General features: G+C 44.1%; 1 protein-coding gene and 2 long non-coding RNA genes across 5 annotated transcripts; 2 read left to right on the top strand and 1 right to left on the bottom strand.

Annotated features, from left to right (window-relative positions):
• Window positions 1-25727: 25727 nt before the first annotated feature.
• Window positions 25728-59320, top strand: LOC117882346. Of its 2 annotated transcripts, none has more exons than XR_004646998.1 (4): window positions 25728-25779; window positions 26150-26307; window positions 32245-32305; window positions 58043-59320. It is a non-coding gene; the product is annotated as an uncharacterized LOC117882346 (long non-coding RNA). The 2 variants fall into 2 exon arrangements; XR_004646997.1 differs by lacking the exon at window positions 58043-59320 and adding an exon at window positions 36073-37931.
• Window positions 45226-48967, bottom strand: LOC117882345. Its single transcript, XR_004646996.1, has 2 exons — window positions 48696-48967; window positions 45226-46420 (listed from the first exon to the last, which is right to left on the bottom strand). It is a non-coding gene; the product is annotated as an uncharacterized LOC117882345 (long non-coding RNA).
• Window positions 59321-61680: 2360 nt separating the features above from the next.
• On the top strand, window positions 61681-69299 carry PFN2 (profilin 2). 2 transcript variants are annotated; one of them, XM_034780493.1, is made up of 3 exons: window positions 61681-61958; window positions 64307-64499; window positions 67656-69299. In XM_034780493.1, the coding sequence occupies exons 1-3, from the start codon at window positions 61827-61829 to the stop codon at window positions 67751-67753; spliced, it is 423 nt and encodes a 140-aa protein (XP_034636384.1). In that variant the 5' UTR covers window positions 61681-61826; the 3' UTR covers window positions 67754-69299. The 2 variants fall into 2 exon arrangements, with proteins under 2 accessions (XP_034636384.1, XP_034636383.1); XM_034780492.1 differs by having other exon boundaries at window positions 61690-61958; window positions 67350-69299.
• Window positions 69300-72089: the final 2790 nt, after the last annotated feature.

Genomic DNA, 72089 nt, shown 5'->3' with positions numbered 1-72089 from the left:
AGTTGCAGGGAGTCCCTGCTGGCTGGGCAGGTGCAGGGGGTTGCCCCACCGCCCACTGTGGCTAAACAGCTGCGGGGAGTCCCCACTGTCTGCCATGGCTGGGCAGCTGGTGGACCCCACAGCTGCCTAGTCGTGGCAGGTGGCAGGGGCACTCTCTGCAGCACCCAACTGCCCTCGGGGGTGAGGGGATTCCGCAGCAGCCCAGCCCCAGTGGCAGGAGGACCCCGGCGCTCCCACGCACTGCAGTGGTGCGGGACCAGGAGCCCCAGCACCAGTCCCTTTTTTCAGGGATGTTTTTAGTGAAAGTCAGGGACAGGTCAGAGATTCTGTGAATTTTTGTTTATTGCCCGTGACCTGTCCCTGACTTTTACTTAAAATATCCACGACAAAAACTTGGCCTTAGTGATGGCCCATCATCTTTGACACCTGGCTAGAAGCATCAACTTTTTCTTTGTCTCTGAGAAACAGCTTTACCCACTTCCCAGACTTGTCTGGTAAACACACTTCAGTCCTGATTTCATGTTATGTTCATAACTTCTGTTTAACTTCTGTGCCAGGGAAGGTAATGGAGCAAGTAATTAAGGAAATCATCTGCAAACACTTGGAAGGTGGTAAGGTGATAGGGAACAGCCAGCATAGATTTGTAAAGAACAAATCATGTCAAACCAATCTGATAGCTTTCTTTGATAGGATAACAAGCCTTGTGGATAAGGGAGAAGCTGTGGATGTGATATACCTAGACTTCAGTAAGGCATTTGATACGGTCTCGCATGATATTCTTATTGATAAACTAGGCAAATACAATTTAGATGGGGCTACTATAAGGCAGGTGCATAACTGGCTGGATAACCGTATTCAGAGAGTTGTTATTAATGGTTCCCAATCCTGCTGGAAAGGAATAATGATGGGGTTCCACAGGGTCTGTTTTGGGACCGGCTCTGTTCAATATCTTCATTAACGACTTAGATATTGGCATAGAAAGTACGCTTATTAAGTTTGCGGATGATACCAAACTGGGAGGGATTGCAACTGCTTTGGAGGACAGGGTCATAATTCAAAATGATCTGGACAAATTGGAGAAATGGTCTGAGGTAAACAGGATGAAGTTTAACAAAGACAAATGCAAAGTGCTCCACTTAGGAAGAAAAAATCAGTTTCACACATACAGAATGGGAAGAGACTGTCTAGGAAGGAGTACGGCAGAAAGGGATCTAGGGGTTATAGTGGACCACAAGCTAAATGAGTCAACAGTGTGATGCTGTTGCAAAATAAGCAAACATGATTCTGGGATGTATTAACAGGTGTGTTGTGAGCAAGACACGAGAAGTCATTCTTCCGCTCTACTTTGCTCTGGTTAGGCCTCAGCTGGAGTATTGTGTCCAGTTCTGGGCACCGCATTTCAAGAAAGATGTGGAGAAATTGGAAAGGGTCCAGAGAAGAGCAACAAGAATGATTAAAGGTCTTGAGAACATGACCTATGAAGGAAGGCTGAAAGACTTGGGTTTGTTTAGTTTGGAAAAGAGAAGACTGAGAGGGGACATGATAGCAGTTTTCAGGTATCTAAAAGGGTGTCATAAGGAGGAGGGAGAAAACTTGTTCACCTTAGCCTCTAAGGATAGAACAAGAAGCAATGGGCTTAAACTGCAGCAAGGGAGGTCTAGGTTGGACGTTAGGAAAAAGTTCCTAACTATCAGGGTGGTTAAACACTGGAATAAATTGCCTAGGGAAGTTGTGGAATCTCCATCTCTGGATATATTTAAGAGTAGCTTAGATAAATGTCTATCAGGTCTAGACCGTATTTGGTCCTGCCATGCGGGCAGGGGACTGGACTCGATGACCTCTCGAGGTCCCTTCCAGTCCTAGAATCTATGAATCTATAACTTTACATATAATTTTACATATATTTCACCATGATGTTATTGACCAGCAAGTGATTAGGTTTTAATGATTGACCAGCGAGTGATTAGCTTTCAATGATACCTGTTCGTACAAAGTTTATTACAATAGTGTGTAGGGTATGAATACAGAGCTGCCTTCTGTCACACCCTCCTTTAGACAAGTAGGCCCATTGAAGTCAATGGAACTACTTGCCTGAATTAAGGATTATTTGCCTGAATAAAGATTGCAAGATCTTGCTCATAATTGACAAAGGCGAAGGTTGATGAAGCAGTGAACATTTTAAAATCTGTTGGTTAAAAGTTAATTTGGGGGTGAGGATTACCTTTTAAAAAAAATTCCATTTTAAGTCATGGTTTACAAGGCCAAACAACTATACATAAGCATTGTGATTACAGAATCCATCCTTATTCAGTCATACCTTAAAATAGGATAAGTAACACAAAGCGAACAACTAAAAGTCCTGAGCTGCTGCCAATGGAACTGTCTCACTTCACTTCTAACATGTTTGCTCATGTTTACAACATGTTGTTGTAAAAGGGCAAACTTAAGTATGACTCAGAAACATGCTGAGCTGAGTGTTAATAAAGCCTAAAGGGAACTTCATCTGTAATCTAAACATCTCAAATCAATATATCAAATGCAATTTAAAAAAATCAATATTAGCTCTATGTATAATGTATGTAGTGTATAGACAAACACCTAGCTTTCACCATGATTAATACATTCATATCGCCCTTTGTGATCACTGGAAAGAGTCTAATGATGCCAGTTCTGTTTGTCAAAAAAAAAAAATTTTTTTTAAAAAGTGCTCCATTGACATGATAATGGTATTGGAGACAAACTTGGTGGAGTTAAAAAATCCAAACACTCCTACTAGCATTATATTGAGTCTATTGACAGTGCTTCATATACTGTATTGTTTTCACTGTCACAGTAGTTGAGCTACATATACATCTGAAAGCCCTACAGGATATGTCAGTTGAAATGTCGCATGCACATAAGTTTCAATGAATGAAACTGTATCTCATACCCTTCTCACTAGAATGTCATTTGATATTTCGCACCCTGTATCAGCTTGTAATAATCTGTGCCAGATACATGCACCAACCTCAGAAGAGGCATTAGGTTTGTGAACTAATGACCTTTGGTTTCAAAGTACAAGTCTTTAGTAGGAAACTAAAGCAGCAGTTTCATCTGTTCAAGTACAGTAGTAGAGGGGACTGTTATATATGATCAAGACCCTTCGATTCCAGTAGAGTACAGTAGTACATAGATACAAATCATGACACACTTCCCCAACTCCTGCCCAGTTACAGTGGATCTTGGAGGTCCCCCTTGAAACTTAAAGCAGAAATCTGGTTTTAAAGTGGTTTTATAGGAGTGCTGGTTCTGTCATTGCCCTATGATGGAATTTCATTTGTTCATAACAAAATTTTAGTGGATGAACAGCTTATTTTAAAAAATACATCTGTAGTGCCCCCTTGCCAGCAGCACAACTCACCTCAAACCTGATTCAGAAGCATATTATTTTTGTGGTCATTTCCCACCTGTTTAATTCAAGTTACAAATGTTTGTTCTTTACCCAACCAGCCTTCCACGGATGACCAGTATGTGCTCTGCAGGCTACTAGCCACCCACATACCATGGTTTGGGAACCACTGGACTATTGGATGGTTTGAAAGAGGGGCAGGGTTTCATGAGACTATTAGCACAACAGGAGGGAAGGAAACGAGCACTGTGGAGTGTGAAATAGGAGGGACACAGGATGTCCTATTGGAGGCTTCATAGAGATGGGGAAGCTGGGATAAGGCTATAGTATGGTTTGTGTGAGGAGAAGGCCCAGAGAGAGATGACATACCCAAAGAATTTGGAACCTGAATGCCTCCAATGTTGAGGTGTCCAAATCTGTGAGAGAAAGTTCCACGGTAAAGCGTGTGTGTGTGTGTGTGTGTGTGTGGGGGGGGGGGGGGGGGGGGAGTTGAAGAGCAGAATTAAGTGATCCACAGTCTAGGGAAAGATTCTTCCCCACCATCCTTGAATCAATATTAGGCTCAGAGGAATCCTGTGGCTGACACTCGTGGAAACTAAATTTCTGCTATGTACCGTGTGCAAAGTGTACTAGGTTGCAGGCCCAAAGAAAAGGTACAAAAAGCCAGATGGTTGCTGATGGGGCTGTGGGGAAACCCTTTCTGATTGGCTACTTTCCCCCTTTGTCTCCCTCCTGGGGAAGAGCAGCTAATCAAGGCTGCTGCAGGAAGCAGGCCGAGCTCTCCGCCTCCTCTCAGGATCTGACTCCATTCTCACAGAAGTGGGGAGGGAGCAGAAGGAGTCCAGCAGATCAGGGCAATTCCATTCCCTTCTCCTGCCTCCCCTCTTCTGAGCAATGTGCTGGCTCTTCTGCTCTTCCCCTTCCCTTCCTGCAGTAGGTGGTCTGGAAGGGGGAAAGGAGATCCTGCTGCAGCCCCTCCCACCCTCCCCACAACCTGGGAGATGGGGGTGAAGAATGCCGGCTCTCCAGGAAGAACAGAGGTGAGGCTGTGAGGAAAGAACTGAGGGTGGGGAGGGGCTGGAGGAGGCAGAACTGATGATGGACAGAAGATTGATTTGGGGGCAAAATTAATTGCTGGGCAGGGAGATGGGCAGCTGTGTGTCGGAGGGGAAGGGGTTGATAGACCCTCCCCACTTTTTCAGACCACTTTAAACCCTGGCTAAGCAGGGGCCTGATCTGGTGACCACTGCACTCAGTGGGAGCCTTCCTGTGACTGAGATCAGATTGAAGCCTAATTCCGAAGGTCTTTTCATATACATAGGGGAACAGATTGTCACGTAACAGATCTCTCTGAGCTGAAAACTAGATCAAAAATACAGGCAGCTGTGGCAGCAAAAAAATGTTATCTTCCACATAGACACAACATCTGCTTTTTAAAGCATTGCCAAATCCCAGACTCTGTTTCACAAAATCACTTCTGAACCCCATCTTTACATACCATTCTCATGATTTACTGGATATGTGGCATATTGAAAGACTAGTTGTTTCCTTCTTGCGCAAACCACCAGTCTCACTCTGTTATTGTCTCCATTGACTCCTTTCCTTCAAGGTTGCCTGTTTCTTCACTAAAAGGAAATGTTGCAATCCTAGGGAATGAATGGCACAAATTCACTTCAGATTATGACAGCTGCAGTAATTTCTGTGATAACTATCACTAGCTCTTTACCGTCTTCAAAGTGTTTTACAACCATTAACTAACTAATCACTATGATAACATGTCTAAGCAAATGTTATCCCCATTTTACAGATGAGAAAAATGAGCCAGGGGGCAGTTTAACCCTGAAAAATGAGTATGTAAAATGGCATGTTCTTACTCAACAGATGGGCTCCTTTTGTGCGTTCAGAGTCATACATGGTTACCTTTGTGAGAAAAATGTCTTTACTATCTCTTACTCCCATTAGCCCTGGAGAATCAGCACAGCTATGGGAGACTGAGATGCAAATTCTATTCCATCTTGTGGCTCATCAACAGAAGAGTTTGCTAAGCTCCAATCAGTTCGGAAGGTGACACTAGGGCTTACTTTGAAGGCAGTGGGTTTACTCCAATAGACTAATTTGGCCTGCAGAGCCCTTACTGCTGCTGCTGATGTATGAGAGATGGAATGAACCTAGCTTGAATCTGAGTCCTGGCTGAGTTTGTAGATCTGACAATAAATCTTGTTGCTTGTAAACCACTTCTCAAAGTAGAACTGCACTTTAAGTAAATTGGTTAAAGCCACAGTTGGGATAGGTGTCAGAGCCAAGATTGGAACTCTGAGGCTCCTGCTCTAACCATTAGATGCAACTCTCTTCACTGACTTAGTTTTGCTATTTTTCATTTTTTTTTTCAAAGCTTTATTTGACAAGGTCGTAATTTGTGGCGTTAGCCACTGCTACAGTAAGCATGGGGCATGCTCAAATACTGTTCTGCTGTGTGTATTGTTATAGCGCCTAGGTGCTAGTCCTGGACCAGAACCTTATTAAAGATGCTGTGGAAGAGCAGAGAAAGCCCAAAACAGATTCTGTATAAATAGAGCATTGTTTCATTAGCAAAAATGTTGCTGTGATTGCAATATTTGATCTCTTCAGATTATTGTCCAGATCAGAAACTCTTGGACTTCTTGTATGATAGTTACAGTGGAGGAGGAGGAGACAAGACTTAGGACAGGGGTTCTCAAACTGGGGTCGGGACCCCTCAGGGGGTCTTGAGGTTATTACATGGGGGGTCGCGAGCTGTCAGCCTCCACCCCAAACCATGCTTCGCCTCTAGCATTTATAATAGTGTTAAATATAAAAAAGTGTTTTTAATTTAGAAGGGCGGGGTCACACTCAGAGATTTGCTGTGTGAAAGGGGTCACCAGTACAAAAGTTTGAGAACCTCTGACGTAGGAGAAAGAAGAGAACCATTTAAACTTTCTTCAGAATATGGAAGAGACGAGGGAAGAGTCCCTGGCCTGGCTCCTTAGCGCCATGCATCTCAGGTCTTTCACCACACATAGCACAGCCAGACATGAAGATTTCATTTGTTCTAGCTTTACACCATTGAAAAGGCATCTGGAATCACATGCCCTTTTTAATCCTTGTTACTCTCAACCCCTTCCAGTCCAGTTCTCTGTGTTCTTGTTTATAGTAACTGTAGGCTTTGAAATGCTCTGGAGCTGGGTCAAAAGAGTAATGTGCCTCATTGAAAACTATACTCCAATTTCACTGGTAGATTTCATTCTGTTTCAGAGCTGTCCTGAGAAATAAAAGGAAAGTGGAAAGTCGTATTATGCAACCAACAGCCATCAGCAGCTAATTCAGTTACAACCAGAATGTGCAAAAATGTGGCTCTGTTATATTGTGTTCAAGTGTATGGGGTTATTCGATGTGTTTTTATGATGATGGCTGTTTGTTTATTTTTAAACATTTAGGCCTATATCTTCCTGTGTGATTTCTCAAAAGTGAACACTACTAGGGCAGGGGAGTTGGGGGGTGGGGGGAGGTTAATCTTCCTCTGCCTGCCATGTGCTGTTGCAGATCAGGTTGTGGGGAAGCTTAACAAATTGACATTCCCACTGCAGCTGGTCAATGTTGAACCAAAGTTTCTGATATTGGAGTTTGATTATGTGTGTGTTCCATCTGACAACACAGACCTTTTGCTTTAGCTTGCCTCTCCACCTTCCACTGGACACCTGATTATATACAAATTATCATCCCACCTGGCACAAACAGACTCTGTGGCACAGGTATGAGTGTGGTTAAGAAAAACAGCATCAAAAGGGCAAGTTCAATATGTATTTTCAAGATGGATCATCTAACTGAATGGGAAGCTCAACTTAATTATATTCCAGGATAGTCAAATGTTGTACAAGAAGAGCACAGGGCTCTTTGTCAAGTTTAGATCATTGACACCAGCAATTTAGGTCCAAAATTAGGCAGCACTAACAATGAAACAAGTCTCTGTTAAAACAGTTGTAGAATCACAGCAAAAGGGCAAAACATATCACATGTTTTGTAAACAAAGTAGTGCTATGTTCCAAGGCAGTATCATCAAACACTACGTGAAGAGCAAAGCTCTGGTTGCATACATGTCCAATAAAGTGTACCAGTGGACAAGTCACTGACATGCCTGACACATGTCCCTGAATGCAACATGATGATGTCACAGTGTTGATGGTATCTCAGGTTCCTGTACCCGGTGTTGAATAATGGTACAGTGGTTCACAGGTTACTACCTTCAATTATGTTGGTCTGGATCCCACGTTCTAAGACAACCTGTTTATGCCACTCCAGCTCTGCAAAAGGATGATAAAGCTTCTCTAACTGGGCAACTAAGGATTTCATTGGTAGTAGGGAATCCTTGGGTGGCGTAGCCAGCCCTACCCCACAGTCCCTTGGCAGAGTAGGGGCTGGGTAATGGGCATTGGCAGAACCCTGCTGCTCTCTGGAGCTGCCCGGCCAATGGTAGTATGCAGGAGAGCTTAGCCAATTCTCATGTTTGGGCGCACTGACTTCTGAATTACACCACATGCAACCTCACTGATTAGAAATTTCAATCTGTGGGCCTGTCGTGGGGCAGTTGCCCTTTATGGGAGTTAGGGCATGATCTGCCCATGACTGACCTATGAAGGCCCCACCTGGAGGTCATTGACTGTCCCAGGTGGCTGATTAGTAAATGAGCATCTGGATCTAATAAAGGTTACCCAAGCTCAGTTAAAGGAGAACTCCCAAGGGAGACAGGAAGATCCTGTGGAGATGAGCTCTTAGAAGAGGCCTCAGCCAGGGAACAGACAGGATGAGTTCTCTGGGGAACCCACCAGAATGGAGAGCCTGTAAGAGGTGTTCCGAGAGAGGGGAACCCCCCTAGATGGAAGGCTGCAGTTGGCAGGCATCCAATAGGGCCTGGTCTCAGCCAGGGGTCTTCCAGACACTGAGGATCACATACTGTTTCAGGAGAAGAATTGCAATAGACAGATCTCCCTGGAACCCTGATTCCAGAGAAGAATCTTACTCTAGTAGGACCAAGAGGCCTAACAGTAGGGGCAGAGACTAGAACCAAGATACCCCCAGGGAAGAGCCTGGGAAGAGGCTAGAACTGGACTCATGGGACAGATGAACTAAGAATGACCTGGTCACTCAGCTGAGATGTTGGGGTAACAGTTTTATTTATGTTCTGCATTAGCTTTTCTGTTAATAATTGAGATCATCCACAAGAGGGTGCTCTTTAGCATCTAGCAGTTTAAGCGGACTCATTGCTTCTGTGGGTGAGGGCTCTGGAGTAAGGGCTCTCCTGCAACACCACTCCAACTTGCAAGAGGTGTGCCAGTTCTGCCTGGAATTATGACAGGGCTCAGACCTGAAATCTTTGGTTAGATTACTCAAGCAGAAGTCCCATGGAAGTCAGTGGTCCAGCCCTCCACTAGTGATGTGAATGCAAAACACCATGGAGGGGACTTGCAGAAGAATCTTGTGAAAGGTTCCTGAAGAGGGAAGGTGGAGTTTTGTCTGAACTGGAGGACATAATCATTCTGAGTTGCCTTCAACATCCAATAATCCAAGATGACAAATACCCAAAAGGGATTGAAAGAAGAGAGAAATAGCCACTGACTTTAACCACTGTGACCTCATTCCTGACATCAAACTAGCTGCTTTGCATCCTGCAGTAAAGACCAAGCAGGTTGATTTTGAGCAGTGGAAAGTCATGTTTCACATTTTCTGCTGCTAACCACCTGGAAAAGCTTTATTCTGTAGAAAATTTTGGTGGCCATAAAGATATCATGGAGCTAAAGGCAAAGTGGGAAAACTGATCTGATTTCAAAGATACCAGTAAGGCTGAGAGAAGAAGAGCCTAGCAAGAATTAACAAAGTTGTCTATTTCATTGTGTTCCTGCAGCTGAGATGACAAACCAACAGTTTTTCAGAGCTGAATAGTTTTAGTGCTAAAACATTCCTGATCAAGTTTGCTGATGACACAAAGACTGGTGAGGCGATGAATTATAGTGGGGGCACATCACTGATACAGAGTGGTTTGGGTGCAATCAAAGTACGTATTTTAATACCACTAACTGCAAATCCAGTCATTTAAGAACAAAGAATGTCCGCTATATTTATAGGATGGGGGCCTGTATTCTGGAAAGCAGTGATTCTGAGAAGGATTTGCAAGTGATCATAGATAAACTAATTGAACATGAGCTCCCAGTGTGATGCTAAGGCAAAAAGGACTAACAAGCGAATTGGACTTATTAACCTGGGGAATATCAAGGAGCAGGGAGGAGGTATTACCTCTGCATATAGCACTGATGAGCCTGCTACTGGAGTACTGTATCCAGCTCCAGTAGCCACATTTTTTTAAAGTGTTGGGAAAACTGGAGAAGGTTCAGAGAAGAGCTACAAAAATGATTTGTGATCTGAAAAACATACCTTGTAGTAAGAAATTCCTTGAGCACAATTTATTTAGTTTATCAGAGTGTTAAGAGGTGACTTGATCCTAGTCTATAAGTACTTACATGGGGAGATGTCTGATATCTTTAATTATGCACTTTTAGAGTATCACATGTTGAATGTAGCAAAATTTTTAAATCCAATACAGTTTAACAGTGAAGAAAATTAACGAATGGAACAGATCACTACAGGGTTTGATAAATTTTCCATCATTTGGAGTCTTTAAAGCAAGTCTTTCTAAATGGTTTGAACTAGAGCAAACAAGTTATTGGGCTACATGCAGGAATTTCTGAGTGAAAGTCTATGGCAGGAGGTCAGCCTATATGATCACAATGGTCCCTTCTGGGCTTAAAACCTATTAAATCTGTTTCTCTCCCAAAAGGAGTATATAGAAACTTCCCTTTGCCACATCTTCAATGCATGTTTGAAGATCATGAACTTGTACTTCAGATCAAGACTCAGCTTCCTAGTTGATTAATAGAAAACAAACCTCTGGGCCCACCATGACAGAACAACTCTAAGAGTTCCTAATAAGTCCCTAAACATTGCCTATTGTCCCATTAGGTGGGAAATCCAGAAAGGGGGTTGATTACGGACACAGATGCCATATAATTGAAGATCTACAAACTAAATTCTCAAAAGAGCAAATGTTTGAGCATCCTAATCTAGGCATCTGGATAACATGGGAAGTTATATGATATGGTTTCAAAACACTGTATTATAAGGAACAAGACTGGAAATACAAAGCAATATATCTTACCAAATGATAAAATGTTTCTGAATGCTACATTTTACTGTTGTATATCAATTTAAAATAGTTTTGTCACAATGACATTGTGACTTATTTTGCCTTTATGTGAAGAAGATAAGATATACTATACAGCCATTCACTGAGACATCAATTACTGTGAATTGTGTAGATTAAAAATACAGAGTTCTGAGATGTTAGATCATCATTCTTAATGAAATTGCCTTCCCAGGAACATTTAAATTTAATTTACACAAATGTTATATCACTTTATCAATTATATCTCCTCCCTTTTCCTCAGAGCTTCTTGGGCATATGTTTTGCCAGGGCTATACGCAGGGCCGGTGCTACCAATCAGCTGTTTGGCGCCACAAGCCTGGGAGGGGAGGAGAATTAGAGCGGGGGCAGTGTGCTCGGGGAGGAGGCGGAGCAGAGGTGAGCTGGGTCGGGGGGGGTGGGGAGCTGCCACGGGGGTGCCTCAGGGCGGGGGGGAGCTGCCACAGGGTTCCCCACGCCAGCTCACCTCTGCTACGCCCCCTTCCCGAGCACACTGTCGCTGCTCCACTTCTCCCGCCTCCCAGGCTTGTGGCACCAATCAGCTGTTTGGCGTCGCAAGCCTGGGAGGGGAGGAGAATTAGAGCGGGGGCGGGAGGAGGAGGAGCAGATGTGAGCTGGGGTGGGGAGCTGCCACACGGCTCCCCGGGGGGGTGGGGACCTGCCATGGGGGGGGCCCTCAGGGCGGGGGGGAGGCGCAGGAAGCTACCGCAGGACTGGAGCAGAGGGCGTAAGGTGGAAGTTTCGCCTAGGGCACGAAACTTCCTTGCACCAGCCCTGGCTATACGCTAACATCAAACAGCAATTGCCATGAATATATTGTGACCATTGTTTTGTCTTACTGATTTTTAAATTCCTGAGATACATAGTGATCAGACAGAAACTTGTTAATAGAGTGAAAACACATACTAAAACACATAGACACAAGAGAGTTTAAAGTGATGTATATGAGTGAAATTAAAAGCTCTAAGAGCCATACACCAATTTTGGCTATGTGCATCTGTCATAGCTATCAATGGCAGTTGTGCACATACATCTAGTACAGCATGTGTCACTGCACCTGGAATCTTTCTACATTTAGAGTGTGAATCATGACCTTGCAGATACTTGATAACAATACCTCGGATTGCAACAGAGCAGATCATTCACTGTAAGGTGATGAGTGTTCTGTATGGAGCATGATCCTTGTCTAAGAGGAGTGAGTGTACGCACTTGGCAAACCAGATGTGGAGGAAGGCACTACCTGCTTGTATTTTTGCCTAGGTTTCAAGCAAGGTTTAATCTAATAGCTTGCTCAGTCTTTATGCTAGTTTAATTAGGGTTACCATACGTCCGGATTTTCCCGGACATGTCCGGCTTTTTGGGCTCCAAATCCCCGTCCGGGGGGAAATCCCAAAAAGCCGGACATGTCCGGGAAAATCGGGACATGCGGAGCCGGCGGCGCTGGGCCGGGGGCCGGGCCGGGGACCGGCGGTGCTGGGCGGGCCGGGGGTGCTCGACCCAGGCTGGAGACGCCGGGGAGGCCAGACTGGGCCGCGCCTCCTCTCCCCACCCCCCTTACCTGCTTCAGGCTTCCCGCGAATCAAATGTTCGCGGGAAGCAGGGGAGGGGGCGGAGTTGGGACGGGGACTTTGGGGAAGGGGCAGAGTTGGGGGGCATGGGCGGGGCTGGGGGCGGAGCCGGGGCCCCGTGGAGTGTCCTCCTTTTGGACACTCAAAATATGGTAACTCTAGTTTAATATTTGGAGGGCAGATGCTCTGTATGGAGGTTGTGGTCGTGCCCAGGCTAGCTGTTCTAGGGGACCTGAGTATATCCATCCTTCTTCCAGATTTCCAAACTATTTGCTCTACAATTTAGTTAAAATTGTAATATCCTTCCAGATCTTCAACTTGTTCTCTCTTAATCTGAACCTTCCACCCCACTCCTTACTTCAGTAGATGGTGCACTTTGCCATTGTAACTATTGGATTGTGCTAACCTGCTACAAATGAATGTTCTCTCCGTATTGCCCACAAATCTCTCTGTACAGTCCTTCTCCTACACTGAGCTGAACAGTAGCTGACTAGATGTTCTCTCCAGGAGAGGGTGGTGGTACACACTAGTCAGGCTAACACATACTGGTACTCCCCCACAGTCAGGCTAACTCAGGGTTTGCAAAATCTAAAATCTAAAAAAGCTTGGATTTCTCACATGGTTAAATGCTGCCATCAGGAACGACTCCATGACAGCATATCTACAGACATCACCATAACCACATACTTGCAGCAACAAGGAAAGAACTCACAAACTCTTTCTGCCAAACACAGGTCTCTATTTGGAGTAGACAGAACGGTATTAGGGCTTTTATTTTCTGTGCAGTTCAGTCATAATCAAACAGTTGAGCTGGTCTGCCTTTCTATCCAGTAGAGGGCAGTGATATACAGACACACTAGCAGGTTTATTACAGGTTTCAGAGTAGCAGCCGTGTTAGTCTGTATCCGTAAAAAGAACAGGAGTACTTGTGGCACAGGTTTAATAAATTGTTAGTCTCTAAGGTGCCACAAGTACTCCTGTTCTTTTTAGGTTTATTACAGGCACTCCACTGACTGAGCATTATGGTTCTGGGTACATGAACAGTCACACTCAGCATCCCACAGAGTAGGTGTACTGCAGATCACTTCATGAGGGTTTCTGACCAGTCTCCTTAGTAGCAGAGCTCAAAACGCTTGAAGAGAAGTAGACTTTACTCAGGAGGGTATCAGAGCTTTCAGTTAAGGGCCCGGTCCTGCAGCCCTGACACAGGCCAAACTTTCCTTGACTTTATTTAATCAAACGCAAAGCTGCAATCAGTGTTGCAAGTGAAGAGCAATTGAAAAATAAGCTATTTGTTATTAGAGTACAGATATGAAGCAGTGGGCATGCACAGGGAGAAGGAAAGAGAGGAGTTGCATCGGTTTAATATAAGGCAGTAGTTCTCAACCAGAGGTCTGAGTAGGTTTGCCAGGCATCCATTTTTTTGGACACACATGGACACATTCGTAGGATCTGGCTTATATGTATTTGTGTTTTAGATTCTAATTTATTGTGATGGTTTATATTACTTTTGTGTATAGCTGTTTCATACATCTTTTCAATATTGCAGTTGTTGCTTTTAGTAAAATAATTTGGTGTTATAACCAGGCCATGGAGTGAAGTGGACTAAAGATACTTCTTGGATGTATTGGGAATACTTAACTTCATCTTGCACCTTATTAGGCACCTGAGAGATAATGTTAATCAGCATTACAATATGGTCTGTCACTTCTTATTCTTTAAGTAAATTGGTATGACCCGGCCTCTCTGTGCATTTTGGACATAAGAACCGTACAAAAATATCCTTAGTAAGTTAAATGGGTAGAAAAAGAAGCCCCCGTCATGTTTATTCATGCTACATTATATGTACATCTTCCGAGCGTGGGGTCAGAATATTCTAAATGTCCTTTTATCTAAGAGACTGGAATGTGACATATGGAGAAAATTGTCCAGCCTATGTCTGTAAATCTTAATCCTGGTGTGACTTGCCATAGAGGGTAATATAAAATATATAAAATATGGCAGTAGATTTTATAGTATATCACTTTTTTTTTTGTCGATATGCATTTATGTACGGCGGGACCACAGAATGGCTCATGGTATGTTAACATATTGATTCTCACACAAAGCTGTTGGCAACTAACATATTGCCCCCAATGACAGTGATGAATGAAACACAGTAAAATAACTATTGAATGTTGCATCAGATAGTGTGATGTTAGAGATCCTGATTTCAAGACATGGCTTTGCCCTCCTAAGAAGACTGAGAACTGGTTAGTGGAGGAAAATGAAATCATATTTAATTGGTTTTGTTTGTTTTTCCTCATATAAAAGATAGGCTGTTTTCATTAATCTGGGTCGAGAGCACTAATTTCTCTTTATCAGTGCCCTACAGCCCAGAATCTTTTCATGCTTAGTTTAGTGAATCAGAAATTGGTGGGATGTACAACATGGTTCATGCAGGACACATTGCAAGAATGTGGTTTGAGAGCCTTGATGTGCTCTTGCTTGGTTGCAGAAATGAAGAGCAATGTGATCTGGTTCAGTTGTGCATTATGGGCCAAAATTCAGACCTGGAGTAAGCCAGTGGAACCCCACTGATGTTAATGAAGTTGTAGCTACTTACTCCAGGTCTGAATATTGTCCTAAATTTTTGTTATTTTGCATCTGTCTGTGTGTCACAACCCAGGTTCATCCTACAGTATATGAACAAAGAAACTCGCTGGGATTCACTTTTAAATAAATTAAGTTCTGGTACTCTGTAACCCATTATAGAGGTGTGAAACAAAGTGGTTTCACTTTGCATGGGCCTGTGCAAATGTCTTCTTCAGTTTTGATCTGTGCGGTTTCACAATTCTTGATTTGTGCTTTAAGGCACAGGTTCAAATGAACTCAAAGCTTAAAGCAAAACTTGGTCTGAGTTTCATCTGGTTTAATGTCAGATTCATGCAAAACAACAATATTTGTCATGATTAAGGCTACATTTTAGTCATGGGTATTTTTAGTAAAAGTCATGGACCTGTGACCTGTCCACGATTACTACTATATACGCCTGATTAAATCTTGGGGGGGAGGAGGGTGGCTGGCCCAGGGGTGCCACGGGTATTAGGGGAGGGTGGCCCAGGACCCGCGCCGGTGCTGGGGGGGGCGAGGGTGGCAGCGCATGGCCCAGGATCCCCCTCTGATGCTTGGGGGGGAGAGGGTGGCAGGGCTGGCAGGCTCCCTACCTGGCTCCGTGCCTCCCCGGAAGTGGGGACATCCCCCTCGCTCAGCTCCTAGGCCAAGATGTAGCCAGGCAGCTCTGCCCAAGTGCTGGTTTCGCAGCTCCCATTGGCCGGGAACTGTGGCCAATGGGAGCTGCAGAGATGGTGCCTGCAGGCAGAGGCAGCACGCAGAGCTGAGCGAGGGGCATGTTGCCGCTTCCAGGGAGCTCCACGAGGTAAGCACCGCCCAAAGCCCGCCTCACCCCATCCCATGCTTCCCATCTCGCTGCCCCCTCCCACACTTAAACTCCTGCTGTTGCTGGGGGTGGGGGGCACGGTGGCCCAAGACTGTCCCAGCAGCAGCTGGTGAGACTAGTGCAGGGGCTGCCTGAGCTGTCCCCAGACCAGCCGCACCGGCTGCTGCAGAAGTCATGGAAGCCACGGAAAGTCACGGAATCCATGACATCTGTGACCTCCATGACAAACTCGCAGACCTTAGTCGTGATTATTTTGTAAAAACATAAATCATCCAAGATTCACTACCATATTTTGAATACCTCAAATGGGTTGTTTAGTTTTTGGGGTCTCAGATTGGGTCCATTGTAACCACTGTTTCTTGTTACCATTTGTATTTTTTTCTGTTTTTCCTAAATTATGAAACCAATACTGCAATATTTTAGGTGTGTTTACATCCAGATTAAGCACTGTGCCATTAATACTACATATCCCATGTGATCCTCTTCCCAGAATATATGCCTCATGTATCATAGAGGTTGGATGATGAGTAGCAAATGAGGCAGGGGATTGCAGGAAGAGAAAGGATAGTCTCATTGTTAAGGCAGTTGAATCCTGTCCTGGCGAATTGGATTCTATGTCTGCTTTGCCACAGAGTTCCTATGTGATGCTGGGCAGGTCACTTAAACCAAACTTTTCAGAGGTGACCACTAATTGTGTGTTCCTCACTTTCTGGATTCCCAACTTGAGACTATGGAGTCTGATTTGCAGAAGTGCCGAGTACTCACGTCTCCAGCTGAAGTCAATGAGAGCTGTACTTGAATGTATAAAGCTAAATATTCTGAAAAATAAGGTCCTCGGTGTCTCAAATCAAGCACCCAAAATTAATGGATACTCTTGGCCTTAATCNTATATGCATCCGAAGAAGTGGGCTGTAGTCCACGAAAGCTTATGCTCTAATAAATTTGTTAGTCTCTAAGGTGCCACAAGCACTCCTGTTCTTCTTTTTGTGTGAGTTAGGTATGTATATATCTAATAATAGCAGTAGCTTTTCATACCAACTCTGCTACTGTATACAAGTCTGCTAAGAGTGCTGTGCAAATTCTTTCCTTAAGAATAATATCAAGATAAGGTGAAACTTTGGTTTATCATCGCCATTTACCTTATTTTGTAAATGGATCTGCATGAGACAGCCTGGTGTCTTGAATAATGTTTCTTTGTCCTGTTTTATTTATATAATGAAACAAACACCAAAAGTCTTCACTGGCTATTTGAGGTTGTTGTTTTTTTATCTGAGGGCATTCAGGGTGATAAATATTTGGCAGAATTGAAAAGGACTGACTAAGATGCAGAGAAAATTTTTCTGCTTCCCAAATATGCAAGAAAAGACCTTTTCATAGATTGAAAAGCCTAATTTTAAGGCAGTAGCAAGCAAATGACTTAGCCTATGATATAATTAGAGGTATGGCTAGAGTGAGACCACAAGATAAGTACTGTACTAAGTTAAATGCATTTTAAGACTTCAAGAAGCTTTGTAGCTAAAGTTTGATGAAGGAAATGCCTTGAACTTAAGCAGCCACAGCACTTAAAATCAGTAAAAAGGTCAAGACTATTGAGTGTTTTATGAAACGACAAGAGTATCATCCCCTAGTGCTACTACTGGAGGGCAGCTAAAGCTGATAGAACACGTTGGCGTGCTGGCTCCACAACCCTGTTTGTTCCTCAGTCCCTAGGATCCGATGGAAGACCCTCTGTATGAGTTGTGTAGATTGTACAGAAATTTGAGGATGTGCCTAGGGATGGAAGGGAGTGAAAGGAGAGCAGCTGCATTCCACAGCTACTGCCCTCAGGTCAGGACACCACATAACTCTGAGCGAGTGAATATCTCCAAGCAGCGTTCGCTCCCTCTAAAACCCTCTACAGCTGCCTTGTGTCAGATCTCCTACCCCACCCCATCCATTGCTGTCTTCCTACTAAGTTATTCCAGATCAGTGTCCTGTCTTCTTCCCTCCTTCCCAGCAGTCAGGAGTTAAAGCCCATTCCCCCAACATCCTCCTAGAAGCCAGGAGGAGGAGGGATGGAAATCAATACTAGTTTCTGCAGCAACCTGGAAATATGACAGCAATCAGTCACAGAGGCTTTTATTAAATTAAATATTGACACAGCTGATCAAGCTGTGTCAATCAATCATTTAGTTTTAAATAACCCTGATTTTCACAGTGTTTCTTGCTGCATCTCATACTGCTGCAAAGCTTACAATTTGTTATAGAATTCAGCTGCACTGTGCCCTAGAGACCAGGGATTCTTGGGTTTGTAGAACCTTTAAAAATGAATATTTATAAAGCATCTAACCAGAGTTCTGGGTGCTGTATGAATAAAATGAATACCAGCACGCTCAGAAGGTCAAAAAACCACAAACTGACATTCCCGTCCCACCACAACACTCCCACTATTGACTGTAAGTACAGAAAGGGTTCTGCTTCACACCCCAACTCTCAACAATGCTTCCCATCCCAGCACACTCCAGGCACCTCTGCTCCTTTCATAGCCTGCTGTGTCATAACATCTTGTATAATGTCTGGAAAGTTGTCAAATTCAGGCTGTGGTTATGTGTATTTTGTACTTTTGTAGGCAGGTAGTGAGTGTAGATGTGTACACAAGGATTATGTACAGGTGTGCACAGATATTGGGTGCAGATGTACAGAAGTATTGCTCCTAAGGGTATTTCCTTTATCTTTTTCAATGCTTGTGTTTTCCTTCAACGAGAGCCTTAGCTCGGAAATGAGAAGTAAAAAGAATTAATTGTCCTTGAGTACCTTTTTCATTTGGCAATTTCCTTCTCTGTGTCTTGGTATAAGAAACAAGAATCAGTTTCAAATTGTTATTGTGTTTCTGTTGCTGAATTGGCCCATTAAAGTCAGCGGGCCAAATTCTGCCCTAGGATACATATGTCCGTCTCCCACTGACATCAATAGCCCCACACACAAATCTGGTAGCAGAATTTGGTCCAATCAGTGGAAGAGTCACTGACACAGGTAACAGGTTTCAGAGTGGTAGCCGTGTTAGTCTGTATCAACAAAAACAACAAGGAGTCCTTGTGGCACCTTAGGGACTTGCTGGTGAGTATTGGCTTCAGGATGGGGGGCTGTCTGTAAGCGAGGACTGGCCTGTCTCCCAGGGTCTGTGAAAGTGAGGGATCATCCTTCAGGATAGGTTGTAGATCCTTGATGCGCTGGAGAGGTTTTAGTTGGGGGCTGTGGATGACTGCTAGTTCTGTTACTTTCTTTGTTTGGCCTGTCTTGTAGTAGGTGAAAGATTTTTGCAGCTGGTTGTGTGTTCTGTGGTATCTTTATTTTTGTAAAACTAATTCTTCATCACCTTTATTCACTTGAATGAAAGACTGGAGCGCAGAATCTCAGCTATCATCTTTGAATTCCACTTACTCCCCACCTAGGCCATTTTCATATTTGATCTTTCAGTAACCTGGAAAGATTCCCTACCTCTTTTACTTTTGTCTTTAAAATTTCTTTAAAACAATTTTTAAAAGTAAGTACCTTTTTAAACATTGATAAACCATGAAGGAACATACTGTATGCACAAGAATATTTGTCACATTTATCTGAATTTTATCCATTACACAGTACGATGCTCTCATTCCTTTCTAATACCAAGTTGAACTGACAATAAACATGAGAATCATAAATTCCATATTGTGGAAAAAGATTTAAAGATTTGCTGCTCTAGTGTACAAATTTTCCACTGAGCCTACTATTCTTATTGAAATTGTCACTGGCATCTTTTCTGGTACAAATAGGGAATATGGTAATTTCTCTGCAACTAGTAACACCTGAGCTGGTTTTATATACAGTATCTTCAGTCACTATTGCAACCAGCAGAGTAATTTAAAAATATAATAACGAATGATGACTAAGACATTAACGTATTTCTCCTTCAGGAATATTAGCCCTTTGTGTTTTGCTTCTACTTCAGAACTTTTGTTGTTACTTGCCTGGCAAAAAGATAACAGTTCCTTTATGCTACAAAAACTAGGAATAGACCCAATGTTTAGGGGGGGAAAGAGCAGGGAGTGTAGCTATTTTCTAGTATCTGTTTCGTGCCCCATACTGAAGTAAAAGGCACATCACATGCTAGCCTCTTTTGGTGTCAGGACATAACCATTTATTATAATTTTAATGGTCACCTCTACACAACCTTGTTAACCTTTTATTTTATTTTTTAAAGGCAAGACAGTAATTTTTTAAAACAAAACAAAACCAATTTTTTTTTCTTATTTCAGGCTCAAACCCTTGAGAAGCCTGGTAATGTTTTAGGACATTACTTTTGATGGTTTTTCCTGCCCTTACAATAATATTATCAAACCCGCTGAAATGACAGGCATATCGTATACAGTGGAACCTCAGAGTTATGAACACCAGAATTACGAACTGACTTGTGAACCACACACCTCACAATTGGAACCGGAAGTACACAAGCAGGCAACAACAGAGACCAAAAAAAAAAAAAAAAAGGCAAAATACAGTACATTACTGTGTTCAACATAAACTACTAAAAAAAAAAAGGGAAAGTTTAAAAAAAAGATTGGACAAGGTAAGGAAACTTTCTGTTCTTATTTCATTTAAATTAAGATGGTTAAAAGCAGCATTTTTCTTCTACATAGTAAAGTTTCAATGCTGTATTAAGTTAAGATTCAGTTGTAAACTTTTGAAAGAACAACTATAATGTTTTATTCAGAGCTACGAACATTTCAGAGGGCCTGGCTACACTTGCATATGTAGAGCGCTTTGAGTTAAACCAGCCTTCGTAGAGCACACTAGGGAAAGTGCTGTAGTCTGTCCACACTGACAGCGCACTGGCGTGGCCATGTTAGCAGCTCTTGCAACGGCCATAGAGAGCAGAGCATTGTGGTAGCTATCCCAGCATACAAGTAGCTGCAATGTGCTTTTCGAATGGGGGGAGTGGGGTGGAGTGTGAAAGGGATAGTAGCATAGCTAGCAGGGTGCAGGGGAAGCAGCCGCTTCCCCTCAGCAAATTTCCCAAAAGCAGCACTTTTCCAAAGGCGGCTGCCGGCCGGAGGTGTGAGGGGGGGCGCAGGCTGGCTGCCCGCAGCATGGCCGGCAGCCATGGGGGGCAGCAGGCACGCGGCTGGAGGAGCAGGGGGCTCAGCATGCGGCCGGAGGAGCGGGGGGGCGCAGGCTGGCCGCCCGCAGCACAACCGGAGTAGCGAGGGGGGAGTGCAGGCTGGCCGCCAGTAGTGTGTTGTGTGCAGGGCTGGCTCTAACTTTTTTGCCGCCCCAAGCAACAAAAAAAAGCGCCGCCCCGCTGTAACACACAGTCCCCCCAGCGCCACCCCATCCCGCCAAAACACCCCCCACCGAGTGCTGCGCTGCCAAAAAAACCCCCCGCCGAGCGCCGCGCTGCTGAACACCCCCCGCCGAGCTGCTGAACACCCCCGCGCGGAGCGCCGCCAAACACCTCCCGCCGACCGCCACACCGCCGAACACCCCTGCCCCCCATGGAGCACCGCACTGCCGAAGCCCCCCCCCCGCGCGGAGCGCCGCCAAAACCCCCGCGAAGCGCCGCGCTGCCGAACACCCCCGCCCCCTATGGAGTGCTGCGCTGCCAAAACCCCCGCTGAGCGCCATGCCACTGAACATCCCCAAGCGCCGCGCTGCCAAACACCCCCCGCCCCCCCTGGGGCGCCGCCGCGGCCGAAACCCCCCCCCCCCCGCGTAGCACCCCCGAACACCCCCCGCCGAGTGCCGCGCTGCCGAACCCCTCCCCGCGGAGCGCTGCGCTGCTGAACACCTCCCACCGAGCGCCCGCGCCACGCTGCCCCCCACCACCCCAAGATTAACCACCCCTTACCAGGTGCCGCCCCAAACACATGCTTGGTTGGCTGGTGCCTGGAGCCGGCCCTGGTTGTGTGTATGTGGGGGGAGAGAGAGTGGGTTTTTGGGGGGCTGAGAGCATGTCAGTATGCTGTTTTGTAAGTTCAGACAGCAGCAGACCTCCCCCTCCCCCCCACCTCTCTCTTTCACACACAGCATTCCACAGTAATGGTTGCTTTGTCTCAGAGCAGATAAGCATGCTGGCTGTCAAACGGAGGGCATATCCAAAACAATGACAAGAGTGGCCACTGGATTTAAGGGGATTATGGGACGTTTCCGGAGGCTGATCAGAGCGCAGTAATGCAACACCTCATTCACACTGACACTGGGGCACTCCAGTGAGGGTGCATCAAACATTATTCCACTCACCGAGGTGGAGTACAAGGAACGCTCTAGCCGCGGAGTCAGAGCGCTTTACGTGCCTTGCCAGTGTGGATGGGGAGTGAGCTAGTGTGCATGGGGCTCCTTTAATGCGTTGCAACTTGCAAGTGTAGCCAAGCCCAGAGTTACGAACAACCTCCATTCCGAAGGTGTTTGTAACTCTGAGGTTCTACTATACTGGCTTCTTGGGGACAAATATACAGCAATGACTTAATGAAATTACTAAGATACAATAGCAGAATATTTGGGCATAAGGTTTTGTGGGTTTTTTACCCACGAAAGCTTATGCCCAAGTAAATCTGTTAGTCTTTAAGGTGCCACTGGACTCCTTGTTGTTTTTGTGGATACACACTAACACGGCTATCCCTGATACTTAATAGCAGAAATGACTGTGAGGAAAAAAAATCACAGAATGAGTGTGTTGGAGAGCAATAGTTTTTAAACTTTTTTAATATTCTAGATCACTTCTTAAATGGATTTTGAATTAGGCTCTATTTTAAGTCAATTGGGTATTTGCTAAAAGTCCACCAGCCTACTCAATCCAGATGTTCCTCTAGGGCTTGGTTACATATTTATGATTAGGACAGTATTCAGGAGACCAAATAACAATTAACTTGCTTTAATATACTTTTTAAATGTCCACATTTTGTTCTAAATCTAGACTGAATGTATTTCAAATGGGGTCTAAATTTGAACAAACAGGTTTGCCCCTTCCCATTCTACATTAATCTTGCCTCCAGTAATGCTCCATTTTAAAACAGTTTTGTAAAAAGGAGCCAGGAAATCTATTTGGTCATGAGCAACTGCAACAGAAACAAATTGATTGGGTTAGTGTAACCCATTTTTCCAAAAAAACAACTCTCAGAGAAACCATCTGTTAGAAGTATTCTGCACTTGCTAACACGGACTAACAAAGTTCAGATTTTAAATTTGTGTTAGTGATTTCTGCAAGCTCCTTGGTATTCTGTTTGTCCCTAATGGAGAGGTCACATAGGGCATTATTAAAATACTGTCTGTTACTAGTATGCCCCTGAAACACTACTGACTGTCAAAGATGAGTCACTAGACCAGTGGTTCCCAAATTTGTTCCACCGCTTGTGCAGGGAAAGCCCCTGGCAGGCCGCGCTGGTTTGTGTACCTGCCACGTCCACAGGTTCGGCGTATCGCAGCTCCCAGTGGCCACGGTTCGCTGCTCCGGGCCAATGGGAGCTGCTAGAAGTGGACTGCTACATGAGTGCTAACATGCTATATACCTACAATAATGACCATTCACAGCTCAACTGCATTTAACAGTATGGGTCACATTTTTCATATGGAACTCTGAGTTTCCTCTTGGCTTTGGTCACCCAAATTCTTGTGTGCCTCCAAATTCTGCTTTGCTTGCACAAACTATCGCTTCTGCAAATCTGAATATTTGAATGCACAAAATGTGAGCAAAAACTGGAGCATTGTAAATGAGGGCAGTAGAAGAAGCCAGCATGTGGTAGGGCTTTCATAGTAGGAAAAGACATAAAATACTGCATATTTGGTTGTGAAAACCTTAACTCCTTGATCATGGAATTGACTTTAAATAGCCTCTTCCTTCACTACATGCTAAAGAACTAGGGGGCCTGACACTGTTTCCCCCTTCCCCAGTTTCAGGCTTAAAATTCCTATTAATGCCCCTACTTGTCCATTACTACTACGATTGTGATCTGAAGTGTGGGAAAATTTTTCAGTGTCTTCCAGTTTCTGGTGCTGGGGAGGGAGAGTAAATGATACCCATGGACTATTAGAGTTTACATACTGCTTGGAGGACAAATTCATACAGTAGCTGAAGGACAAAGCAAAAGAAAAGAACAGGTGACCCAGAGAGAGTTGCCCATTGTCATTTTTTCCAAATCTGATTTCCCTTGTGCCAAATAAATGCACTACGTGCCTCTTATTTTAAGAGAGATGACTTCAAAGTTTGGAACCAAATCTGAACTCTCCCAAAGTTTGGGGTTTTTGGATCTAGAGTTTTCATTCAGGTCCATTATAGAGAAGAACTATCCCTAGGTTTGGATTCAGAGCTATCCCCTAAATTCAGGGGTGCGTTAGCCCACGTTTGGTTTTAATAAACAACAAAGATTATTTTTCTTTCAAAGCAAAATTTTGAAATTTAAAGCATTTTACCAGCAATCAGGTTTATGGTCTCTCCACTCAGGACCGGCTCTAACTTTTTTGCTGCCCCAAGCAAAAAAAAGAGTGCCGCCCTCCATAGCGCCACCATAACACACACCCTCAGCACCACGCCGCCACCACCCCCCTGCGTGGAGCGCTGTGCCGCCGAACCCCCGCAGCCCCCCACAAAGCGCTGTGCCGCTGAACCCCCCAGCCCCCCGCGGAGCGCTGCCAAACTCCCCAGCCCCCCGCGGAGCGCCACGCAGCCGAACACCCCTCCCCGCGGAGCACCGCCGAACACCCCCACCTCCCCTGCGGAGCACCGCACTGCCAAACCCTCCCACTGCCACACACACCTCCCACTGAGCGCCGCCAAACACCCCCACCATTGAGCCGCGCTGCCGAACACACACACACCCCCTCCGCGGAGCGCCCCCCCCCGCCGCCCCCCCGCCGCCCAACCACCCCCCCCCCAAATAAAAAATCCTGAGCGCCCCCCGCCATCCCAAGATTGGCCGCCCCTTACCAGGAGCTGCCCCAAGCACGCGCTTGGTCGGCTGGTGCCTGGAGCCGGCCCTGTCTCCACTTCCTCTTTTTCCAAGCATTTGGTAACATGAGTAAAATATATGCTTCTATAAATAGGCTTGTAGCTTTGTTAGAACAGTAGTAAGGGGTCTTTCACTGGCATCCAGTCATCAGTGATGGGCAGAAAGGAAGCCAGTTTCATGTCTCATCCAAATTAAATTCTCATCCAAAGGAGCATTTTGTCAGCAGAATGGGAAGCACATTCCTCCTCCTTCACATAGCCACATCTATTAATCTGCACACTTGGCACATGTGCATAAAGGAGGAACACACTGTGCCAGCACATAGCACAAACCATTCATTCTAATGACTCACAATATTGAAATAATATTTATTAAATATTCAGAAATAACTTTTAACAAAGTTTTCACCAGCAGCATCAGGCATAAAAATGAAGGAAGCTCTTGGCACGTATCCAGTGTAAGTGGGAACTTCATGGGCCAAATTCAGAATGTGTCCCCTTCTGTCATTTGATTGTCAGAGCTCCTGTCATGTCTCTCATCCCCTGCAACTAAGGGGTGAGGAATGTGGACCGTCCTTGCTTGTGCTTTCTATGTTCTTTGTGTATGGGTCTCAACAATTCTCACTGAAGAGGCGACCACGGCTGCCTTAGGGCTGGTCTTCTTTTAAAGGGTCCTTTGTTGTTCCTATCACAAGATCAAATAGATCATCCATTTTCAGTAAAACTAAATGGGAGTTGAAAAAGAAGACAATAACCATAGCCCCAGAAGAGAAAACCTGATAGGATTAAACTGCTCTGACATGAAGTGTTACATCCTAAGGCACTGACCCTCTGTTTTCACAAAAGAACATGCTGTGAAGGAGGTGGGGTGAGATGATGGTTGTAGGCTCATTCCAGTCAAGCCATGGGACTTCTCCAGTAAGGCAGACTGTTCTCTCAGTAGAACAATTTCAAGTGACTCATTTCACAGTTGCCAACATATCCCAAAATGTTATTGGGATAATTCAGAGAAGAAGCCATGGTTTTGGGGCTCCCCAGGGAGCGGGATGTCATGTGTGCATATTAGGGAGTTTTAGGTGATTGTTAATGTGAATATCTCCATTCCTTTCAGGGCCGGCTCCAGGCACCAGGCAACCAAGCACATGCTTGGGGCGGCACCTGGTAAGGGGCGGCGGGGAGAGCGCGGCGTGGCATTCCGCGGGGGGCGGGGCGCTCCGGCGGCGCAGTGCTTGGTGGGCGCTCAGCGGGGGGGGCAGCACGGGCGCGGCGCTGGGGAGGGGGTTCCGGCGGCGCTTGGCAGGGGGCGGAGGCGGGCTTCGGCGGTGCAGCGCTTGGCGGGGCGGCGGCGGTGCGGGGCTCAGCGCTCGGGGGGGAAGGTTCCGGCGGCGCTCGGCGGGAGGGCGGTGCGGGGCATGGCGCTAAGGGGGGGGGGGTGTTTTAGCGGGGGGAGTGGGCTCCGGCGGGGGGCGGCGCTTTTTTTTGCTGCTTGGGGCAGCAAAAAAGTTAGAGCCGGCCCTGATTCCTTTGCAAGGTTTCATAACATTGGAAGTTCAGCTAAGCAGCCAGAGTCCATGGAGGCCACCATCTCTCCTCAAAAAAACTTATATATCTTCACCAGAAATTAAAAGGAGGCCCTGTGGCCTGCAAATCAAGCATCCTGTCACCCAGTTCTTCAGAGAATCATAGCAGGTTTGTTCACTTCTCTGGCATCTTTGGGGTTATCTCACACTCTCTTTACACCGGATGGGTAAAGAAGGGTAAGGTGTGGGGCCTCTGGGCAGTAGGATGTGGTATATCTCCCTCACTTTCTCCACTGGGGGACTTACAGGCTTATGCCCTGTTGTTTGCCTTAGGATTTGTAGAGTTTCCCTTCATCCCTTCGGGTCCCTCCTGCATTTCTCCATCTCCCATTTAAAAGAAGATTGTGAACAGTGCAAGACGGCAAAGGCAGGCGCCAGCTTTCTCCAGGCCCCAGGAGTGCTCAACCCACCACTCCGCCCAAGCCCCACCTCCCCTTCTCCCAAGCCCTCCCCCACCTCTTCTTGCCCAATTCTGCCCCTCCCCCAAGCACGCCCTGTCCCCGCTCTGCCCCCTCCCCCAGCTCCTCCTGCACGCCATGGAATAGCTGATCACGGCAGGTGGAAGGCGCTGGGAGGGAGGGGGAAGAGTTGATCGACAGGGCCGCCAGCAGATGGGAGGTACTGGGGGGATGTGGGGGAGCTGGCTGCCAGTGGGTACTAAGCACCCACTAATTTTTTCTGTGGGTGCTTCAGTGCCTATGCAAGATGGTATATTTCTGTTGTGCAAGGCTGGGGGGTTGGGAAATTTGCTGGTGTTTCCCTGTGTATAGTTCATGACAGTATTCACGCAAGTTAGCTGGGTGTGCCTCTGCATGCTGGTGGCTGAGTGATAACAGCACCTGGAGGGGTTTGCTGCTTGTCACGAGCAAAGCACTGTGAGAGACAGCCCAGGCTGGAGGATTAAGGGGGCACAGTGGTCCCACAATTCCAGGTTTTACCCTGGGGATCCCGTCAGAGAGCATTACAGTGCCTTGCTGCTGGATCTCTGACCTAGGCTGCTCACAAACAGCTTGCCAGCATGCAAGTCACACCCTGAGTGTCTGTGTTTGGCCATAGTTCTTAATCAGCAAGTCTGATCCCAGCAGACACCAGCCACGCTCTGGCTTCCACCACCCTTGGTTACTACTTGCAGGGTGACCTCAACACACTTCCAGTCCTGAATTTACTCCTCCCCCCATCCCCGAAATGTATGTTCTGTATTGTCCAGCCTTTTCCTGGACAGTTCAGCTATTTTAGATCCGTTGTCTCTCCAATTTGCTTCTTTTAAATGGCGTTACCACACAGTCCAGTTTAACCACAACACTGGAGGAGTTTTGATTACAGAAGAAAACAAGTTTATTTAAGACAAGAAGATAGGATTTTAAGTGAGTACAAGCAAAGGCATTAAAGTTAGAAATGGTTACAAGATAAATAAAGATAAATTGCTTCCAACTTCACAAATTAGGCTTGGTTCAAGATACACTTCTTACTACATGCTCCCAACAGCATTACTGACCAATCTTTAGGTCAGGATCCTTCTCAAAGTCAAAGAGCTGGCTTCTTTTGTCTTCTTGGGTTCAAGAGAGATGGACAGGGAGAGAGAATATGGGGGTGTTTGCCTCTATAGTTCAGTCCCCATCAAAAAATTGTTCTTAGTTGAGAGCAAGGAAACTGGTGTGTGTGTGGAGGGCGGAGGTTTCATTCTGTTCCTTCTGCATCTCTGCAAACAGAAGGGAGAGATTTTCTTTGTCTTCTTTCTTTACTTTCTCCTATCTCTGAGGATTCTGTTTACAGCTCATATGCAAATTGAGGTAAATACACATCCCTTTAAGACCTGCTTGACTGGTTTTACCTAATCTGGGCTACCTGAGTTTGTACGTGTGCCTCTCGCATTATGATAACTTCACACACAATGTTGCCACATACATTTCACCATAATATTATTGACCATCAAGTTATTAATTTTCAATTGATACCTCACAATGTATATTTTGTACAAAGATAATTACAATAGTGCATACGGTGTGAATATAGGAGGTACATTTGGTCACAATTGGATCTCAATCTAGTCTTCTTTAGGCTAATCAGATCCTCCTGTGAATCTATGGCGATAATCTCACTATCTCTACTGTCTATGAAGACAGTGTTTCTGGTGGCAATTACTTCCTCAACATGGATTTCAGAACTTCAAGCTCTTCTGGCTGTCCCTCCTTTCCTGGTTTTGCATAAAGACAAGATTTCCCTTGGGCAACACCCCAAGTTGTTGCCAAAAATAGTGTCAGTTTTCCAACTGAACCAAACTATTCAACTTCTGGTGTTTCTCCCAAAACCCCATTCTTCCAGAGTTGAAGGACTTTATATCTTAGGCACTCGTAGAGCTTTAATGTTCTACCTGGACTGCAGTAAGTCCTTCAGAACCCCTCCCAGGCTTTCTGTAGCCTGCACTGAGAGAGTTAAGGGTCAATCATTGTCAGCTCAGCAAATCTCATATTGGATTTCTGACTGCATTAAGCTCTGCTATGATCTCGCTAAAATCTCTCCTCCACCGAGAATAATGGCTCACTCCACCAGAGCTCAGTCCACTTCATCAGCCTTTCTAAGCAATATCACAATAGCTGATATATGCAAAGCAGCAAGGTGGTCATCTGTACATACTTTTCCAGACATTACAGCAGGGGTCGGCAATGTTTGGCACGCGGCTCTCCAGGGTAAGCACCCTGGCGGGCCGGGCCAGTTTTATTTACCTGCTGACGCGGCAGGTTCGGCCGATCGCGGCCCCCACTGGCCGCGGTTCACCGTCCCGGGCCAGTGGGGGCCGCGATCGGCCGAACCTGCCGCACCTGCCGCGTCAGCAGGTAAATAAAACTGGCCCGGCCTGCCAGGGTGCTTACCCTGGCGAGCCGCGTGCCAAACATTGCCGACCCCTGCATTACAACTTCACTCAAGCCTCTGATAATAGCAACTTCGGCAAGTCTGTATTATGTCTGTTCAGACCGTCTGAAGTCCCTCCACTTGTAAAGGAACAGCTGATGAGGCACCTGCAGTGGAATGTACACGTGCATAATCACTCAAAGGAGAAAAAATGGTTATTTGTACAGTAACTCTTCTTCAAGATGTGTGGTGTGCATATACATTCCACGTCCCTCCTGCCTTCCCTGCTAGTTCAGACATTAGATAAACAGCAGTGCAAAGGAACAGAGAGGGAGGCAGCAGATGCCTTTTTATGCCTCAGATGGCTGCATGAGGAGAGCAGGGGGTGCATGCACTTCCTAGTGGTATTGCTGGCAAAAGTCTCTGACTAGAGTACATTGGGTGCACATACATCTGCAGTGCGAGTATATGCATAACACATCTTGAAGAAGGTAAAGTTCCATTATACTAAACTGTACTTCTGTCAATGAGATGTACAGTGCTAGAAGGGCTAAAAAAATGGTTACTTATCTGTACAATAACTTATTCTTTCTGGAAATCCATGAATGTTGTATATGTATATATGAACATCAAAAATACTATAACATTTCCATCAGATTAATATTTTTCCCTTCTACAATGCTTTTAGCAGAGGATCTCAAAGAAGTTTGCAAAGGAGGATAAGTACTATTGCCCCCATTTTACAGATAAACTAAGATACAAGGCTGTTCAGTGACATCACACAGTAAACTGGTAGCAAGTAGATAACAGAATCCTGGTTTCCTGACTCCTGTATTCCAGTGCTGCCATCTCTAGGCCACACTCCTGCCCTATGATGGACGGCAATGATATCTATCTTTACATATTTTAGGAATATTTCCTTAGCTCTGACACTCTGATTTAGCCAAACCCCATTTTCCATTATCTATTCCACTCAACTCAAAAGTTCCCCCTCCTTAAATAACCTCTACAGAGGGATTCCTTTTGCCCTCATTAGTATTGGTGTAAATCCAAAGTAACTCCAGTGAACTCAGCAACAGAATGCAGAAATTGGCCACCGATATTTTAAGACACTAACACAGTGTGAAATTTAGTCATAGAAGAATAAAACCCATATTTATTAGGAGTACCAATTTCTAGGAAATCACTCTTCAGTGTTAGCCTGAATTAGAATGGATGTTACATGTCAGTATAACCTGTAGTGCAGGGGTGGGGAACCTACGGCCCGTGGGCTGCTTTAAGTCTCCACGCCTCAGGCCAGAAGCCCTAAACCTTGGCACTTTCCTGTGGGGCTGGAGTTGCAAGTGCCGGCTTGTCCTGATGCAGGGGGAAGCTAGGGTTGCCAGGCCATTAAAAGTCTGGTCAGCTCCATGCAGTTCCAGGAAGTGGCTGGCACATCCCCTTGCCCCAGCTCCACAGCTCCCATTGGCTGGGAACCATGGCCAATGGGAGCTGCGGGGGCGGCGCTTGCAGGTGCAGGCAGCGCGCACAGCGCAGAGCCCCCTGGCCCCCTCTGCCTAGGAGCTGGACGTGCTGGCCGTTTCTGGGAGCAGTGCTGAGCCAGGGCAGGCAGGGAGTCTGCCTTAGCCCTGGAGCCTGCACCCTGAACCTGCGCCCCAGGTCGGAACCCCCTCCTATACTCTAACTCCCTCCCAGACCTTGTACCCCAACCCCCTGCTCCAGCCCTGAGCCCCTTCCTGCATCTCAAACCCCTCATCCCCAGCCCCATCCCAGAGCCTGCACTCCCAACCAGAGCCCTCACCCCCTCCTACACTCCACCTCCTGAGCCCCTCATTTCTGGCCCCACCCTGGAGCCTAGCAGAAGCCCAGAGCCTCTGCACCCCTGCAGAGTTGGAGCTCCGAGCGCCAGCTCGCCCATCCGCAGGGCTGTGTGTGGCCCACCTGATCTTTTTCTGTGGGTCAATGGCCCCTGACAGAAAAAAGGTTCCCCATCCCTGCTCTAGTGAGTGCTCAAAGACATTCTCCAAATAACCACTTATGTAAAGTCAGGTCTGATTTTATGCAGGAGTTTTCAGTCTCAATCTCTCTCTTTAGAGGGCAGGAAGAGATAGTGTTCTCTGCAGTTCTCCCATCTCTACTTAATTGCTGTGCCAGCATGACTCTCCTTTTGATCCTAGGTCGGGTGACCAGACATCCCAATAAAATCAGGACTGTCCCGATTTTCAGGCGTTTGTCCTGCGTCCCGACCGATGTTTGGTCGGGACGCAATTTGTCCCGATATTTCGCACTCCTGTTTTTGTTTTGTTCTGCCGGTGGGACTCCGCTTTTTTTTTTTTCCCCCTTGCTCTGCCATCGGGACTCCGCTTTTTTTTTTTTTTTGCTCCGCCGGCAGGACCCCCTCCCTCCCCATGTGTCCCGATATTTTCTTTATCCCATCTGGTCACCCTAATCCTAGGAAGCCTGGACATTGCTCCCTCTAAAGGTCATCATTGCTGCTCCATGAATTAGCAGTAGGTTTGGTGGTCACTCAAGTAATGTGTGAGGTATTCCCCACCCTCTGGAAGCTCATTCACACAGCTTCTGACAGTGCTCCCAGCTGCCTCCGTTGCAGCACTTTTAGGAATGCTTACACAGCCACTAGTCCATAAATATATCTGTACTCCTCCACTGCCTAGAAGACTCAGCAAAAGAAAAAGAAAAAAAAAGTGCCCACATTTCAGAGGATTCTTGGGGAGAAAGAAAATGTGGGTTGATATTCCAGTTGAGCTATTCACTGATACTAGATTTTAAAGTACAAAATTCCAGATCTTTATTATCCAAAGGGTAATAGCTTTGAGAAGTCCTGAAAATGTGAAAGAGATGGAAGTGGAGGGACTGATTATGCATTTCTAATCTCAAGCCAATGTAACAAAGAGGGTGAATAGGCTGTTTAAAAAAAAACAAACCTAGGAGACAGGCTGCTAAAGAGACATGACTCATTGTTGATTCAGAAGCAATATCATTAGCCTGGAGCTAAAAGAAATAAAATGAGGAGGTAGAGCACTTGACGGAAAGAATATCCTCATTTGTTTAATTTGATATTTAAAAGATATTGCCACCAGCTAGTCTAAACTGTGGCAGCCTGGAGAATGTAAAGAATTCTGCTTTGAAAATATGGTTTAGTATGTTCAAAGATGTGTATATTTTTTATTCCTAGGTGTCATGGTCATTGCTTTAGGTGATGTAAAACGAAGAGTTACAACCAGTTTTCTCATTAGGTAAGTGTAAATGAGTTACACTCTAGGATACGCATTGTTGACAGATGTGATATCATAGCTGATGAACTTCAGTGCTGCTAGCAGAATAAAGAGACGACATCTGTCACATTTACATCTGGAAATGTTGTATGTACTATTGTTATTCTCAGGCCTGCGTAAAAGACCCTCTAACAAACAGGCAAGCAGAAAATCTTTAAAATTGTTAAAGAAATTTTTTCAATGAAACGAATTCAGGACATATTCTTTAAAATTTGCTGTTTAAGGCCTGATTCTGCAAACACTTATACACAGGCATAATTTTTCTCGTATGAGTAATCTATTGATTTCATGGGAATAAATGTTTGCAGCAGTGTATCACAGGTGAATGGGACCTTATGCATGAAAATGTCTGCTTTAAAGCACTTTAAATGAGATCTAGTGGCCAAGTGCAGAGAAGATAAAAGGATTAAACATTTCTATGGAAATTGAACAGTTACATTAGATTGAACAGAAATTATGTGGGTTGCAAACCCTCTTGTTTCATACCAAACCCTCATGGGGTTAGGGCATGAGCAGTGATAGAGACTGGTCTCTGGGCAAGCTACGCCATAACTGTCTGATGCAGGATTTCTGGCACATTCCTCTGAAGCATCAGATGCTAGCCATTGTCAGAGACGGGATACTGGACTAGAAAGGCCACTGCTCTGATCTGGTATGGCAATGCCAGTGCTTCCCTAAGAGTGCCTTTGGTTGGAAGGGAAGATGAGTTACATTCTCCCTCCCCCACAGCCTGCCCAGTTAACAACCTCTCTCACAGCACAGACCCCAGACTGTGTGAAGAGATTTCTGTTATCTGGCTAAGGACAAGGATGATGCAGAGACGGGCAGGGCTAAGCCTCTCTGGAAGTGAGATCGGTACATGGATGGTCCCCTCTATGGCTAAGTCACAGTCTGGGTCCATGGGTGTGGGCCCTCCAGTGAGAAAGCCTGGCCAGGGAGTGTTCAACTTCAGCAACTGACTGCAAAAGCATCCCACACCATCAGTGCCATCATGGGGTGAGAAGTCAGTGGAGCTGCAGAAGAGATAATCTAGGTCAGCTTTTGGCACTCCACAGCTTATACTATTTGTTCTTTCTACAAAGGGACAGGATTTATTGCTGAGTTAATTGCAGCTGGCTTGCTAAGATTCCTTCCCACCAAGCAACTGTAGCACAACAACGGTACCCATCAGGAATTGTTAACCACATTAACCCCCTTGGAATGGTTTGCCCAAGGAACAGATTAAAAAGAAATGAGACCTACCTGCTATTTTAAAAATGTATTGTAATCAATTTAAATGACTAAAGAAACAGTGGAATCCTTGGGGCCTTAAAGCTCCAATCTCTGCTGAACTGAACGTGATGATTTAGCCTCAGTCCAACCCACCATGGTGTCTTCTAAGTGAGGCCTTCAAAAAACCATAGCTACAGCTGAATTAGGTCAGATTTATCTTAACAGAGAAACAAAGACTTTTCAAAAAGGAGAAAGATTCATAGATTCCAAGGCCATAAGGGACCGTTGTGATAATATATTTTAAATTGCAAAGAGGGTGGCTATATTCTGACGGTATGTCCTTTATCCGTATCTAATTGTTGCCAGCTGTGTACAGATGTTAGGGCCAGATTCTTTCCTATTTGTCTAATGGTTAAAGCAGAAGACTGGGAGTATGATATCTGAAGGGATACAGTTGAAATAAATCTACCGAGAAGAGAGTGAGGCTTGTTGTCTCAGATCCAAGGGCATGGACATGTGGGAGAGACTAGTTTCTTCTTCCCACATCCCTAAAATGTAGTGCAGGTTGTGTTTTGGTTGGGTCTCTTAAGATGTTTGACGCCAAAATTCCAGCTGTGATCACTAAACCATGGTCTTTCCTAGGACCAGGAATAGAAAACAGTCCTCAGAGTTAACCTCTAGTTCACTCTCCCCTGAGTCCCCTCCCAAAACCCACCTGGACTAGGCTGTACAAGCCATACTCTGCTCTAGTTACAAGAGAACACACTCTCTCGGAGCCAAGAATAGAACCCACAAGTCCTCAGTCCCAGTTCCCTCTAATCACTAGTCTCTAGTTACTATGTCACAACCTTAACAAGTAGCTGATGTGGTAAATCATTTAGGCCCTGATTCAGGTGTCAGTGCAGCAACTAGGGTGACCAGATGCCCCGATTTTATAGGGACAGTCCCGATTTTTGGGTCTTTTTCTTATATAGGCTCCTATTACCCCCTCCCCCCACTCCATCCGGATTTTTCACACTTGCTATCTGGTCACCCCAGCAGCAACAGAGGCGAGGCAGTTTGCACCTCTCCAAGTCAGATCTGTAGGGGCCATGCTGCTTAGGGCTACCTAATTTATATCCCTGCTCTAGTGGTCTCTGCAGGAGTACAGAATTGCTGAGATATGGGTGTATCTTGGCCACCCCCAATCCCACCCACACACTGACTTATCCCTAGGCCTCTCTGCCATGCTGTCTGCCCCCTGGGCTCCTGAGGCACAAACATTCCCTGTGCTGAGGGCTATTCCCCAGAATGGGGGAGTTATGCCTGTCTTACATCTAGACTAGCACAAGGAAACATAAGGCAATAATGTACTGAGCACTTTCAGCCTGGCAGTTATGCTAAAGCCCTGCCAACAGTAGCTTCAGATTAGCTCTTAGCTATACTGAATGAAAGACCAGTTTGACTCAACACAGGTTTAAGGCATGTTTCTGAAAGCAATGTAGACCACTGTAGGAAATCTAACCTTACAGTTTTTCATACTGAGCAGGCTCCATTTCCTAAACCTGTGCTATACAGAACCAGTTTTCAAAGGTGGGATAGACTAATACAGGTTTCTTCTAGTGTAGATGGGACTTCAGCAGGTTGGTTGTATGATGAGGTAAGGACCTGCCTTCCTCAGGCAGAGCTCCCTCTGTCGATGGCCCTGGTTGTCCTCACACCAGTTTTACTCTGATGTAGTTCCCCTGGCTTCTGTGTAATTATTCCTGACTTGCAGGGGAGTGAGAAGAAAATCAGGCCCAGTGGGAGTTTTGCCTAATAAGAAAGGAAGAAGTAGTTCTCAGCTGGGCCCTAAAAGAGGAAATAGAAAAGTCATAAAGAACTACTTGCACTTTTCTCAAAAGCAGCAGCTTTGCTTCCTGAGCAAATAGCAGCTCTAAATAAGCTGCCTGGAGTAATGAACTGAATGTTCTTTGGACCAAGCTTCCAAAAGAAGCTTATACACATTAAACAGAAAGAAAAAAAAGATCTACTGTCTGTCGCTTGTACTTTACTAAGGCTTGGTCTACACTACCCCCCCCAATTCGAACTAAGGTACGCAACTTCAGCTACGTGAATAACGTAGCTGAAGTCGAAGTACCTTAGTTCGAACTTACCTTGGTCCACACGCGGCAGGCAGGCTCCCCCGTCGACTCCGCGGTACTCCTCTCGCCGAGCTGGAGTACCGCAGTCGACGGCAAGCACTTCCGGGTTCGACTTATCGCGTCCAGACTAGACGCGATAAGTCGAACCCAGAACTTCGATTTCCAGCCGTCGAACTAGCTGGTAAGTGTAGCCAAGGCCTAAGGAACAAAAGGCTTGGACTGAATCCATTTTAGGGCAAACTTTACAAGGGCTTACACTAAGTTATTCAATGGAAAGAGAGTTGAGCAGAGTCTTGGGGTGTCTGTGGGGGATTGATTACCAAAAGCCAGGAATTAAAAAAAAAAAAAAAAAACAGAAAAAATAATCAAATACGCTCTCTTTGGCTTTGGCAGGAGGACAAGAAATAAGGTGATAAAAGGGCTGTTTCTGAAGGTCCAGCAGCAGCACTGTGCTATCCAGGAAACCTCCAGAGCTACAGATCCCTGGGCCTGGTGGGCTGCTGGGCATGAGTGAGATAGCAGCTCTGAAAAGGGCTGGAATTGAAGGGGAGAAGAGGAGAATGCCTTATGAACAGACAGGAGGACAAAGGGAGTTTGTTCTTTTAAGGGCTTGATCCTGTGGTGCTGAGTGCTGAAGCTGAGATAACTCAGCACCACACAAGATTCACTCAGCACCTTGCAAAATTGGGCCCTACACACTTACCTCTGATTATTGGGGTAATGCTTTCTTTTCCTAGGGAAAGGTAAAACCTACCCCATGAAGCAGGAATTATTATTAATAATAAACGATAACATATAGCACATGTCCTTCCAAAGGAAACCACAGTCATTGCTTTACAACCTGGACAGGGATAATCAAACAAGCCACTGAACTGCAGCCACCTCTGGGGTGGAAACATAGCAACCATTCAACACTTACAACACTACAAAACAGTCAGACCCTCTGTCCCTGTGCTGGCAACTACACCGGTACAGGAATGAATCTGTCCCTAGGCATGTGGGGGATTGAAAGGGGAGATGGTAAGGGTCAAATCCTATAAATGCAGTGTAGGCAGAAAACTTTCTTCTACTGAGTTTAATAGTAAAACTCCCATTGATTTCACCAGGAACAGTATTTGGCCCTTTAACTTGTCATATGGTCTTTATAAAAAACCCCAGACAAAACCCTAGCCCTCCTGTTGCCTTTGCCTTGGATCTGATATTTCATTTATGCGGAGGTGAAGCCAAAAGGAGAGTCAGATGGCAGCATGTGGGGTAGGGACGCCGCAGGCTGCAAGTGCTGTCAGTGGCCATGAATAAAAAAGGCAGCCTGAAGCCTACAGAGAACAGAGGAGTACTGTTACACGGCACTGCCAGTACTCCAGACATGAGCTGAACGCTACTTGCGTGGTTAGTTGCTAACTACTTTAAAAAGCTGTTGCATTCTCATGATAGCCATAGGAAGCTTTGATGGTGTGACACTTTGGCTGTCTGTAGTTGGCTGAGTATGAAAGGTCCGACTGGGACTTATCCAGGACATGGGGCGTTCCATATGCCTGACAGATTGTCTCATGCCAGTTTTTTTTAAAGCAAGTTCAGTCAGAATGACCTGGAATGATACAGACATTTTCACTAACAGGTTGTGAGAAACAGGAAGGTCCAGGGGCTTGAGCAGAGCTTGCGGGGGGGACATGAGTTCAATTCCTGCTACAAATACCCTGTGTGACCCCGAGCTAGTCACTCCATTGCTCTGTGCCTCAGTTCCCCTTCTGCCCAATGGGACAATGGTTAACCTATCTCACAGGAGTGGTGTGAGGATAAATACATTAGAAATTGTGAAGTACTTAGATGATGCAGTGATGGCGGCTGTATAAATACTTAAGACAGATAAAATTTAAGGCCCTGATCCTACATATACTTATGTACCTGTTACATGCTGTGGGCTTGATCCTGCTCCAATTGAAGTCAGGAGCAGAACTCACTTTGATGTCAATAGTGCCCTAGTCCAGCAGTTCTGAAACTTCATTGCATCACGACCCCCTTCTGACAATAATTTACTACATGACCCTGGGGGTGGGGGAGGAGCCCCATTTCCCTACTGTGTGGATGAAAGGAGGCTAGAGGCCTGCCACCCCAGGTGGGGGTGGAGCTCGGGCTTCAGCTTCAACCCTGGGTCCCAGCATGTCTAGTGCTGGCCCTGGCAACCCCATTAAAATGGGGTTGCGGCCCACTTTGGAATCCTGACCCACGGTTTGAGAACAGCTGCCCTTGTCTCACTAAAACGCCATTGGGTGTGACTCCAGATTTACACTGGTGTAAGTAAGATTAAAATACAGCTCCTACTTCATTATTATTAATATTTCAAATTATAAGAGCAGCGATCTTTCTGTTTAATCAGGAGATAGCAGATCTTGTTATAAAATCATGGATGTATTAATAACTATTATAAGCAACAAGGGCATAATCCTGTGAGTTTTTGAACGTGTTCAATCCCATATTACTTAAAATGAAAATCGTTCAAAAGAGAGGTGAGTAAAAGACAATATCAAAAGGTCTTTCTGCAATTTTTGTTGTGGAAATCAATCTTTTATTTAAAATAAAAAAGACATTTCTTGCAGTCTTTCCAATGGAGAAGAAATTGTAGCATGTAAATGGATGAGTTGATGCTCTGGTAAACCTGGCATGCAGAAAATTGTCTATTACAGAAAAGAGCAGTACTGAGAACTCCCTCAATGTGCTGTTAAAGATGACCTGCAAAGGAAACAAAAGAATTAGACTTGAGTCCTTATTTACTTCTTTGTAGTGCATAAAGATGGACTGAAAGGGCCATCTACTTTAGGGTTACCATACGTCTGTTTTTTCCCGGACATGTCCGGCTTTTGGGCAATCAAACTCCCGTCCGGGGGGAATTGCCAAAAAGCCGAACATGTCTGGGAAAATGCCGGCCGGGCACTTCCCCTCCCGCGGCTGCTCTGCTCCTCCCCTGACTCTTCGGCTCTGTTTAAGAGCCGAGCTGCCTGAGCGTTATGGGCTTCAGGCAGCCCCCTTGCCTCCGGACCCCAGCCGGGCACTTCCCCTCCCGGGCTCCGGCGGTGCAGGGTCCGGAGGCATGGGGGCTGCCCGAAGCCCAAGCGCCACCGGCTTCACGGTTTGCCGGGCAGCCTCCAGACCCTGCGCCCCCAGCTGGGCGCTTCCCCTCCCGGGCTCCAGCTGCGCTGGGGAAGCGCTGGCCGGGGGCGCAGGATCTGGGGGCTGTCCGGCAAACTGTGAAGCCGGTAGCGCTCGGGCAGCCCTTTTCGCGTGGCTGGGAGTGGGAGGGAGGAGGGGGCAGAGTTAGGGCGGGGTTGGGGCAGGGAAGGGGTGGAGTTGGGGCGGGGCTGGGGGTGGGAAATGGGCAGGGCCAGGGCCCCGTGGAGGGTCCTCTTTTTTTATTTGTTAAATATGGTAACCCTAATCTACTTTCTTTTCAAAATTAAAAAGCCTTTTCCCCTGCTTACTTTTACATTAGAAATTGAAGTCTTGTTTATGCTGGATGACTCTCTGATGACTGGAGAACTAGTGAAACGGTGAAAGATTCAACTAAAGTGGGACAGCTCATGTATGAGGCCTTAAAAAGCCCTCCCCTAAATCCCAGATCAGACTTGACATTCCAGATATTTCTGAGAAAAATAAAAACAGATTTATTTTATTTTTAAAAAATCTTGTATGTCTTCTGAACTGGGTGGTCTTCCCCTTTAAGGGCCAGAAATCTGGGGCCAGCTATCTTTAGTCAATTATCAGACCCAGCTGGGAAGGGATCAAGTGATTATAAAAGCCAGCAAGTGACCTGAGTCAAGGAAGAGTTGTAGGAGGGAGATGGGTTTTTGTAGTAGGCAAGGGATGGAAGGGTGAGGAAGTGCACATCCTCTTTTCAGCATTGAGAGACACTAGGGGAAAAGCCTCTGGACAGAATTGCTCTGTTTTGCCTAAAGTTTTATGTTCAAAAAATAAAACTGTGCCTTGGAGGAGGGGTAGTTGCTTAATTTGCGCCAAGGCTGAGCCCTGGCATCTCTAGGTTTGGCTGTTCAGAGCCCCAGCCCCTCTGGGTTTGCTGTATCAGTTATGGGGGGTTGGAAAAGAATCTGGGTGCTGTTATACATGCCACACTGACATTTTTCAAAATAAATTGTTTGCCGGTCACCTGTAACGCCATACTCTAGTTGGGCCTATGAGTAAGCTGGTATTATTAATAATACTGTGAAAGTGGTGTATTTTATGTATCTGTGACTGTAATTTTATGGTGATGGTGGGGGGGTTGCTTTTAAATGGCTCACTTAAGAAGCATTTTCATAAACCTGACTGCTGTTTGATTTTACTGCTTTGAGCACAGCTTCTCTTCTGCTAGATGTTGGTACAACTACTGCTGTTTGCAAGTGCAAAAAAGGTATTTCATTGGAAGATTGCCACTTGTTCTCAGGCAAAGCCCAGTGACAAGAAATGGGTGGCATACCAGACTCTGAAGGTCAAGACTCATGACCAGTTGAAGAAAAACATTTTACTTATATTAATTCAAAATGGAGCATAAAAGCTTGATAACACTTCATCTGAATAAGTTCCCTTTTCTTGATTCCTGTGACTTAAACCACACCAGGGTTTTTTTGTGTGTGTCTTTGTTTTTAAAGCCTAGCATCATTGTAATCGTAGAACAAAACGTTTTTCCTCTTTGCCATTTAATTGTAACTTAGCTGGAAAGAAAACTGAAACATTAATATTCAAGGCAGCAAACTCAGCTTTCAGTTAGGAGCTTCTTGCTGTGGCCTTTTGTTGCGGTAGTTACTTTAGGCCCAATTCTTCTCTCACACTGATGTGAATTTGGGGCACCTCCACTGAAGTTAATGGAGTTACCTCAGTGTTAAACTGGTGCAAGATCAGAATTGGACCTTGATTCTTGAAAAATGAGTATTTGCTCTTAATACATTTTTTTTCCATTTCCATATTTCATTCACAATGGGGTCTTTATGCCAGACTGACAAAAAGCACCAATGAAAGGATTTAAGGGAAACATCTCCAGAAGTGTGGCTTCCTAAGAAGTCCTATGTACCTCAGCTCTCTGAAGTGGCAGATCAAGAAACGTCCAATAAAAATGATAAATAAGATATTACAAGGCTCAGCTCTTAAGCCAGCCCTCAGAAAAACTCAGCACTCAAAGATAAATCAATGTTTTCTGTCACTTCTATCTTTGGATGTAATAATGCATTATGTTTAAGAATCCCAGTCAGAGATTTAGAGCTTTCCCCATGAGAAAGGGTGCTAACATGTACACCTGTCCAGAGTTACTCTATTCAGGTTAATGGATTATTTTGGATTTAAACCAACATAACAGCAGAGTTTAACACTGTCACTTCTGCTACATTCCCCACTTGCTTGATCTCATTATCCTGATGATAAAGAGTAGTGTGAATTATTCTGAATTATATATAGGGGGGAGGGATAGCTCAGTGGTCTGAATTAGCAGGAACTCTAGTTTATTTTAACTTCTCTGGGTAGCCAGTTTAAATGTGTAAGATTATGTTTGAGTGATTTGTGCCTGGTGACATGTTTTATATTTATGGAAGGATGGTAACGTCCTTTAAAGAGAATCTTGACAGTTGCACAGAAGTGCTCCCCCAAGTATTATGTGAAGAAAGATGGATTAACTGCTCTTCTAATCACTTATTTCATTTCAAACTTGTATAAGGGGGTATTTGGGCTCTTCAGTATAAGAGTTCTGTGGGGAAAAAGGGAAACATTGTGGCCCCATTTTATCAAGGGCAGTGGAGCTGCACCTGCCTCCACTATGGGTGAATTTGACCCTATGATTCTCCTGCAGTTAGCTGAACTCCGTATCTCCATAAACACATCTGCACTACAATTACAGCCTCGAAAGGGGAACCTCAGTACAATATTGTTCCAGTGTGTAGTGCACCCCAGAGCTTAACTATACACCTGAACCAGGTTAGATTTGGTTGTCTAAACTTCTAACAGGAACACTACCAATACACAGTTAAATCAGATGTACACTGCAAAATGGATCCCTGATGTAAGTGGGTCAACAGTACTGTAGCTGAGTCCTCAGCCATGGTTGTTAACATTATAGAGCCCAGTTTAAAGCCTACTGAAGTCAACAGGAGTCCTGCCATTCACTTCAATGGGCTTTGACTCACCCACAGAATGTATTGGGAAGCAGGGGGGCTGACCGGCTAGGAGCTGGACTGGTTTTTAGGAGACATGGGTTTTGTCCTCAGCTGTTCTACTGACTTGCTGTTTGACCTTTGGCAAGTCTTTTCATCGCTCTGTCTTGGTTTCCCCAATTATGAAATGGCTTTTGATTTACTCCTCTTTGTAAAGTGCTTTGAGATCTACAAAGGATAACTGCCCAATATTATTAGATCATAGAAATGTAGGACTGGAAGGGACCTCAATAGGGCATCTTGTCCAATCCTCTGCACTGAGGCAGGACTAAATATTATCTAGAGGGGACACTTTATTTTGAATACAAACACATCTTGTGTGTATTACCAATATATTTTTATCTGGAAATATCTTGCATGCTTTAACATAGTTCAGATTACATTTAGACTGGACTGAGGGTAATTTGACGCTAGGAAAAATACTGAGTCCTAGCATCTGGTGCAGCGGCTAGAAAATTTATTTTAATCAAGCTATTGTATAAGCATATGTGCTTTTCCAACACAATACTGATCCTGTGCCCATGAAGCCAATGGGAATTTTGCCATGCTTCAAGGGGAGCATTGATCCTTCATACAAAAAGACCCTAGGAAAAAGCATCTCTTGCTACTGTATGTAGAATGCTTCTGTTTTGTTTGTTTGTTTGCTACAAGATCACAAAGCAAAATTAGATGGCTCCCAAATATATATTGTGGATGTGCTTATAGCTAAAACGTTTACAGAGCTACGGATGGGTCAAATATATTCTGCAGTGTGCCTGTCCTTAGTTCCGCTTTTCAGACCGATGCCCCGTCCTGACAGTGTGTACAGTTAGATGACCCATAGCAGTAGTGGTATAACAGAGAACCTAAGATGCCACGCCCCCTGGCTTAAAGTGGTTTCCATTATATGCAGGGTTTACAGTTTGGTTAATGGCTCGCAGCTCCCCCACTATAAAAATTGTTCCAGCATCCCTGGACGTGGTGTTGTGCAGGACTGTTTGTTGTTAAATACTGAGCTCTTCTATTATGCCTTCTTCACTGGGCTAGATTATGGCACTAGCCACAGCGCGCAGAATGTGGCAGTGAGGCACAATACAGTCTTCAGCTACTCAGCACACAGGGGAATGTGTAAGCTGCACTGTCCTTTCAGATGGTGCCTCTTGCTCCCCAAAGCACACCCAGACATGACCATCTCTACTGTCCAGGATGAAGCAGATGCAAGGTGTACTCCTAGGAACAATTTGTGCTCATTGGCTGCACTGAGGGAGCTGTCTCTCTGGTTTCCCCAGGGCAGGGTCTGCATTTGTCCCTGGCTCACCAGCAGGCTATGCAAAGCAAGGTGGGAATAATGCTCCTTATGTTCTCCCCCACCACTAGTACCCCCCAGCCCGTAAGCACTTGCACTAAATTCAGGGACAGGCTAGTTCATAGTGTCTTCTGTCAGACACGCTCAGTCTGTCGCACGTTCATTGAAGCTTTACAATATTCAGGTATCATGGTGGACAGGAAACTTAATATGAACTCCCAATACAATGCTGTGGCAGACAGTACTACTGTGATCCTTGGATGTATAAACAAGTGAGTAGGAATAGGGAGTGATTTTCTCCCTATGGGTACAGCATTGGCGAGACTGATACTGAAATGCTTCATCCACTTCTGATGTCCACATTTTAGAAAGGATGTTGAAAAATTGACGAGGGTGTAGAAAAGAGCCACACAAATTATTTGAAGGCTGGAGAAAATGCATTTTAGCGACAGAATTAAAGAGTTCTTTCCAACTGCTTAGCTTATAAAACAAAACAAAAAACAAAACTGAGCAGTGACTTGATTACAATGTAAAAGGACCTTCACAGACAGAAAATAGCAGGTATTAAAGGGGTCTCTTATCCAGCAGAGAAAGAGAACAAGAACCTGCGTCTGGAAGCTGAAGACACACATAGACACAAATTCCTAATTGTGAGGGTGAGTAACCATTGGAACAAAACTGCCAAAGGAAGAGGTAGAGTCTCCATTTCTTGGTGACTTCACATCAAGATTGGAGGCTTTTCTGGAAGATATGCTATAGTCAAACACAAGTTATTGGACTTAGTACAGGGGCAGCTAAGTAAAATTTAATTGCTCTTGATATACAGGTCAGACTAGGTGATCTAATGTTCCCTTCTGGCCTTAAACTCTCTGAGTATGGCTACACAGCAAAAATCAAACAAACCACGGCTGGGAATCTCAGTGCCTGAGTCAACTAAATATTTTTAGGCCCATACTGTGAGACTGAGGGTACGTCTTCACTTACCGGAGGGTCCGGTGGCAGGCAATCGATGTTCTGGGATCGATTTATCGCGTCTGATTAAGATGCGATAAATCGATCCCGGAAGTGCTCGCCGTCGACGCCGGTACTCCAGCTCGCCGAGAGGAGTACGCGGCATCGACGGGGGAGCCTTCCTGCCGCGTCTGGACCCGCGGTAAGTTCGGACTAAGGTACTTCGAATTCAGCTACGTTATTAACATAGCTGAATTTGCGTACCTTAGTCCGAAGTGGGGGCTTAGTGGGGACCAGGCCTAAGTTAGGTGACCTACACTCTGGGAGATTTGCTGCTGTGGGTTTTTATGTGTGTGTTTGCATGTTTTTTTGCAGTGTAGCTATACCCTCTGAATCGATAAATCCCAATGGGGTAGGTAAATATTATCCTCATGTCACAGATTGGAAAACTAAGGCACAGAGGGTTAGATTCAGATCAGACATAACCAGGCGCAACTCCAGTAGAATCGCACTTACTTATGTCAATGTTCTGAATTGGGCCCTGAGAGGTTACAGGCCTAACCCAACTTCTACTGCAGTCAAAAGGTGTCTTTCCATTGTCTTCAATGGTGCCAGATTGGGCCTAAGTGGACTTGCCCTGATCCTTCAATGTATGCTATGCAAGCAAACCAGACTTGCATGGCACCCCACTGAAGTCAAGAGGGACTAATTGTAACCTGTTGCTGGGTTGCGTCAGTGCTAGGATTAGAATCCAGTTTACATTCTGTCACCACAAATCCGCACTCCCTCCCTGTGTTATTTTTTCAAATGGCTTTACGGTTGAATGTAAAATACATTGGCACAAGACAGTAGTCTTATTATGTAAGCACAGGGCCAAATTCTATCCCCTTTGACGTCAGTGGGAACAGAAAGGGACCCTATTGTCACTATATTCTAAATTTCTGATTATGGTCTTAAGATATCAGAATATTTAAAAACTAGCTAAACATATCAAACAACAAAATAATAACAAACACAACCATGGTATTAGGTATCCTTTGATCCTTCTCTTTCCCTTATCAAAGAAATATTTAAAACTTTTCAAAACTTTATTTTATGCGCTAGAAAATAAAGACCTGTATGTTTAGGATTTTTTAAGAGTTTTATTTGTGTAACTCAATTTAATGTATTTGTGTATAGCAACTTGAATATATAAGTATTTCCAGTAACACTTTGTAGAATTGGATATAGCAACTTACAACAGCTAGCCAGACCAAATGCTGCATGAAAATGAACTGAAGTGAAAGAATATAAAACTCATAAAGAGTGCTAACAGGATTGCTTTTAATTGTATTGTTGTAAACTAACAGTGAAGGGTGGGAGATGGTAGAATAAAAACGAGCCTTTTTTCTTTGGTGGTGTTGGTGAAAAGGATGAAAAAATCGTACCTAAGATCTAGTAGATTACAGAGTAGTTTCGCAAGTGAAATGGTGGAAACCACATACTTGGGGCAATTACAATGAGACTGGGCAAAACAATGGATAATACAGAACTATATTTCGATATCCTGTGTTGGTCTCTGAGTCATGTACTAAATGACCTTGTTTTTTGTGTTTTAAGATTTTTTGCAACAAACTCCTGATCCCATTTATTTTCCTTTCTCCTATAATACCTTTCTCCTACCGGTAAGGGTATTGATCAGTGATGGGCATACCTCAAAGGCCTCAACTGCTCATTTGAATGTTAAAATTAACTTGAATCATAACCTCCACATTTAGAAAGAGGAATTTTTCAACTTTCTGTGGTCAGTGGGAATTATGTGGCTCTCTTTGAAAATCTTCTGGTCCACTTGCTAGATGACAGGAAGTGTAGTCCAGTCACGTTAACTGGTATATAAGAGAATCTAAAAGAGAAAGCAAAAGAAAAGTCAGTTCATCAGTTTACTGTACCATCATTTAAGTTTGATTATGTGATATTTATATAAGAATGTAAATTTTAAAGGCCAGATTATCAGCTGGTGTAAAAGAGAGTAGCCCCATTAATTTCAATGGAGTGATGCCCATTTACATCAGAAGAGGATCTGTTCCAAGTGTTATAGAGATGCTCAACACATTGCACTTGTGCTTAATAGTTTATGAAGCTATCTCTGTAAACAGAAAAATATATAAATAAACTATAATATACCCTTACTATATACTTTGTAGGTGAGGCATCTCCAGGTATCCATAACCTCCTTACTGCTTCCCCCAAATTAAGCTGATGATTTGAATCATGGCCCATTTCCATTTGCTTATTGCTTCTCACCACTCAAATATGCGAGGGTGACACTTTAATTTGTCTGAAAGAGGAGACAAGATGCTTCTTTTAAAGCCAATGCTAATGCCACTAGTGGATAGCAGACAGGTGATATTCTCAAAATGGCCATCAAACTTTGGCCAAGGCTCCAAAGAAACCATGCTAGCATCTTTCTAGAATACAGTTCTGAAACAATCCTTCCTAGAAAGTTGCTCACACTGGTTCCTGAGATGGTACAGCCAACTCCTAACCATGCTATAAAACTGGTGTACAAATGATGCTTTCTGCAGTATTGTATGTGCATTTTCTATACAGTAACATAGTTTCTGAAAAAGTTTCACAGCACAGTGAAGTCCTGCCTGTATGAGACAAAGAAACCATGATAGTACCTTTCTAGCAAGACCTGCATTTATGCACAGTTTCCTAAAGAGGTGCCTCATCCTGCAAGATGCTGAGTGGTCTCACCACCTGTTAAATTCAGTAGGGGCTGAGGATGCTTTGCACAGCAGAGAAAAGGCCTTTGAGATCTAACATGTGATCTTTGTTGTTATGATCTGCTTTGCACTGGCTGCAGGATAATATGGCTTGTGGTTTCTTCCAAATATAGATTTCCTGGCTTACTATATTTAACTATTTAATAAAATGGTACAGAAGCACAATATGGAAGCAAATTAAACAGTTCAATACGTCAGTGACTGGACAGTGGTTTTGGCAAGACTACCTTTGTGCCACAAGGAAACATATGCAACAAAACACATTTTGTAACAAAAAAGTATGTCTACACTGCAGTGTAAACCCAGGATTTGAGCTCAGGCTCAATCCTAACCCCCCTTCCATCTACATGCAAAATATCCTAATTCAGGGCTTGGCTCCCAGCACTCCACAGGGGTGGAAGATCTGAGCCTGAGTCAAGGTGGGACCCAAGGTTCAAGCCCTATTGCTTTGGAGTGTAGACACAGCCCCACTGGACTCATTCTCTGGGAGTGCAGCAAAAGTATCCCACAATCTTATGGGTCAACTTTTTGTCCTTTGGACAGTCGAGATTTCCCACATTGCTCCATGAACAAAGGGCTAAAGCAGTCACAGTTTGGTAGGGCACTAGGAAGTCTGGGATATGGGTGATTGGACTCAGGCCCACATAATGCAGTGTAGACCTAGAGCCCTGGGTTGGGACCTAGAGTTCAACAATTCATAACCTAGAGTTACAAATGAGTGTAGATGCTCAAGGCCTAGATTAACAAGCTCAGAGGCTGCTAACTTGAGTTCTACTAACCCAGGGCTTACACTACAGCGTAGAGATATACCCAAAAGGACCCAATGCTACTTCCACTGACATCAGTGGAAGCAGGATTAGGTCTTTATTGCCTCATGCTCTTGATGTACAGCCTGTCAAAGGATGCTGGCAAAGCGAAGAGTACAAAAACTATAAGTAGCTATAAAATTATGGCTTTTATCTATTGATCCATTGTTTCTAAGACTACTGTACTTAAGAAAATTAAATGACTGAGGGGCTAAGGCCAACATTTTCAAAGTTAATTTTAGGTGTCACACATGAGACATTTTAAGCCTCATTTTGAGGGATGTTGAACACCCACAACTCCTTTTGAAGTCAGTAAGATCTAGACATATTCTAAAAATCAGGCCCTAGGTGCCTCAAGTTGGGCATCCAAATATTAAAGTTAGTAGATATTTTTGGAACTTTGGGTTTGAGTGATTTGCCTAAAGTCACTATAGAAGACCAAAGCAAACAAAAGGGTGACACCCATGGAGTCTTTATCCCAACAAAACTTCCTTTGCCAGAGCTTTCTTCACCAGTCAGCATAGCAACTCCCCACAGTGGTTTACCATACAATCTTATCCCAAATCAAAATGAGACGAGTGCCTGTAAATAAACAAGCCATAAAGAAACAAAAATGAACTGAAAGTATGTGAACATGTTGTCAAGGTTCCCTCCCAACTCTGAACTTTAGGGTACAGACGTGGGGACCCGCATGAAGACCCCCTAAGCTTATTTCTACCAGCTTAGGTTAAAAACTCCCCAAGGCACAAATTCTTTCTTATACCTTGGATTAAGTTAAATTAACGCTGCCACCACCAACTGATTTAAACAAACATTTAGGGAGGGCCACTTGGAGCCCTACCTTCCCCAAATATCCCCCAAAGCCCTTACACCCCTTTTCCTGGGCAGGCTTGAGAATAATCCCCTCACCAATTGGTACAAGTGAACACAGACTCAAACCCTTGGATCTTAAAATGATGAAAAATCAATAAGGTTCTTAAAAGAATAATTTTAATTAAAGAAAAGGTAAAAGAATTACCTTTGTAAAATCGGGATGGTAAGTACTTTACAGAATAACAAAAGACTCAAGAACACAGAGGATCTCCCCTCTAGGCAAAACCTTAAAGTACAAATCCAGGATAAACCTCCCTCCTCCTACAAAGGAAATCACAAGCCAAAATAAAAGTAAGTTAACACATTCCTTCGCTAGTACTTACTAATACTAATGGAGTTAGATTGCTTGCTTTCTTGATCTGTCTCCAGCAAGCACACAGAACAGACAAAACAAAGCCTTTTCCCCCTCCCCAGATTTGAAAGTATCTTGTCCCCTTATTGGTCCTTTTGGTCAGGTGCCAGCTAGGTTACCTGAGCTTCTTAACCCTTTACAGGTAAAATAATTTTGTGCCTCTGGCCAGGAGGGATTTTATAGGACTGTATACAGAAAGGTGGTTACCCTTCCCTTTATATTTATGACACATGTAATTAAAGCCTTTATGATAGCTTGGGTATAATAAAGGTTGCACAGGCAACATTATTTCTTGCATTTCCTAACTTTTGAGTGTTGACTTTGCAATTTTAAACACTCTTTTTAACAGTTTTTTTTTATTTGTTTTTAATGCAGTAGTCTATAGAATACCACGGTGGCAATGATAAGGATTTTCCCCCCTGCGATTTGTGCTAGCTAAACCATCCTATCAATGCTCTAAGGGGAAAAATGCCAGAATTCTGCTGGAAATATCCCTGTTTTATCACAATTCTAGCTATTGTGGTTCTGATCCCAATGCTGGCAGGGCCTCTGCTTGGTCCTCAGTTCCTCTTATGCACTTCTAGTGATGTCAGTGAGGTTGCAAGGGAAGAAATTAGAACAGAATCTGGCCCAAATCAAAGAACTCAGCACGCTGAATGAACATGCACGTACACATACACACCCTTTACATCCTTTGGTTAAAAATCCAAAGATTTGGATACGATTATATGTGCATTTAGTTCTTTTCTCTCTTCTTTTAATGGAAAAAATTTCAAGCTGCTAATTACAAAAAAAGTAATTAAAATGGCAATTTTAGTTCTGAAAGGGATCTTGCCATTTTAAGTATTTTATAATACATGCATGCTGCCAAGCAAAAGGTATTCTGTCGACTACTACTGAAAATATTTCAATGGTAGACTTAATCATAGTTTTCAAAAATATAATTAAAAACATTATCTGGAAAGGATTTTTGCACACTTCATAACACATTCCACATGTTTCTATACAAAGTCTTTGTTCTTTGAGATTAAAATAAAAAAATTGGCAAAGATAGCTTGGATCAGTTAATCTTAGTTAAAGCTCAAGCTGTTACTTACATATAAGTTAATCACATTTATACAATGGTTAACTCAGTTAATAAAAATGAGATACATTACTTGTGGAAATACAACAAAAAGTACTATATATAGTTTTATTTATACCAACCAGTTTCCTAAAATAATAGATCTCATAAAAGTTTGTACATTACTATTTTAAATGGAAAATGTTTTCCCAGACAACAATTAATGGATGTCATTATTCTTTCACACTATTGTAAATCATGAGTGAGTCTACCAAGGCCCATGGAGTTAAAAATCTTGCACCAGCTTGGAGAATGGAAGATAACAGGAAGATGTTATGGACAGAAGAAATAACAGGAGTGTGAAATGTGGTATTTCCTCAAATAAAAAAGGTGGTAGGGAGGGAATAACTATTTAATTGACTAACATCTCAAACAAATTCCATGCCAATGTTTGATTTTGAGATACAACCCCACTGTAGCAGGGTGGTCACCCCACTCCGGTCCAGAGGGGTTAAAAACAGCCCTGGCAGGGGGCTGTGGCTGGGGCAAACAGCTCCCTGGCTGAGTGGGAAGTCAGGCTCAGCTGGTCCTATAAAGGACAGGGCAGCCAGAAGCCCAGACAGTTCTCTCTCTGCTTTAGAGAGAGAAGGGCCTGGCTGCCTGGAGTTGAGAGGTACCTGAGGAAAGCAGGGCTGGAGGAAGGCTAATGGAGCTGGGGAGCTCTGGCCTGGGAACCCTCCAGGCTGCGGGCCTAGAGTAAGGCCAGCTAGGTACTGGGGTTGCAAAGGGACAGCCCTGGGTAGGCAGAGGCAGAAGGTCCAAACCCAAACTTGCCTGTGATGAGTGGCTGATACTGCAGTCTGCCCCTGGGCGTGGGGCTAGATGGCGACTGGCAGTAGCCTTATTCTGAGGTGAGGTGTGGTTAGTGGGGGGGTTCCCCTGGGAGGGGAGACCCAGTGAGTGTGGGTACTGCCAGGGGGCAGCACCCAGAGCAAGGGGCACCGGGGTCCTGGGAGGGACACGGAGGCCAGTGCAGACGACAAGGCAGATCACCGGCCTGCAGAGGGCGCTCCAGAGGCTGGTGAGCTAATTCCCTGGACGACCAGCAGGAGGTGCCGCAGGGGTGAGTCCGACCCCTTACACCCACATTTGCCTAAATGGTGCCTCCAAGCTGTAGAATGTCAATACAACACTTCAATTGTCTTTCAGATCAAATGCTCAGGCAGTGCACACTCCAACCCACTCAACCAATTCACACCTAGAAAATAGAATGTCAATTGTTTTTAAAGGATTAGGCTCTTGCTGTTTACTACATTGCTCTACCCTGATTTCTATACAGTACAATTATCACTAAGATGGATGTACTAGAATATATTTTAAAAGGAAAACTTTGGCTTACATTGTAACATTAAACTATGTGCACAAAGCTAGAGTTGCTTTCCTAGTTTCCTATGTCTAGTAACATTTGACTCAGATTATCAACAGTCAATAGAGTTTATCACCATTCTGCTTGATAGATGGCTATGGAAACTAGTGTACACAGAAACATTCAACTAGTGTCTTTGCTTCCCTCCCCCTCCTCCTCCTCGAAGTTCTTCCAGTCTTAATCACTAAAAATGTACCTGTTAGTGGCTTTACCACAAGACACATGTTAGATATCACAGCCCGAGTCTTCTGTTGCAGTAACGATAAAGATTTGTATAGCAGAAAATGGTAAACATTCTAGTGGAAAATTAATATATATGTGTCAAATATTCTCAAATAGACAAAAAAAACGGACCCCATGCTCTACTGTGCATCTGAGTTCCTCTGGATTCTTTCATCTCTCCACTGTTGAAACCCCATTTACGAGCACTTTCAAGGACAGTTGCAATAACGGGAATCCTAATAGCTGAGTTCAACAGGTGCACCCCTGTTCAAATTGTGCAGGAGCTGATGGAGTTAGGAAACACAGTGGAGGTAAATGATATCTATACAGATACCCCTTGCTGCCTGAATTCCCCCCAAAATCAAAGTGGGTCTTGGGAAATCAGAATGAAGAAGTGGAATCAGAACGTGAATAACGTAGCTGAAGTCGAAGTACCTTAGTTCGAACTTACCGCGGGTCCAGACATGGCAGGCAGGCTCCCCCGTCGACTCCACGTACTCCTCTCGCGGAGCAGGAGTACCGGCGTTGATGGCGAGCACTTCCGGGATCGATCCCAGAAGATCGATTGCTTACCGCTGGACCCGGAGGTAAATATAGACCTACCCTAAGAAGAAATGTCTGTGAATAATAGGTACCGACGTAGAATTGCTTGATTAATCAATTATGCTGTGTTGAAATACTTATCTATATATTTTTCTGTATGCTATTTTTTCATTATGGACAGTAGTTTTGTGAGGTTTAAACAAGATAGAGAAAGTCTTCTGTTTCCAGAGTTTCAATGGGACAGTAAAAATAAAAATAACTAAAATATATTATAAGAGAAACAGACTTTTCATTATGCCATTTTTTCTCTTTTCTTCCATTCGTCTTTTCCCTGTTCCTCCATGTTTGTGTTTTCTTACTGTTTCCTTTCATCGTCACCATTGTTGCTGCTACACTTTGATTCAGTAGTAGTAGAATTTAAAACGAACACCTTGTCTAATGAGAGCATTCATTGTCTGATTTAATTTTTCTTTGTCCTTCTCTGGTGATTGTATGTAGGTGATTCTAGATAGAATTGTTTTTCACAAATTGGTTCATCCCTCTTCTTAATATACACCGCATTTGGCAGCTGTGGTAGAAATAGCTCTTCCAGACGAAGTAGCCTCTTCAGTGTACCAAAAATCTGTTTGATATTAACTGTTGTACCAATCATTCTTTGATGCAGAGTGGGACAGGCCATTCCACTACTAGTCAGAGCTACAACTTGATATTTTGGGACTAGAAAGTAATTTGCTACTAAATGCCAAAAATTGACAAGAGTAAACATAGAGAAGAAAATTCTGCAATATTTTCTGCTTCATTGTGAGAATACCATATGCTTGCAGCTGTATGGAGCAGAATTAAAGTTATGGTTGTAATTTGAGTTCAAGTTAGTGCTTTTGTTTGGAAATTATATTTCCTGGATTTCTAAAATGCTATGTCCCTGCAACCTTAAATCCATCTTAAAGATTTTTGCTTGGCAATTTTATAAAAATAGATAAATATTGATACAGTTCTATAATCCAAAAATCCTATAACAATTTAACAAGTATTAAGCAGTGGTAGCACTAACAGCAGAATATTTTACTATCAGCAAAGGAAATGACCAAGACAGTCAGATTTATAGATATTTTGGCTAAGAGATTTATATAGAAAATAAAATGCAATAAAGTTCTAACAAAACTAAGTTCACTGGCAGACTATCCAGCAGAGGGTAAAAGGAATGAGCAGCAGCAAACAGCCTAATAATGATCACATAAAGTAAATGTCAGATAGAAAAACATAAAGCCCTGCCAACTTAATAATAGGAACATGACATGACTCAAAAGGCCAAAGCTGGACATAGACTATGACAAGTGTATGATCTGCCAGAAAGATGCTGCTGATATTTTGATCAACAGTAAACCTGAAAGAGTGACACATTGGCCTGATGATAGAGCAGTGCACTCAGAACGTGATACAGTTTCCATTTATATATACCAAAGTGGCACAAAAACTGCAAAACATAATGGACCATTAGAAAGCTCCATTTAAAATGCCAGTGGAGTTTCATAGAAAATGGAAATGAAGCCTTAGACAAGTCAAAAACAGTTCTCTAGTTCTCACTGATGTCAATGGGAGTGTAGTGAGGTGCTCACCCCGCTCCTGCCCTGTAGGGCATAAAACAGCCCTGAGAGAGGGCTGCAGTGGGGAAAAGCCAGGCTGATTGGGGGAAGCAGCCACAGGTGGGGCCACGCCCCAATCAGGCCACAGCTGGCCCTATAAGAGTGCTGAGGGCCAGAGGCTAGGAGATAGATGCACTCTCTCTCTTGCTTTTGAGAGGGAAGGACCTGGCTGCCTGGGAGCTGAGCAGGGCTCCTGAGGTGGACCAGTGCTGGGGAAGGGCAGAGGGAGCTGGGGAGCTCCAGCCTAGCAAAGCTGCAGGTTGAGTTAAGGCCCCACAAAGGTACTGGGGCAGCCCAGAGATAGGCAGAGGCAGCTGGTCCAACCCCTCTTGCTGATGATGAGTCGTTTACAGACTGCAGTCTGCCCCAGGGAGCGGGGGCTAGATGATGACTGGCAGTAGCCACTGAGGCAAGGTGGGGATAAGAGGGTTGGGGGTGTCCCTGGGTGGGGAGACCCAGATTGTGGGTTGCTGCAGTGGGCAGAACCCCTGGGCAAAGGGCACCGGGAGGGACATGGGGGGCCAGTGGCAGGCACGACATCAGGCAGCAGAGGGCGGTCTGGAGCTGGAAAAGAGCTAATTCCCAGGACGACCAGCAGAAGGCGCTGGGCTGGTGAGTTGTTGCCCCGCCACAGGGAGGTTTACACAAATAACAGAACTGTTAGTCATCAGTTAAGTCATGTTGAGTGACACTCAATGGGAAAATATGCTTCCATGTAAGACCCCTGCTCTGTCTGCCCTGTGCTGCCCTTCTGCATCCTCTTCTCTGTGTGTTCTATCCTCCTTTTCTATCTTTGAATGTATCCTCTTTTCTTTCTCTGCATTTCCTTACCTGCAGCAACTCGTTTTTTTACCCAGGAGATTCACTCTCACCATCTTCCCCATTCCAACCACTAAAATAATGTGTGATGAAATAGTGATGACATGTAAAGTCTCCCATCTGAGGCTGATCAGAGTGGAGAAGTTCACACCTCAAAGTCATTATTTCAGGCTCTCTGTAGACTCAGGAAGACCTCTCTGCAGCGACTTGCCATTCCTTCATATTTGGAAGGTTAACTTCATAACCAAGAGGGCTAGAAACTTGGGGGAAGGGAGGTTAAACAAAAGTTTAGGGTTTATCTACATGGAGGAGTAATCTACACTATGGGGTGCGGTTTCTAAAGTGCACCAACATATTGTGCATTAATTAGTCCGTAGCGCACATTGCCACACTGTATAGACAAGCCCTTAGAATCTGGATGGCATTTTTCTTGCTCCTTGGGTTTTATTCACCACAACTGAAACTGTTAACTCATAGTACTACTAAATCAGTTTCACCCTCTCTACTTCCGAAAGCACTTGTGGTAAAGCACACAGATTGTCACAGGAAACACAATGTGGTTTACAAAGGAAGTATCAAAAGTAGCACATGAAATGACTAAGTTTAATTGCCAACTGGAAGAGAACAATGCATCAAACAAGATTTGTTGGGCTAAATGTATTGAAATGAATAGCAATAGTCAAGGCACTAGAAATCCACAAGTGTGGGATTTCCTGTTTTGTGTAGTTTCAGGGTATTCCCTTAAGCCTTGGCTACATTCGCCAAGTGTAGTGTAGTCGCGGCGCCAGCACTGCGAGAGAGCTCTTGCAGCGCTGTATGTACTCCACCTCTCCGAGGGGAGTAGCTTGCAGCGCTGCGAGCGAGCATGCAGCGCTGCAGGCTCTGATTACACTGGCGCTTTACAGCGCTGTACTCGCTGCACTCAGGGGGGTGTTTTTTCACACCCCTGAGCACAACAAGTTGCAGCGCTGTACACTGCCAGTGTAGCCAAGGCCATAGACTTCTGATATTGTGGTTTCTGCAGAGTTCACGTTTTCATTTGTGAAACATAGGGGCACCATCAATTTTAAAATCATATTTCTATGTGAAAATTCTGTACCTACTACAGTTACCTAAGATTACAAAAGCTGGGGGTGGGGAAAGCATTAATTTTGTTTCCTATGAATTTACTTTGTATATTTGACTGCACTTTGTGTATAGTTGGTGTCATTGTTTTGTTGATGTTCAGTTGCACTCCTTCTTCATACACTGATATGTGATGATACCACACATGACTGTGATGACGCAACTGTTACAGGGCTTCGGAGAGCTCGGATTCATGCTTTTCCCTAGACCTCCCTCACCCTGGTATCTGAGCATCACTGTGGAATGTGGTGCTTTGAAAATGTGAAGTGCTACATAAACAATAAGTAGTAGCATTATTCCCTTGCCAAATTCTGCACTCATTTACATCCCTGTAACCCCACTGAAATAGTATTTGGTCCATCAATGAAGAAATACATGAAGTTACAAACAGCTAGTCTTAGTGACAAGATTGGTAATATTCTAATTGTCACTGCAATTTTAACATTCTCATGGTGGTCCAGTATTTATGGACATTAGGGGATGAGACAGACTGAGCTGTCAGTCACCAGGAGCCCCTCTAGACCTCACCCCCACCACGCATCATTGAGCCAATATGTCATGCCTCTGAGAGAAAGCGCAGTGAAGACTAAGTGCTGTTAGTGAGGCTCCTTCAGGGACACGCAGCAGGGATTATTCTTCTGATTTTAATTGGGGATTGGTCCTGCTTTGAGCAGGGGGTTGGACTAGACGACCTCCTAAGGTCCCTTCCAACCCTGATATTCTATGTATCAGAGGGGTAGCCGTGTTATTCTGGATCTGTAAAAAGCGACAAAGAGTCCTGTTAGTTTATAAGGTGCCACAGGACTCTCTGATATTCTATGCTTCTCAAATACCTCAAAAAATATAATGCCCTTTGAGAAAATACTGTGTGTAGCCTTTTAGAGCAAAAATGTGAGTGTGGCCGAATTTCCCCACCTCTGGCCAAAGAGGCACCAAGATGGCTGCCAAAGTAGCAGTGGCTCCCTTAAGCCCACCCCTGTCTCCTAGCTGGCAATGACAGCTGGGCCTCTATATAGGCTGGACCACAAGAGGATATTATGTGCCACTGCTCTGGTTCAGACTACTGGAGATAAAATCAGTTGATAGAGTTCTTGGTCCTCCTGTTCAAGAGGAGTTCCTCTTAAACATATCTGGCCCTAATAAAGTGAGGGAGTTCCAGGTAGGAGTTCTACCATTCTATCATTCTGTAGTTCTTTACTATCACCCTTGGAATCTGAGTTTTCTATTCATACTACAACCACCCCAGTGTGTCTGCCAGGCAGCCCTCTATCCATGTGAAGCCCACCTCTAACCACTCAACAGATGATGACGTGTAGCCCATTGAGAAGGTGAGTCAAAGCTTACCCTTTCAGAAATGGGCCAGATAGGCTAAGAAAAAGCCCACTTCTGTGTTTAAGTTGCTAAAAGGAAGCAATCTGGAATCTCATCTGCTTCTAGTCACCCTGAGCTGCAGAAAACCACACCTTGGTCCAGCTCCAGAAAATGAGTCCAATTGCCTTAACTCAAGCACAAAAGACTTCAGCCTGGATAGGATGAGGCTCTGTTCCTGAATGAGAGTTTCCAACTCTCTAAATTGAAGGATTCTATCAAACATAAAAGGTACAGACCTTTCCCCTTCCCCCAAGAGGGACTCAGAAATAAAAATCCAAACACCAACAAATAGCATAAATAAATTTTAAAAAATCCAAAAGGAAATTTAGATCCCATCACTCATCACAAAATGCAGGAACATGCAGGCATTTTTGGCTCCACAGCTGGTTTGAAAATACACAAGGCAAACAGCTCTCGGCTGAGGAAAATTCAGTGGGGAAACATTCATTAGAAAGAAAATGGTTGTGCTTTGAAATATAAGAAGCAAAATAAGCTCTCTCCATAAACATCTAAAATGGAGTTTATTCCATATGCTTACCACAAATCCAGAGGTTCCTTTTATTCCTCTCATCAACAAAAATTTCAGTTTCCATGGGATCCACTATTGTTCAGGTTATCTATCACAGAGCGCATCAAGGTTTTGATAGTTTTGGACAAGATTTCTGACCTTGATAAAGATGAGTCAAAGAAGGAATTTGAAAGAGGCCACAGCCAGCATAATCCCTATGTTTTTGAATCACAGCTTCATAGTAAATTACATAAAAGCAACCTCATACCCACTTAATCCCCATTACACCTACAAGTCCTAACAAATACCAAGGAAGCAAAGTCATCCTATCTTAAGGGAAGCTCACCAAAATTAGAAATCTAAACCACATGGAACAGTTGTTCAGTCCATCTCAACATTCCTGCTTTTTTTTTTTTCCAGGAACATAATGAAGAAACTACTTCTCCCATAGAAACTCAGAGGAACCTGAACTTGCCCTTTATAACATCACGAAGGGAGAATATTAAAACAGATGTTGGTGTAACAAGATGGGGATCCCACCATTTTGATACATGGTTAGGGTCAACACACAAATCTTACTATATCAACAGGAGATTAATCTGCCTTTGCTTGAGTTAATTCCACTAGTCAGTGGCAAATATGTTGGCAAAGTTGGACTATATCAAAACAGTAATGTATTGTGAACCAGCCAGCAGTAGCCAAGAGCTGAGCCTTTTTAAAGAATGCCCCAATGCTGTTCTGTTGGGCAGATGGAAACATAAAACGAATAAAAGTAACCCCCACCAAAGGATCTCAAAACATAAGAGCCAGCTGGCTCAACTAAAATGCGAGAAACTTGAAAGAATGGAGCTTCAATCCAGAGATTTTAAACTGGATGCCTAGAGAGCTGGACCCTATTTTATACTCATAGAAAAAGGATCGACTCTGACCCAACAAATTGAAAATTTAACAGTCTGGTGACTGAAGACAGGTCCTGAAAAAAACCATTCATACTCAGATCATGTAATCAATAGGCTTCTTGCAACTAGAAAGAATTTCTCTTCCAGGGCATATTCTGGGATTTATCTTACATTCAAACACTGGTGAAAAAATGTAAGGTATTGTACAAAACAGGACTTGAATTTGCATTCACCCGTAAACTAAGCCTATATGGGATGTCAAAATGAAAGATCCTAATATGAGACAAACACCAAAAGAGATGCCACACCAAAGGGCTTGGACTTGGTTACTCCTGCCTGATGGGGCTCAGGTGTCCCTTAGGATTCAGCTCAGCTATGATGTGTGGCTCAGGCACCCTCCTGGGCTCCGCTGTCTGTTTGGTGGGGCTGTGGATTGCTGACTATGTGCTTATTTCTGCTTTGCTGGGCACCCTGTAGCTGTTGCTGTGCCTCTGTCTGCTGCCCTCTGTTTCCATCACCTCATCTAGGAAAATTTCAGAACTGAGCACCATCTCCCTAGAAGAGCACAGCTGCATGTTTCACAAGGATAAAGTTGTCCTCAGACTTCCACCCTTTTCTACCAAAAGAATCAATAGTATTCCACAGATCCTAGGAAGTCATCCTACCATCCTTTTGCCCATAATTTAGCAACCTGAAAAAAAAAGCATGGCATGTGTAGAATAACAAGGAGTTAAAGTAATACATAGAAAGAACACAGGCAGGCATACCAAAATCCCAGTTCATGTTTGTAATTGCCATTCTCAGAACAGAGTACATGTAAACTTGGAAGGATTAGATTTTTGTAAGTAAAGTTTGTTATAAAGAAAGAGAAAAAACTGCCCAAGGACACTATTAAAAGATGAATATGAGACAGACTATATTGTGGAAGTAAATCAAAGAGGAGGACAATAACCCTCCACAGTCACATCATATGTTGAGAAGACTAGTGCATTGGCCAAAGAAATATGTAAAGCTTCCACCAGGACCTCTATAATCTCACTCAATGAGACTTTTCAGTTTTGAACTTTCTTCCATTTTGGATGCACTCTTTAGAAAGAAAGTGCTTTAATCGATGACAATGCAGCAGTAAGTGTAAAAAAACAAGCACCCAGCAGCAAAATAAATTCACTTCAAATTCCAACAAACTGTCCAATCTCTTAGTTTTGATGGTTTTTTTTGACTATTCTAAACTTCCTCTTATATGCTCTGCTGTTTATAATCCATAAGTAGTTTCTTCTTTTCCCCATTTGCTTCCCCATACTTCTTTCCCAAGTGTTCCACTCTCCCTCCAGTTCCATGCTCTTCCCCATTTCTCCACAAGATGTGAGTTCCTTAGGAAATCAACAGGAGGCATGGGGGCTAGCAGAGGAGGGGGGGTGGGGTGTAAAAGGCAGCACTGCAGGAATGCATCTTTTCTCCCCAAAAAGTTGAACAGATGAAACCATTAAACTTACTTTTATATCTCCCGCTCTCCTTTATCAAAGTAAGATCTCATAAAAAGTATTAGAGATTTCTTGTCCTATGACTTGATCTCAAACAGGTTAGTTTAGTAAAGTACATTTTTGCTGCCTTTTTTTTTTTTTGCCCTGTTTCCTCTTACCTAATTTTCAGTAAAAATGCAGCTTCACCAGTGCTACTAATGCTGCAAACTCTACGGTAGACAGAGCATGGGCATCAGATGGGGGTACACCTGGACGTGGTGTATGCTAGTTTGCACCATTGGTACCACTAATGCAGATGCACCTTTGGTGAATATCAGACAGGAGGTTTTTTTAGTTGAGAGAAGTTAAAATAGTTATAATTCAGGAATCTCTTGCCTAATTTACTTCAAATTTGGTAGAAAAATTGAACCTCTACTGCAGATCTAACTTATCAATTGTAAAGGGAATACTACTTTATTTAGGGATTTCCCTTTATTTTGGGGCCGATAGCAAAAATTGAGTTAATAATACAAACTCAGTCGAAACCTTAACTCTGGAGTGGGTATCCTACTATATAATATGCCTGTTTCCAAATAAAATGTTTCCTCAATGTTTCTTGTGGCATGAAATATGCTCTTTGAAATCTCACCTAGACAAAGAGTTGAGTTTTCCAAAAGACTGATAAGAAACAAGCAACCTCAGATAAATATAACAAAATAAAAAGGTAATAATTTAGCTTTCATCATCTTTACATACAATCCACTCTCACGTCCTTTGGTTTTGTGATAACAGGCAAAGTTTCAATAGGCGAACTTCAAGCCCCACATTTTATGTTAAAACCAGTTACTCCGGAATATGCAAAGAAAATCATTGCAACTCTCTTGAGCTTGCAATTACTTCATTGACGGTTTAATGAATAATGATCTACTTTCCCTCAATGACTAAATATAGAGGTTAAATTCTGCGCTGATACATTGCTGTAAATCCACTGGCTCGATGCAGCGCAGTTACTCATACGCACGAGGTTAACAGCTGAAACAAGAATCTGGTCCGTAATCCCAACAAGCATGTTTGGGATTCCAGGCAGGTTTGTTGTCTAGTCTGAAAGGTCTGACCGGTAACAAAGATAACGCTAGACACACCGATGCCTGCTGCCTCCTGGGCAAGGCTCATCTCTCCTACTGAGAAAGACCTCAGAGCAACCTCCCCAGTACCGCAATCAGTGCCACAACAAGGCTCTTCTCTCCTCTGCCACCCGTTTGCAGTACAGGTGCCAGGCTCGCCATCTGTCACCCCGTGCAGGGGGAAAGTGGAAACCACTGCCCGGGGAGGTGGCTGATCCGAGCCGTCACCCGCACTGACTGTCTTCCATGCAGGCTGGCCGGGCTGCTCAGGGGTCGCGAGCCGTGCCAGGCAGACCCCACTGGCGAGCGCACGAGGGGACAGGCGCCCCCACCCCCGTGCTTTGCAGGCAGCTGCCACGAGTCGCCACCACCGCCAATCTCCCCGGCTCCCTCCATCAGCACCCTGCCTGCCCCTGCCCCTTCCCCAACGTATCCCTCCGCCGGGGCCGTCGCGCGGCGGAAGGATTCGCGCAGCTGCTCCGCGTTCTTCCCCCACCCCTCCCCCGTCCGCTGTTCTTGCTGCGGCGGCTCGGAGAGACCCGGCCGAGGGGAGGGGGAGCAGCAGCAACAGCGCGGCGGTGGCGGCCCCGCCCCCTCTCCTCTCCCCGTGGCCGGGCGCGCGCTGCTCGCTGCAGGGCTCGGCTGCCGCTTCGCGCGCGCGTGTGAGACCGCCGCCGCCGCCGCCCTCCGCTCCTCCGCCCGACTGCGCCAGGCGAAGACGATGGCCGGCTGGCAGAGCTACGTGGACAACCTGATGTGCGATGGTTGCTGCCAGGAGGCCGCCATTGTCGGCTACTGCGACGCCAAGTACGTCTGGGCCGCGACGGCCGGGGGCATCTTCCAGAGCATCACGGTAAGGGTCGCGGCCCCCGCGCCGGCTGCGAGCCTCCCGCCCGGCCCGGCTCGAGCCCCTACCCGGCGCGCCTGGGGGGTGATGCAGCAAAGAGCCGCCGCCGTGCGCTCCTGGCGCCCGCGGGCAGCGGCCAGTGGGGGTCCCGCCCCCGCCAGCTGTACCCCCTGCAGCCCCCCCCCCGGGCCGTGTGGGGCCCGGCAGCTCCCCAGGGCGCTTTCCCGGGGACCGGCCCCGCTCACCACCCCCGCCCGGGATGCTCGGGCCGCGGCGCCGTGCTGGGAGCTGCCCGCGCGGGCTAAGCCGGAGCCGGCAATGCGGCGGAGGGAGGAGGAGAGAAAGGCCGGGCACGGGAGAGACTTGGCGTAGGGTTCCCTGCGCCCAGGCCTCATTGCTGCGGACAGACTTACGTATCCGGCGTAGGAGGCTTTCGTGAATCCTCGCTGGTGGCTACATGTTTTTCATCTCCAAGATGGCGCACTGCCATTGATTTCCCCCCACCCCCTTCCTTCTCTCTGTCCTTTCCTCCCCGTCTGTCCTCCTCAGAGGTATTAATCATCCCTGTTCCTGCAACACAGCCCCCTTCCCTCCCACGGCTCAGATCTTCCAAGGGAAGGGCCCTGCTCCCATGGGGAAGGGTTTGGAAACCCTTTAAGGATCGGGGGAAGACTTATTTAAATTGGGAGCCCTTTTAGGCCATACCTATATTGGTGGGTGGTGGTGAATTGCATGTTTTGATTATAACCTTGTGTCATGATGCACGGTTTGCTGCAGACTGATGCACCTTCGCCCTGCAAATCCGTCCTGTAGGTCTCTGCCTTCTGCATGGGAATTTGGGGTTACTGCTTTCTCTGAGGAGAGGAGGGCTTGGCTCGTGTTGGATTTCCCCCCCCCCACCCCAATGTGGCTCCTGTGCTTGCCAGTTCTCCTTTTTCTCCTTAGGCCCCGCTTTGCTGGTAGCCTTGGTATGCAAAAGCAGCTCTCCTGCATAAAAGCTTTCTCCCCCCCCCTCCACCGTTAAGTGATCTCATTGCATGGCCACAGCAGCACCCCTTCCTCATCATACCCCTTCATGGGATGTGATCTCAGTGGGGAGTAGCCATACAGGCCACCGCTCCGCTGGGGAAACCAGCCCTGCCATCAGCCCGGCCCTTCCTGAATATGGTTAAATAAGTGGTGCCCTGAGGATTTCCAGCTGCTGACCGGGTCCCCTCCCCCAGGTGTGTTTGTGCCTTGCTAAGATGTGGCTTGGCAGAGTCCCGGTGTGTGATTGGAAATCACAGGGCCTGCTATGACTGTGCAGTTCTGGAGGGCAACGCCTCCCATCTCCTTACTTGCTTTCTTACCGTTAGAAAGCACATTGCTCCTGTCTTGCCTTCACCCCACCCCCACCTTCTCCTCCTCCTCCATCCTGAAAGCAGTGCTGCAGGGAGTGGAAAGGGGCACAGACTTTGTGGGTGAAAGGCGTGGGGGGGTTAATGTAGCCTGATCCCTTTCTAAATGCAATCTGTCTTGGGCTTCTGCTGGGACTAGACAACACGATTTACCTGTGCACAGAGGGGTCACTTTAGCATTGTGATCCCCTCCCCCACTTTTTAGGGTACTGAGAGACCTATGTGTTTGCTGGAGCTATGGCTTTATGTATCTGAGTTTACTGTCTGAGTCATTGAAACTTAGGCATGATATTATGTAACATTCCTTGCCTAGAAAAGGGCAGAGCTGAACATTGTTGTGCATCATCAATTTGGCTACATTTTGCATTAGAAACATAGTTGTTATTTGACCTTTCAGAGACCTGTGGCAGCTGACCTGGGAGGAGTTTGATATCCCACCAATTGCTGTTAAGGCAAATGGGACTGGGAACCCACCTGCATCATTGTTATCTAGACATGGTCCTGAAGGCTTTTTTGGTACCTCATTATCAAGTAGCAAAAGTCTGATTCATTCACTTACTAAAATAAATGGCTCTGTGGTTAGCAAAATGCCTGATGACATCACATTGCCTTCTTCAAAAAGACAATTTACTGGAATTTAACTTCTAGGCCTTATCAGTATTGCAGACTTAATCTATAACTTAATATTTGAAATATCTCAAAACAGCACTTGTGTTCACTGAAAATGGTACTAAATTATTTAAAATATATCTGTGAATAACAAAACACTTGATTCTAAAGTGTCTTGTCTTAGGAGAAGCTTGAGTGTCCCTTTCAAATCTTTTTGCTGGTGACAAGTCTCTTTTGAGTGGAAATTAATCTGTAAACTACTTCATTTAAAGTACATGAAATCCAATGTCTTCTGTGAAAGGTAGTTGTGAGAGCTTGCTATATAACACTGAATTTCTTTTTTAACAGCCCATAGAAATAGATATGATTGTAGGAAAAGACCGAGAGGGTTTCTTCACCAACGGTCTGACTCTTGGTGCAAAGAAGTGCTCTGTGATCAGAGATAGCCTGTATGTTGATAGTGAATGCACAATGGACATCAGGACAAAGAGTCATGGTGGCGAGCCAACATACAATGTTGCTGTAGGCAGAGCTGGTCGAGGTAAGCTGTAACTTTTTTTTTTCCCCCCCAGAAATTTAAACTAGCAAAACAAGAATGCAGCCTTCAAAACTGGGCTCTAATCTTTAAATTACTTATATTAATCTGCATAAAAAGATTTTTTTAAAATTTCCACAATGCAACCTTGGTGTAATTGTGGTCCACCTATTTTCCAGGACTAGATCCGTATCTAGCAGTCCTAGATGAATGACCACAGTTTGGCATTTAACTATTTTTTTCAAATGGTTACTTGTGCCTACAGATTTTAACAAGCTAGTGTAGCCTGTGTATCAGTTGGATTAAATTTAGTCTGTCACTCATTTGCACTAGGTATATTGCAGTTAAAATGTTTGGAATCCAAAGCATAGGGTCATAATGATGGTGGATGTTACTATATCCTATTGAAATCTCTTGTTCAGCATAAACTTGCTCTAAAGTGACTTCTATTAAAATTTCTTCCACAAAGACTTGAATTTCTTGTATGGAACTACCTAGTTTGAATCATAAGTTTTACACTAACTCTTTACAATTTCCTGTTGAAAACCTTGGAAGTCTGATTCTGAGCCAATGAATGAACTCTGTCCAATTGGGTAGCTGCAGGCTATTTATATAAAGCTTGTCTAACTACTTGTGCATTTCATCTAAGCTTCTATAACATACACCCTACTTGCAAGGAGCTAGACTACATTCCAAAAGAAACTTCTCTCAAAACCTTGGGTACAAGCAACATGAGGACATCCAAGATATTATCTAGGCATTCTGTTGTTAGCTGTTGTAGACTGAGTATGTTAGGGACCAAGGTCAATGTATAAACAATATAGAGCTACAGAGACACTGCTGTATTGTGTATTTTTACGTAGGCTATGGAGATGTTACCAGTATTTTAACAATACAGTCAAATGAAACAGGTAAAGATTTCTGTGCTGCTTGGGCTGTGACTGTAACTAATTCTCTTCCTTTCCTTATAAGGAAAATAGTATCCCTATCTAGATAATTGTTTACTATAGTGATTTTGAAGTTTATATTATTTAAGATATGTCCCCTTATGATCTGGTCTTAGTGATGTTCTGCTGTATACCCGCACATAGGCAAAATGTATCTATATTGCAGTGATTCCTGTCTCACCATTCCTAATTCAAAGCACAATTAAAATGAGCCAGTGTTCTTGTGAAGCAAAATTTGTAACATGTAGTTATGCTTGGCATAATTTGATTTTTATTTTTTATAATTTCAGTGTTTACTTTGAAGCATTTTTTCAATTATTGATTTAAATGTTCAGTTGTGTAAAATTATGGGAGGGTCACACAATGGGGGGAGACAGAATTATTTAATGTTAGTAGATTCAAAAAAATAGTACGCCTCTACCCCGATATAACGCAACCCGATATAACACTAATTCGTGTTATAATGCAGTAAAGCAGTGCTCCGGGGTGGGCAGGGCTGCGCACTCTGTCGGATCAAAGCAAGTTCAATATAACGTGGTTTCACCTATAACGTGATAAGATTTTTTGGCTCCTGAGGACAGCGTTATATCGGGGTAGAGGTGTATTATAAATGTTAAAACACAAATTGTCAACATCACATCAAAATATACAAAGAAAATATCCTCATATCAAACTCTTAATTCATTTTCATATAATATTTCTTACTTTGTCTATCTGTAAATTTCATTTATTGATGGAAATAGTCTTTCATTGGCTTGTGTGGATGGTGAAATAGACGTCTACCAACTTTACTTACAAAAATCTAATCCTTCCAAGTTTACATGTACTCTGTTCTAGTGACATCTGCTGGCAGTTAGCATGTAAAGCCTTATGGCATGTAATGTTCTATTGACTATAGTTCTGTAGGAAACTCTTCGCAGTAAAACAACATTTATTTTTGTAGTCAATTTACTGTGGGGGGGAAAGGGGAAACTAGATTTAAAATCAGCTCAAAATTACTTTACTCCATACAAAAAGCTAATTGCACTATAATGGAAGGAGGAACTCAACATTTCATCCAGAACTAAGGGTACATCTACACTACAGCGGGGAGTCGATTTAAGATACGCAAATTCAGCTACGTGAATAGCGTAGCTGAATTCGACGTATTACAGCCGACTTACCCCGTTGTGAGGACGGCGGCAAAATCGACTTCTGCCGCTTTTTGTCGGCGGCGCTTACTACCACCTCCGCTGGTGGAGTTAGAGCGCCGATTCGGGGATCGATTGTCGCGTCCCAACGGGACGCGATAAATCGATCCCCGAGAGGTCGATTTCTACCCGCCGATTCAGGCGGGTAGTATAGACCAGGCCTGAGTTGTTGGTTTACTCTTACAGTAGTGTCATAAACACAGACTTCTGCTTAAAAGTTACTTAAAGTTTACCAATAAACTGCCAAACAAAACATACTTGGTAAAGTTGGAATGTACCCATTACCACTCTGAACTTTAATCTCTAGTCTAAAAATACTAGAATCTCCTATGTGTACTGACATTGCTACCTTTCTCCTTTTTAACATCATTACTTTGTCTACCTTATAAGATGTACCCAGGGTTTCCTGGTCAGAGAGGGCAGACGGTAACATGCACCATGATAAAATTTATCTTTAAAATGGAAGTTACAGCATATGTTCAGGTTTTTTGCAAAGTCTTATGGCTAGCACACAACTTCTCCATCTCTGAAGTCATGGAGGATACTCTCTCCCAACCCTGTCTACATCTATACTTTAGAAACCTCTTGTAAAGCCAGCTTAATATCCAACCATTAAAACTTGAATTTGTGTACTTATTGCAATGTCTGATTAAAACTTGCATTATTTCCTTGTCTAACACACTGCTTTAAAACCTCTTTTTTTTTCTTTTCTCTTTCAGTCTTGGTCTTTGTAATGGGCAAAGAAGGGGTCCATGGAGGCGGATTGAATAAGAAGGCATACTCAATGGCAAAATACTTGAGAGACTCTGGGTTCTAGTTGCTAGGCAGACTGTTAAGTATTAGGGGAAAATTGCTATTAAACTTTCCTGGCAGTGAGCTTTAAACCTTACATTCTGGAAACTTTATTAGCAATGCAGGATGATGGGGTATGAACCTGTGTCTCCTTTGTATCCCTTTGTTGGTGGGGAAAGGTGTTTTTTTCTTTAATTCTGTTCATTTCTGTTTTGTTTCATTGTGTACTCCAGCATTGGTTATAGTTATGGGAAAGGAAGGTGTCCATGGAGGGACACTGAACAAGAAAGCATATGAACTGGCTTTATACCTGAGGAGGTCTGACATCTAAGCAGCCTCTCCCCATCCACCTAGCAACTGTCTTCATCACCAACCAGTTATGTTCACTGTGCTACCAGACTGTAGATGGTAGTTGTTTTATGTTTTGTTTTTTTATTTATCCATTTTTTCTAATATCATGATTCCAGTTACCCTCGTGTTCATTTGTATGTTAACCACTGTATGTAATCAAGTCCCATATCTGGCACCATTTTCTCAGCATAAAAATGATATGCATGATACCTTGAAAAATGTTTTAGGAAGGGAAGAATGCCAAGTCTAGGCTTTGCTTTGTCTTAGCAATTAATACGATATTGACAACTAAAATAATTTAAACACTAAACAAGGTGCCGATTGTACAATCTAATTTGATCAATGTCTCTTCAGCACTTTGAGCAATTACACAGCTCATTTAGTCTTCCTTTTGTAGAGCATGGTTGCGGGGGGGAAGTGCATGCATATCTTTACTTCTCTCCTTGTCCACTCTTTCATCCACATTTTGTTTGCTTCCACCTATTTTTATACAGTGCCTGGTTTGTTTAACCAATTTGCGCTCAAAAGCTATTGTGTTTCATTAGTTTTGTTGTTGCACTTCACTGTAAACTTACAAAACTCTTCATAGTGTCTGAAGCACACACTGCTTAATGGGTGCAACTGCAAAACTATCAAAAGATGTAGATGCGTTTTCTTTGTGATCTTACAACCACTGTCCTGAATAAATACCTAGGGACATTCCATCATTGCAATAGCTCAGGCACTTTTTTTTTTTTTTTTTTGCCAGCTCCAGTTCTGTAGTTGAATTATAAAAAGCTGCCATTATGGACATTAGATATCCCAACATAACCATCTGGAGTGTGTCCGATTTCAGTTTTTCATAGGACCAATTTTTAATTTGCAGCTTGGGGTTTTATATGAAACTACAGGGTCATTGTGGAAAACTGCCATCTTCAGCTATATACTGGTAGCCTGTACTCCAGTCTTTCTGTCAGATCTAACTGATAATGTAAAGAAACATGCTGCTCTAATACCAATGTTTGCGTGAGGGGTGGTAGTTTATAAGCTTAAAATTGTTAAAATGATACCATTTCAAATTTGAAATAGTCATTTGGCCTGCCGCACCCTTGCTGCAGAAATTGTGGAATAAAATGCCTCGTGCACTAGTCATCTAAAATGTGTAACCAAATTGTCCATTCAAGCACGGTACAAACTTGTATGTCCATTTAAAGAGAACTGCAGAACTCTGTATACAAAAGAATAAATGGGAGATGGTATTGGTTGGAATAACTGACTTGGCTGTCTTGTGATTAATTTTTTAATATGTATTCTGTGCCATACTATTGTTTAAAAAAAAAAATGAACTGTTGCTATTGTGAGATGGATTTTAACTGACTATAAGGATTTCTTTTGAATGGCACTACTTTAGGGACATTCTTGTATTTGCTTCTATTATTTGGGCCTTGTGGATAATGTACAGATTTAAACAAATTCTTGTTGCTGATTTGTCCACTTCTTTCCCTGCACTTTTACATCTGGGATACAGTCTAACTCATCTGATTTAATATGCATTTAAAAAAATGCCATAACTATTAAACACCTTGTTTACAGACGAAATAAATTTATTCCAACCAAATAAAATCAGACTCTTGTTACTTTTTTATGCACCAGACTTTTCTGAAGCAATATACTTCATCGTGTAGCTTACTGCACTAACTTTGTGTTTGTGTGTTTCTCAAAATGTAATTCAGCTCTGCAGGGATTGTAAACTTGTGGAACAGCATTACTGTACTGATGTACTAGTCCTTTTGCTGTAAAGATGACTGTTTAGAACACTAAACTGACTTAACCACTTATTGAGCTTACGTCATAGCAAGAGCTCTAATAGTCTTCATGTTTGCTTCTTAAACGTCTTGTATGGTAGAAGGCGATACTTTAACTAAGGGAAACTAGTGTTGTTAACTTCACTAATCCAGCAGATCTCATGGCAGTTTCTCTTTCCTGTTAGGGATGCTGTTTAAACATTCTCTACCCAAGCCGCCTCAATGGTATGTGAATGCATAAACACTTTTTGCAACCTACACTCCTTTAAAACAGGCTGGATGTGACCAGTGCTGTACTAGTATAAGAGCTAACCCTCTTGTACAAATCCACACTGCTCTTGGAGAAAACATGTCAAACAGTTTAGCACCCAGCTAGTTAACCAGCTTCAAACCCAACAAGTCTTTCACATGGTCTTGACTGATCACTGTGCACAAATTCTGCCAGCCAGTCCTCAGGACACCAGCTACATTGGTACTGGGCATGATGGCTACTTCTAAACATAGTGCACTTTGAGGATATAGGAATTATCTCTGCAAGTATCCAAGGAAGGAAACAAGGGCAAACCATGAGACCCTAATCTTAACTAAGGGCTAGTCTACACTGACAATGCTAAAGCTTTAACATAGCTTGTGTGGTCACGGCAGAGCGCAGGGAGAGAGCTTTAAAAAACCACTTCCACGAGAGGCGTAGCTCCCAGTGCTGGGAGCACTGTCTACACTGGCGATTTACAGCGCTGAAACTTGCTGTGCTCAGGGGTGTGTTTTTTCACTCCCCTGAGTGAGAAAGTTGCAGTGCTGTAAATTGCCAGTGTAGACAAGCCCCAAGATTCCAGATGGCTCCTCTTAAACTGTGCTTGGAAAAATCTTCTCATCTGTCCTGTCCCACTACTTGTCTTAAACAATCTTCCCCTGCCTTCCATTCAGTCTTCGAGCTTGCTGCTTACACACCACAAGTACTCTCACCAGGCTAAGTAGTAACATCCCCATGACCATCCTTAGTCAAAGGGGGCGCTTCTTTTTTCACTGTTATCTTTATCTCATGTGTACCTGTTCACACTTTTGATTACTCCTTACTTTCAGCCCATTGTCTCCATTGACACCCATATCTTACTCCACCTGACTAAAAATTTTGGTTGCCTAACTTTTTTTCTTACCTTGCTATCATTGGTCTCTCCTTTCCTCCTAATTCAGTTGCACTTCCTCTTGTATATGACAACTCACTATGCTGCAAAGACATCCTCCCTCCCTTTTTAAAACCGCTTTGAGTCTTGAGTATTCCTTTAGCACCAAAATAAGAAACAAATCTGTTAGATCAATCCTGTGGTCTATCTAGTCAAGTAACATCTGACAGTAGCCAATATCAGATCTTTCAGAAGAAACCTTGCAATAGACAGGTAAGGAATAACCTACTTGCAGGGAAAATCACTAAGACTCGTTTATGCCTCGAAGCTCAAGGGATTGTCTCCACCAGAATATTTTTTGTTGGTTCTCCCCCTCCCCCCCCCCGGGTTGAAATTCTGGATGTTCTCTTTATCTATATACATGTTTGTTTGTTTTTTTAAATCTGCTAAGCTCTTGACTTCAGTGGTATCTTGTAGCAAAGGGTTCCATAGAGTAACTCTTGCATTGTATGAATAATATTTTGTTCTGTTAAAATTTGCAGTCTTTCATTCACCCTCTCATAATACAAGAACAATACAGAAAAGTGCTCAATCTACTTTCTGTATAACATTCATTTTTGTATACCTTATATCACATTCCCTCTTACTGCACTTCAGTGGCAATCACTCTGCATAGGTAAGCTGTTTCATGCCCAGTTTCATTGCTTGTCTGAACTCCAATTTCTGCTGTTTTTTTGAGACATGGTCACCAAAATTTAATACAGTATTTCAGGTGAGGGAATAGCGTTCATTTATATCATAGCCTATTTTTAGTATTCTTCATCCTATTCCTTATTATCCATTGTTTCCTTTTGTGGTCCATGCTGAAATTTTAGCAGAGGTCTTTGTGTTCTTCACATGCCTAGAATTTTTTTCTAGTATGTTAGTGTAGAACCTAGTAAGGAGTATAGTTAGCGCAAATTACTCCTTCCATTGTGCATTACCTTGCATTTGTCTCTGGTGAATTTCATAGGCAATAGTGTTTTCCATCCTTCACTTTGTTAGGATCCCTCCAGAGTAGCTTGGTCTTGACTAACCTAAACTATCATCTGCAAACCTTGCTGCTACATTGCTCCTTTTTTCTGGATCATTAATAAATAGCTTAAATATCACCGGTCCTTATGCAGAACCTTATGACTTCCCCTTGCTTAAATTTTCATAATAAAAATTGACTAATTCCTTCTCTTTCCTGTCTCAGCCAGTTTCTTATCCATGTTAGTTCTTTGCCTCATCCCCTCCCCCCGGTGAGTACTTTGATTTAATAAATAGCTACCTGAGAAATTTTGTTAAAGGCTGTCTGAAATTCTAAATGACCAGTCTTTATCCACGTTATTGACCGTTCAAAGAACATTTAGAGAGGAACAACTTCCCC

This window comes from Trachemys scripta, chromosome 9 (assembly GCF_013100865.1).
Source record: "Trachemys scripta elegans isolate TJP31775 chromosome 9, CAS_Tse_1.0, whole genome shotgun sequence".
Lineage (NCBI taxonomy): Eukaryota > Metazoa > Chordata > Testudines > Emydidae > Trachemys > Trachemys scripta.
The sequence above is the reverse complement of the archived record's forward strand: the minus strand, read 5'-3'. Positions and strand labels throughout refer to the sequence as shown.

What these genes read in the sequence shown, in the direction of transcription:
- PFN2 (XM_034780493.1), top strand. Translation starts at nt 61,827, where the DNA reads ATGGCCGGCTGGCAGAGCTACGTGGACAACCTGATGTGCGATGGTTGC. An exon ending in GCATCTTCCAGAGCATCACG is followed by an intron (nt 61,959 to 64,306) that starts GTAAGGGTCGCG and finishes CTTTTTTAACAG; the next exon opens with CCCATAGAAATAGATATGAT. An exon ending in TGTAGGCAGAGCTGGTCGAG is followed by an intron (nt 64,500 to 67,655) that starts GTAAGCTGTAAC and finishes TGTGTACTCCAG; the next exon opens with CATTGGTTATAGTTATGGGA.